At 33.4% G+C, this 72,089-nt stretch overlaps 7 protein-coding genes across 17 annotated transcripts in view; 4 read left to right on the forward strand and 3 right to left on the reverse strand.

The window, feature by feature from the left end:
* The window catches only part of LOC110823864 (DNAse I-like superfamily protein), a 3,535-nt gene extending 955 nt beyond the window's left edge, over window positions 1-2,580 (reverse strand). Inside the window, exons 1-5 of the mRNA XM_022054358.2 lie at window positions 2,220-2,580; window positions 1,894-2,063; window positions 1,575-1,685; window positions 1,144-1,471; window positions 668-852 (exon numbers count right to left, since the gene is read on the reverse strand). Coding sequence (XP_021910050.2) covers window positions 668-852; window positions 1,144-1,471; window positions 1,575-1,685; window positions 1,894-2,063; window positions 2,220-2,249 — 824 coding nt within the window. The 5' untranslated portion in view covers window positions 2,250-2,580. The remainder of the gene's footprint in view (window positions 1-667; window positions 853-1,143; window positions 1,472-1,574; window positions 1,686-1,893; window positions 2,064-2,219) is intronic.
* An 8,807-nt stretch (window positions 2,581-11,387) lies between these two features.
* ANN5 (annexin 5) lies at window positions 11,388-14,024 on the forward strand. The gene is made up of 6 exons (XM_022054088.2): window positions 11,388-11,585; window positions 12,438-12,583; window positions 12,706-12,924; window positions 13,058-13,273; window positions 13,361-13,450; window positions 13,547-14,024. Exons 1-6 carry the CDS (start codon window positions 11,510-11,512, stop codon window positions 13,748-13,750), a joined length of 951 nt encoding a protein of 316 aa, XP_021909780.1. The 5' UTR covers window positions 11,388-11,509; the 3' UTR covers window positions 13,751-14,024.
* A 15,922-nt stretch (window positions 14,025-29,946) lies between these two features.
* On the forward strand, window positions 29,947-31,959 carry LOC110823750 (purple acid phosphatase 3-like). The gene is made up of 7 exons (XM_022054213.2): window positions 29,947-30,290; window positions 30,474-30,630; window positions 30,745-30,852; window positions 30,942-31,066; window positions 31,157-31,285; window positions 31,391-31,458; window positions 31,578-31,959. Exons 1-7 carry the CDS (start codon window positions 30,093-30,095, stop codon window positions 31,789-31,791), a joined length of 999 nt encoding a protein of 332 aa, XP_021909905.1. The 5' UTR covers window positions 29,947-30,092; the 3' UTR covers window positions 31,792-31,959.
* Window positions 31,960-39,163: 7,204 nt separating this feature from the next.
* On the forward strand, window positions 39,164-42,152 carry LOC110823872 (purple acid phosphatase 4-like). The gene is made up of 7 exons (XM_022054366.2): window positions 39,164-39,508; window positions 40,631-40,787; window positions 40,989-41,096; window positions 41,219-41,346; window positions 41,440-41,568; window positions 41,648-41,715; window positions 41,813-42,152. The coding sequence occupies exons 1-7, from the start codon at window positions 39,314-39,316 to the stop codon at window positions 42,027-42,029; spliced, it is 1,002 nt and encodes a 333-aa protein (XP_021910058.2). The 5' UTR covers window positions 39,164-39,313; the 3' UTR covers window positions 42,030-42,152.
* An 898-nt stretch (window positions 42,153-43,050) lies between these two features.
* On the reverse strand, window positions 43,051-47,874 carry LOC110823655 (2-oxoglutarate (2OG) and Fe(II)-dependent oxygenase superfamily protein). Of its 10 annotated transcripts, none has more exons than XM_088214014.1 (8): window positions 47,657-47,872; window positions 47,427-47,553; window positions 47,032-47,107; window positions 45,748-45,824; window positions 45,438-45,529; window positions 44,862-44,948; window positions 44,191-44,559; window positions 43,051-43,566 (listed from the first exon to the last, which is right to left on the reverse strand). In XM_088214014.1, the coding sequence occupies exons 1-8, from the start codon at window positions 47,723-47,725 to the stop codon at window positions 43,243-43,245; spliced, it is 1,221 nt and encodes a 406-aa protein (XP_088070140.1). In that variant the 5' UTR covers window positions 47,726-47,872; the 3' UTR covers window positions 43,051-43,242. The 10 variants fall into 10 exon arrangements, with proteins under 10 accessions (XP_088070140.1, XP_088070136.1, XP_088070139.1 ...); XM_088214010.1 differs by having other exon boundaries at window positions 45,703-45,824; XM_088214013.1 differs by having other exon boundaries at window positions 45,438-45,533; window positions 45,752-45,824; window positions 47,657-47,871.
* A 758-nt stretch (window positions 47,875-48,632) lies between these two features.
* LOC110823617 (hydroxyproline-rich glycoprotein family protein) lies at window positions 48,633-57,228 on the reverse strand. Of its 2 annotated transcripts, none has more exons than XM_022054038.2 (9): window positions 57,100-57,228; window positions 55,874-56,609; window positions 54,830-54,943; window positions 54,356-54,453; window positions 54,109-54,226; window positions 50,527-50,646; window positions 50,323-50,435; window positions 50,084-50,238; window positions 48,633-49,699 (listed from the first exon to the last, which is right to left on the reverse strand). In XM_022054038.2, the coding sequence occupies exons 2-9, from the start codon at window positions 56,454-56,456 to the stop codon at window positions 48,967-48,969; spliced, it is 2,034 nt and encodes a 677-aa protein (XP_021909730.2). In that variant the 5' UTR covers window positions 56,457-56,609; window positions 57,100-57,228; the 3' UTR covers window positions 48,633-48,966. The 2 variants fall into 2 exon arrangements, with proteins under 2 accessions (XP_021909730.2, XP_021909729.2); XM_022054037.2 differs by lacking the exon at window positions 57,100-57,228 and adding an exon at window positions 56,725-57,053.
* Window positions 57,229-70,200: 12,972 nt separating this feature from the next.
* LOC110823741 (anthranilate synthase beta subunit 2, chloroplastic-like) overlaps window positions 70,201-72,089 on the forward strand; it is a 5,861-nt gene continuing 3,972 nt past the window's right edge. Inside the window, exons 1-2 of the mRNA XM_022054205.2 lie at window positions 70,201-70,392; window positions 70,523-70,683. Coding sequence (XP_021909897.2) covers window positions 70,281-70,392; window positions 70,523-70,683 — 273 coding nt within the window. The 5' untranslated portion in view covers window positions 70,201-70,280. The remainder of the gene's footprint in view (window positions 70,393-70,522; window positions 70,684-72,089) is intronic.

Consider the following 72,089-nt stretch of genomic DNA (forward strand, 5'->3'; position numbering starts at 1 on the left):
CTGCACTAAACAAAACCATGATTAGCTGATATCATCAAGATATTCTTACTCATTAAAGTTGTTAATTAATTAATCAAGTAACTTTTCATGGGTCTAACAAATTAATCTTTGTTTAATTTTTCATTGATTAAGAAGTCAATTTGCTTAAACAAAAGGATTATCAAACCGAAAGATGGTTTATCATAATAAAAACCATTATGTTCTGGTAGTTTCTTGGCCTATTAATAACTATTAATTAATCCCACATAACTAAAAATATCTATACAATTCAACTACTACCCATGATTAGTTTTGGAGGAATAAAAGTCACTGATACGAATATTTGTAATACATATATATATATATATATATATATGAAAAAATAAACTGACAATAAACTAGTTGCTAGTAACTAAACTAAATGATACGAGTTTTATATCTCGGGGATCAAGTGGATCACGACAACTTCAAAGTTAGAAACGAACAGCAATAAGCTTTTTAAGTAATTGTGGAGTTCATTTCTTGTTTTCTCAATCTTTCTGAAAAGAAACGCTGATTATAGTGAAAGAAAACATATATCATGCAAGTATGTGTGTGTGTGTGTGTGTGTGTGTTACATGCATGCATAATTATTAATTTGGACCGATTCAAAAATAAACTAATGAATAAATTAAGTTTTATAACATACTCATGATCGAGAATCTTCCTCGGCAAATTATAGGAGGAGCCTCTAGGAAAGCTTGATCTTGACAAAATTTCAGACATGTTTGAGTTTCTGTGCTTTTCGTCACCTTCTCTACCCCCAGAAGCTAGATGGCAGCAAACAAAGCAGAAGCTGGTTTCATGTAATTGAAATCTAACTGACACGGAACCCTACAAATAACTTTGACCAAATTACTCTTTATCAACAGGAAAAGAATGCAAAATTCAAGCTCATTCCGAAGGAATGTGCTTCTGTACATATATAATTAATACGTAATTTCTACATAAATATATCAACATATCTATCTAAATATTTAACTGAAGGATCAAATTAAGAAAGAAAAACTAAACAGTAAATTGAAACGATAAATTATATAAGATCAAACTTGAGAAATCAAGGGAAAAAATGTTTTTCTTAACAGACTATAATTATTTTAAAAAATTAGATAAGTAACTTGCTACCTTATTTCCAAGACAGCCCATGATGCCACAGCCAACGCATGAAACACTAGGATGATGGATATAAGGACGAAGATCGCTTCGAACCCAAACAGATATTAGAATTCCAACCATCTGCTTGCTTATTATACACTGAAATTCTTGGGGAAAATTGCTGCTTTCTTTCAAATTTTCTTCAGTTGCAAACAAATCTTTCAGATTCTTTCCCACTGTATGACTTGTTTGTCTCTTGTTCAAGGCGTCCCTAATCAAAGAATTCCACTCTGAGGAAATTTTGCAGTTCTCTGATCCTAACACGTTGGAGGCTTTAAGAGGCACAATTTCTTGAAATCTGATATATATCACCACATGTAAATATATGATTAGTTACTTCTGAGTTGTAGTCTCTATCAGGAGGAACATTTTGGAAAGTAGAGGATAGCAATTTTCTTTACCCAAAGACGTAGATGTCACAGGAGGAGTCGTTGCATGTATCCAACAAATCCTCTAAATCCACGTCGTGATCTGGTGCAACCCCACCGACGTTCCACGTACTAACAAAAACCCTTTAGTATTCAACCAGGAAAGAAAAAGGCATTACCAATCAAGTTTAATTATTAGAGTAATAATTACATGAGTTAGAGAAAACTAAGTATATATTATTTTATATTGGGTAGAAATAATAATGATCAGAAACTAATGGGTTTGAGGAGAATATCTTATATCTATCTATATATGGTTGTATGTATGTATATATAGACAGTAATTTCTTACTTGTAGTTGTATGTGTCGTGGCGATTAATGCAGAAGGAGGTACGGCTGAAAGAGCTAGGAACTTGTAGCACTGTTTCATTGCTGTCGATGCTGGGAATATCAGCAACAAAATTATTGCTTCCCAATCGCTTTCTAAGGATCTTATTGACTACCAATCTAGGCCACATGACCTAAAAACCGCAAACACCATACCAGCATTTAGCAGAAATTATACAACCTTAATTAAGAAGATAATAACACCCATGCATGATACTAATTAGTTCTAGCTAGAGACGGAGATGCAGAGAAAAGAGGAAGAAGAAGAAGAAGAATAGAAGAGAGCCTACTTCTCCCTGGTTTCTGGGCATGGTGATCATGACGGAGATTAGAATATGGATGAGAGATGAGAGAAAGAGATGAACTGGGACAGAGAATATTGCAGATGAAGAACGTGATGGGAGATGGTGGACAGAGAATGCCAAAATAGATAAAATGAAATGGCAGAGATCATGCTGAGTAGAACAAGAGAGAGACCGCTGCAAGTTGAGAGGAGAAGGAGCTCTTAATAGCTAGTGACGTGGGCGATGATCGCATCTTTTCTAAATTGCTTTCAAATAATAATAAATTTATTTTCTTTCATTTTCTCACGTCCCAAACATAACAAAGAAAAACCCATTGAAACATACAAAATTATGAAACATGGGTATTAAGCTTTTTGTGTTTGATTGGGGTGACAGGAAACCTATTATCTTATATAGGTTGCTTGCCAGATTTGTTTAATGGAGCAAGTGGGGGAGGGGGTCCAGAATTAAAATATATAACATCACAAATTGGAAAAACAGTCCAACTGAGAACTGCTCGTACTACAGGAAACCATGGTTTGGCTGACATGGCAACAGCTAATTGGTTAGAATGAATTTTCTCTTTTTTTCTTCCCATCGTTTTCTCCATTAAAACAATGTTCTTTAATTTCCTATCTATTTACTATCGTCTACATCACATGTCTGGTTATTAATGGTCCAATAAATTTAACAAGTTTTATATATGTTTTTGGACGCATGTGTTTTGTGCGTGCAGTAATATCCAGAGGCCAGAGCCAATAAAAACTACTCTCTTTTTCAGGGAAACAAGTAGCTGATATAAATAAACCAAAGCAAACATTGGAGAAAAAAAAATCAGGTTGCTCATAACTAAATATAGCATTTTGAATATGAAGATTGAGTAGAGGCGTTAAAAATGGGAAAGAGAGTATGCAAATTTCAATATCCCAATATTTTGGAATCTGATAGATGATCAGATGTGAGATTCGTGTGACTTTGGCAGGAAGAAGAAGATCTATTTGAACTTGAAAGTGTTTAAATATTAGGATGGTGATGATGAAGACTGGATAACTTGGCAGATGGAGGAGTTAGAAGAATGTATATGAAAGTCATATAATGCAAGGAAGAAAGTAAATATGGTATTTGACTGATTATTCTTTAATTAAATGGTTGATATTTTATTTATTTTAATAAGAAACTGTGAGTTTGAGTTTCGTAATACGTTTTGTTTCTTTGTGAAGAATTTGTATTATGATTTATGTATATATATCATCTAATTAATTAAATATACGAGTATTCACTCAAAAAATTTTGTTATTTGAGTTATGACTAATGATGATAAAAAGAATCGTAATTGGTGACTCAAAAAAATGTCCCATGATGTCTTTTGATTTTTTCTACGAAAAAAATTAGATCAAGCTGATTATTTTAAAGATTAAAATTCAAAAATCATTTTCTTCTACTCTCTTTTAACTTTAACTATAAATCTTTGAACTTCAATTTATATATTTACTTTTAGAGAGAGAAAAATTTGAGCCTTGAGCTTCTATTCATTCTCTTGGGTGTTGTAAAGAAAGAATATGAGCTCTCTTGGGTAACAAGTGTTGAGAAAGCACTTGTAAAGGTGAGCTTGACATTAGAAATAACAAATATTACAAGGGAGAACTTGACATCAAGAATAAACGAGTACTATAAGAGTGAGCTTGGCTCCATAAATAATAATCATTGTGAGAGATGTAGCTTGTTATCACGAGAAAAACAAGTAGTTGTAACCAAGAAGGTTATTATCTCAAGCAGTAACTTGCGGAGTTGTCCACACGTGCTAGGCTAAACCTCAATAAATTGTATTTGCATCTTCTCTTCCTTGATTTTTTTTTTATTTACTTATATTTATTGTTCTCGAGTTGTATTAAGTAAGTTTGAGTCTTATTTATTTTTTGTATATTATTATCAAAATTAATTAGAAGTTAGTCATTAAAAACCTAAAAATGGTTAGGTGTTTGAATAAAATTTTAAAAATTATAAAACACTTAAGGAACTCAATTCATACCCCTTTGAGTTGCACTGATAATTGGAGATAAAGTAGCAAAGTATTTTATATTGAAACAATGAAATAATATTTTATTTGTGAACTAATTTTTTCTTTGCTTGTATTGTATTGCAAAATTCGAAGTAAGAAAGCATTAGCTTAGCATTATCAAGGACTTAATCTTAAAAGAATCGTTGACCTTCATACTCACTAAGGACCACAAAGCAATCTTGGATGAGAGTGAAGATTGATAGAGCTGGGTCTGCTATTATGGTGTTGATATGACCTGTATTAGTCTTTTTTAGGCTTGGGTTGGGGAGTGGGGGATGTGATGATATTAAAAAATTTAGGAGTTGCAACAACAACTTAATGCATATAATGTTGAGATAAGTGCATGTGAGTTGTGATGACTAAAATGAGTGCTAAATAAGCTCAAATCATTATTATGATATTGGAGGTTTAACATAATCAACTATTAATATCTAATTATTGGCTTAAAATGTTTTAAAAGTATTTAGAGTATAAATAATTGATTTGATAATTTTTATTTTGTATTAAGTTTTTGAAATCATAAGTTATTTTATTATTTAAGATAGTATTAGAACTAGAAGTCTGATGTTCAAATTTCGATAATTTATTTTTATTAAAAATTAATCCCATATAAATTTTGTTGGATATGTATTTGATTCATACTTTCTATTCGGTGAACTTATTGAATGAGTGTATTAGAGTATAAATAATTTAATAAAAAATCTGTATACTCTAAATATTAAGACATTCGCGTTTTATGTCGGGTTATGAAAGTTAAAATGTATTTTTAGACCGGCTATTATGTAATTTCAACATCATATTTTGTAGATTCACATCTCAATTTTAAATATCAAGTGTTTGTATTGTCTTATACATATTTTAATATTAATATTTACATGAGATTATATAATTATATATTTTTTTTTTTATTTTGACAATACTATTTGCCACACTTCAAATAGAAAAGATTTATCCAACTATCTCTTCAAGCATTGGCAGCATCACGTTCAATTCACTGGATTAATTGGCTTGTAGTGCTGAATCTAAGACTAGATTTACAGAAGTGGATAGCTTTAATTAATATTATGGTATAAAGAAACGTCATAGGAAATCTAAAAATGCTGGCTACCTCTGTTGCACTCTCTCAAAAGTGAGGGTGTCATGCTTTGTATAATTTTATGATAGATAAATATGCCCTTTTGGAATCAAGGGGGCTGCAACGGTAATTGACATTTCCTCAAATCGCCCCATCACCCCTCATGTTTCTAAGGCTATTGGATTGTTCATGAAAAGCCAAAAAGAAAAGCTGGTTATTGATACTTCGTTCATGATATCTCTTTAAGGGTAAGTTTAATGGACCATCCACTAGACTTGGGAAGGGAAGGGAAATGAGAATGAACAAGATTAACGAATTTGATTACTTTAATCTTCATTTGATAGAACAATAAATCGTGGGAGAAAAATTTTAAACAAAAAAATACTCAACCATTCCAATATTACAAAAATCGAAAGCACATATATGTATATATATGTACATGTATGCATAATTTGTGCAGAAGCTTGTAAATGAATGAGATCAACATATCTTATTCATATGTGGTCCATCACTAATTAATAATGTTTAACATCAAATAGTAATTTACTTGAATAGTCAGTGTATCTCTTTCTTTTCAAGTGAAACGTGAGTTCGAATTAATTTATATTCATGTGTATTTTTATTTAAAAATATATTAAATTATGTTATAATTAATGTATATATATTACATAATTGATAAATATATAAATTTATACTAAAATAATAATACTTAAAGCTTAAATATAATAGTTAATTTATGCATTTAATTCATCATTTTATTTATTTAAAAGAAAAATTATTAGGTGGTCCAAGAACATATATGACTTGTAAGACTATATTAATGTAATTGGTATACTTTAAATTTTAATTTATAACTTTTTGATAAAAATTTAAAATATATCAATAAATATTATGTAGACTTAGTCTAAAATAATTTACATGATCAACCACAAAAACAAAATATCTTGCTGGAAATGAAAGATTTACTATTGAAATTAAGATCATCTCTAATTGAATCCTATACAACTTAAGAGGAAACGATCATTCACAAAAAAGTTCAAGAAATGTTACATTTACTATGATACAATATTATGAAATGTCAAAAAGTAGAATATATTACGGTATATATTTTTTCAAAATTAATTAATGTGAGAATATTTTTAAATAAAGTAATATAAATTCGAATTCAAATGATAACTTCTTTAACAACAATACGATATTATCTTAATTACAAATTCATATATATATATATATATATGCTATAATATTTAAGGCTCCAATAATATGGGATTTGCACCAAAGATAGGTAAATAAATATGGTTCCTGTAGCTAATTCAGCTTGTTGGTATAGAAGAAGTAAGCCCATTGGTGCCGGCAAAACTTAGGGTGGTCTACATCAATTAATTAATAAATAATTTTTTAATAAAATATTAATAGAAGGCATACATTAAAAAAATTCATGGGTGTAATTCTGTCGTGTCATGGATATGATAATTATAAAGAGAGCATATGACCTTGCAATAGTATCTAACCTAACATTGAAAGAAAATTTTCCTCTCTAAAAAAATACCCTACTTTGTGTACCATCCGCGACCACAACAGTATATATAATAAATAATTAATCTCCTTGGCATATCAAATATAAAAATAAACACTTTATAATATGCACTACCATTTCTATATGGTATATATTAATGGGGGTTTATATATTTATATAATTCTTGCAAATGGGTCTAGATTTGATAGAAGGACCATTTTAGATTGCGACCTAAGCATTTGTCAATGAATCAAAATTATGATCCTTGTTTTTTCATATGATTTGATTTCTTTTCTTGTTTGTTTCTTTCTATCTCTTTAAAAAAAATAATAGAAAATAAGATTCAAGATTTAAATAAAAAGAATTACAACCCCACTTATTTGTACTAATATTAGAGGGATAATGAACCAATTATCATTCATTAATTTTAAGGGTGCTGCATTTTAACGTTTAGCTCCTTTTTTTTGGAAAATAAATAAATAAAACAATTTCATAAATATTTTTTTTTAAAAAAACATTACGAATATTTTAAAAAAAAAAAAATGAAATAAAGATGTCAATAATGATATTTAACGACATATTAGCACATGAGAATTTAATTACAATTTTTTTAAAAAAAAAAATCTAAAAGAAAAAAAAAATCATAATGAACAATTTTTTACACGTCGACACCTAACAAATTATTTATTAGTAATAAAAAGAAAATTATCTCTAAATCGTATAAAACTATTGAAATTTATTTCAATTCTTATGGTTTGTAGCTTTGTAATTCTAGGCATGCCAATCCTTAAGTGGCCTCTACGAATGACTCCTACTCACGTAGTACTTAGTTAAGTAAGAATTTTGATTTTTCTCTTTCAAAAATAAAGATAAGTTTTTCACAAAATAAGTTGTAATAAAATTTTATATAATCCATAAATACAAATTTTGCTAAATAAATCAAAATTAGTGTTGACTTATCAAAATGAAGTCAATGCAACATAGATGATGAAATTATTGACTTAGAGTTTATAATAAAACAGGGTTGCAAGAATATTTTTTTTTTAATATGAGCTACTAATATAAAATAATAGTAAAAAAAAAAAAAAATTTACCGGAATAAAAGAAACTGCACTAATAAGAAGAACTTGATAGTTAATCGGCACAAATTGACCTTGGAGCAGTTCTGAAATCTTGAGTAAAATTGAACAATACACACATGATTATTTATACGTTATTAAATAAAATTATGGAATGTCAATATTTTATAATTTTTGTTTTCATATTTAATTAATTTAAGATGTGCCAATTTAATAATGTGAAACAAGATGAATAAGTAAATAATAATTCTCCCATTAGGGAAGACTTAAAAGTTGGATCTCAGAGGGGAGATCATGGCAATTAAACATTACAAACAAGTGACCGACAATTGTTCATCATCATTAACCAGAAATTATGGCGCACGACCTTACGAGCACATCATCACTTCAAGGCCTCCATCCAAAGATAGCATTTGAATTAATCTCGACAAAAACCCTATTCAAAGATGACAACAGTTTGCGCAAATCAGCTTGCTTAATTTACTTTTGAATGCTCAACTTTGGCATCTTCAACATATTTAGCAGCAAAGATATTTAATCTAGAAAGCCTTTGCACCTCCAAATTTGAGGTTCTAGTTTGGTTAAGCTACAAAGGTGGTAACAAATAAAATCCAAAGTAATTGAGAAGAAAGTTCGCTTTTCCTCTCTAAGAGTGGAGATTCAAGGAAAAAGAAGCATTTAGAGATTTCGATAATGGCTGAAGAGGTGGATGGTGATTATAAATGCTTAATTCTTCAATAAATTCTGCTTAAATACAAGATTTATTCTTTACTCATTAAAGTAATATTATATATTCAATATTATAAATTATATTTGCATTTAAAACTTGATATATATATATATATATATATTTTACAAAATAATCTTAAAATCACTTTGAGAAACTTTCAGAAAATAAGTTTGTTAAATTATATTTTTAAGAATTTAACTTTCTTGATGTTTGCTTTGACATCGCTTTCAATTTTTATTAAATTTGATTTGTTATTCATTAAAATTAATACACACCGTTGAATAATAAATTTATGGAAAAAAATTTCTGATGATGCCATTGCTGCCCAGAAGTCGATATTGATTATATATATCTATGTGTGTGTGTGTGTGTGTATATATTTGCCATTATTATTATCATACAGGCTTATGAAATTCCTTTCGTTTATTTAAATAGATGGAGTTTAAATTATCAGTTGAAAACATGCGGTAAACAATTCCAAGAAGTTGTCTGGAGGCATGGCTACCGTTAATGCTCCAAACATCATGGTTCTGTCCGTTATTTGTATCCAAGACGCAAAACTTGCTAATGGTTTTGGATGGTCGGCATAACTAAATCAGATTAATTAGTTGCGTGTTTATATATATATATATATATATATGTATGTATGTTGTATTTTGAAATGTGAAATATAAAAAAAAAAAGACACGAGAAATAAATTTATTATTGGACCACTCTATAATTTCTTCAGTTAAATGATGTATGGAATCTGGCTGTAAAGCTTTAATAAAAATTGCCGCAGATTAGATGTTATTGGTCAGTAATTTGATTAAGAGGGGGGTTTAGTAGCCTAATGACGTATTAGGGTTTTACTTATGCAACACGTTGCATTTTTATGCAAGAGGACCACTCTTGCACTTTTAGCAGGTGGATTTTAAAGACCCTTTTTTGCTGCTTCCAAAATTATTTGTGATTAATATATAATTTTAAAACACTAATTTAATTATTAAATTATAGTCTTTAGTAACGTACAAAAATTCTATCTGGAAACTTACAACAAAGTTGGAATTAAAATTCCATTCACACTTGGAATTTCAAGCATAAGACTCTACTTTCCCATTAAATTAATAATTGTTAAGTTTAATATTTCTCTCTTTTTCTTTTTTCTTCTTTTTTTTTAAAGAAAAGAATGTGTAAATAAATATCTACACAATGTTTAGTTGTTGCAGTCTCCTAATCTCAAAGTTTATATATATATATATATATATATATATATGTATGTATGTAGCTTCTATCGGAATATGTAAAACTAATTTTTTTTTTTTTTTTCTTTTTTGAAAGATGAAATGCATGTTCTACAAGTACGTGGGCATAAAGGATGTAAATGAAGAGAGCTGAATTGTGTTCAATCCTCTCACCTTCTCTGTCCATTCCAAAACGGTGTGTTTTGGGGATAGTGCAAGGTATTTGGGTTTGGGCTTTAAATTATATGGTATGGGCCGATAGAGGAAGTGCTAGACTGGGCTTGGGCTTATTTGGGTTTGAAGTGGAAATTTGGAGTTAACTGGATTTGGTTTTTCGTTTTGAATTTTAAAATAGAAGAGGCTTAAATTAGCTTTAAGGGTTTGAATATTGTGGATTAACTTGAATTTTGAATTCGGTTGTGTAAAAAGTGGTTCGGCTCTATTATTTTTAATTCAAAAGGAACTAAATTCGGTTTTGTACTAAAAATAAAAAAACTCAAGGGTTTAGATGTGGGATGGATTTGGAACGCAAATACTAATAACAATTATTATATCCTTTTCTAATTACATGAAAATTTATGTCCAATAAACCAAATGATTCTTATTTTATAACGATCCATTCTCTATATTGATAAATGAACGCTATTTCACGCACATAATTTAGTAATTTTACGTAACAATAAGTGAAAACTTAATATTCAATTATCTCCATCATCCCCTATACGGAATTACAAGTCATGAAATTTATAATTTTTTTTACATTATAACCATAATATAATTAAACCGACTTTACAAGATAGAAATTCTCACTGTTACCGAAGGTTATTCAAAGTTTTTCTTTAATTTTGAACTTACTCTTAATCTGAATTAATATGCATTAAGAGGTGTGAATTGGAATGAGTTTCACGGACTTAGTAAGGAAGATAGACAATGCCCAAAGTAAAAATATACGCACACAAAATTTACAAAACAAATATATATTTTCTTTAAAACTAATTTTCAAACAATATAGTAACCATATATTCACATATTTTTAAAATTCACTCTTTCACATATAATTATATAAATATCACAAGTACTCTAACATCACATTTATATAAATAAATAATACTACTCATTGGTTTCATAATATTTGTACTTCCAATGTCTAATAATCACTTGTATTTTTCACTGACTTATTTATCATTGCATATGTTATTATTGTTTTCACTTTACATTATTCACTTATTACTTTTCAATTATATTTTTATTAAAATTTATAATTTTTATTTTAATAATTTTATTATGCGATATCGTTTTTGCCGGCATCAACGAATATATATAAATATAGGTATTTCTCCTTAATATATATATATATATATATAAATATATATAGTCTGTGTTATAATAAAATATGTGTCTTAGTTATTATTAGAGATGCAAATAAATTGGGCTAAAAGTCTGTTAATTAACTTTAATTAACATGGTATTTATTTAAACTTTGTTGAGTGGTTATGCATTTGTATCTAATCGAGGGAAGTATTTTCCTTCCTCTTTTAAAATCTATATGATTTCCATAAATCAGATATAGAGAGAGAGAGAGAGAGAGAGAGGTAGAGAGAGGGAGAGAGGGAGATGGCAACTCTGAAAACACCTGCAAATTCTCCTTCACCTCGTGATGATGCCATGCAGCTATACCAAGCTTTCAAAGGTGCATATGTAATATTTTCTCATGTATTCTCATTAATTTCCTATTCTTGTGTGTGTATATATATGCATACACAGTTTTCTTAATACATATATCTATATATGTTTTTTATAGAAAATGCATGTATGTAACCTTCTTCGTTTTCCACACTGATTGCAATGATTTTTAATTGAGTTGGTTGCCAGTCACATAATTTGTAATTTGTATTGCTTTAACAAGAGAAAAAAAAAAATCCTTGTTCTATGGAGGCATTAAAGTTGCTTGCATTTTGTTCCACATTTCTTCCTTTTTTCCATGCATCAAAATCATTAGTATCAATTTCGATCTCAACGACAATATGATTCATAAAAATTTCTAAAATTTTTCAGTCTTTCAATCAGAAAATCGAGAGGATCCTTGTTGATAACTAAAATACCTAGATTTCACAAATGAAACAAATATTTCAATTAATTGCTTTGATGGTAGCTCTTCTTTTAATTAACTAGTAAGATAAGAATATTGTTTGTGTTATCACGTAGATGAGTTTGATTTGCAACCAATCCATTCTCTATCAGATTTCCATAATCCATTAATAATTTTAAAATAAAGTAGGCAAACTAGCAACTTCTTAATATCTATATGGGTTTCAGAAGAATAGATGAATTGGTAATGGTTAGTGCAATGTAAATTTTGTTTCTATAATTGGCTAAACATGAAATCGTATGATCAAAGTTATGAGTTTGTCATCTTCGAATACTTTATAACTATTCTTGATCCAAATGTAATCTTCATATGTACATTAAGAATGGTGTATGAAGATTAGAACAAAAATAAATAAAAAAAGTTAAAGAGTAGTTTTGGTGTGGAGATGATCAGGACGAGGATGTGAAACGTCAGTAATAATCAATATACTGGCACATAGAAATGCAACCCAACGTGGGCTGATTGAACAGGAGTATGAAACCAAATACTCGGAGGAACTTAGCAAACGACTTTATTCAGAACTACATGGCCACCTCAAGGTACCAAATACAACAAATGCATGCATGTTTTCAATATAAAAATATATGTATTTAATCACTACCTATACGCATTTCTTGAATTCAAATATTATAATTAATTACAAAATGAATTTATGTTTCAGAAAGCTGTTGTTCTATGGATGAATGACCCGGTCACTAGAGATGCGAAAATACTAGCGCAAGCCTTGAGAGGATCTTTAACTGATCATAAAGCTGTTACAGAAGTAATTTGTACGCGTACTACTGCTCAATTACGACAAATCAAACAAGTCTATTCTAAAGATTATGGCACTACTCCTGAGCATGATATCGAATCTAAATGTTATGGAGATCATAAAAGGGTAATTTCCTCACATGAACATGTCAAATTCTTTTATAAAACCATGAGGATGTGGTAGCTATTCCTGTGAGTTGAGAGGATTTTAAGAAGAAATCCAATTTTGTGATTTGAAAGAAGAATTTAATTTGTTGCAGCTGCTGCTTGCATATTTAAACACGACACGATATGAAGGTCCAGAAATTGATAATGTGCTGGTAGAAGCCGATGCTACAACTCTTCATACAGCTATTTCTAAGAAACATGGAGGTGAAGATAAAGTTTTCATACAGATTTTTAGTGAAAGAAGCAAGGCACATTTAGCTGCTCTTGGTTCTGCTTACCGTAAAATGTATGGAAAGTTTTTAGGAAAGGTACTTCACTGATTTTTAATGCTTACTTATATATCTGCCTTGTTTCTTTTCTATACTCCATTGATTAACAATACATTCATTTTGCAGGCCATCAGACATGAAACATCTGGGAATTTTGAACATGCCCTTCTGACCATTTTACAGTGTTCAGAAAATCCAGCATTTTATTTTGCCAAGGTATACATACATATACATATATATAGACATGAAATTCTGGAATGTTTGAATTTAACAGTGAGGAAGAAGAATGATTAGAAGACTGTGAATTTGCAGGTGTTGAGAAAAGCAATGAAAGGATTGGGGACAGACGATACCACATTGATCAGGATAATTATGACAAGAGTAGAGGTTGACATGAAATATATAAAGGCAGAATACAGGAAGAAGTATGGGAAGACACTAAATGATGCTGTTCATTCAGACACATCAGGCCATTACAGGACCTTTTTGCTTTCTCTTTTAGGTCCCAACCATTAGTTTCCAGAAATGGGTTTGGCCAGGAATTTTGATCTTTTTGTTTTCGAGCTTCCCTATGTATATGCTTTAGGGTTTAAATTTCAAAGGGCACGCTAGCAGAGCATGCATGCTTGAAAAGTGGATCAAGCTCATGAATGTTTCAATATCCTGTGAAACAATTAAAGCCCTTTAGAATTTTCCATAGATTCTGTTGGAAGCAGTGTTAATCATAATGTAAAGGAATTATACATATCTTTTTACAATATGCAATTTTGTGACTCAAATCATTAGGTTAAATATGAGCTTAGTTTTTGTCGGAGATAAGATTTTGGAAATACAAATATCATGTTTAAATCAAATTTTCAAAAAGATATCAAATGAAAAATGTGAATTAAGAGTTCAGAAAAAATATTTTAAGTATCTGTATTTCTAAAATATATGTAATATTTTTTTCTTTGTATGGCAATAATCAATTATGAAATATTGGTTAGTCACAGTGTTAAGATCCAGCCAAGAAAAAAAAAAGAAAAAAAGGAGGTTGTCATTCTCTCTCATCGGTGACATCATCGCCGATATGAGCTATTTCGTCTTTTCTCAATTAAAGTTAATTTGATTTTACTTTCCTTTTTTTTTCTTCAAGTTCTTCACAAAAATATACTTTCTTTTGTTCTGAATTTAATCTTTGGTGTATTATTTTACTGATTTTTTGTTGATAGTAGATTTAATTCGGAGTTTGATTTGTGATCTTTTTCTTCATACTGAAGGATTTTTCACATAAAATCATGTGTCTAATTTTTTAGTTATTATTTCCTTATTATATTTGCTCCGTTGTGCATCAATTTGGCTTAGAGTTATAATTATTAATTCATGCTAATTAATTTAGGATTGATTTAATTTACATAATTAATTTCATCTTTATTTGGGACCCAACAAGTGGTATCAGAGCTTGATTAACTAGTTTGTTAATTGGTCTGGGGTCCGAAACTAGTTGTGCAAATTAGGATAGACGAATACGAAGGTACTATAATTAAACTAACGACTTTAAATTATTCAATTTGAAAGACAAAGATGGAGGATCTTCTTTATTGCAGAGATTTGTATGATCCTATTAAATTATGAACTGTCAAGTCAACTGAAAAATCAGAAGATGATTAAGAGAAATGCACAAAAAAGTTGTTGGGACTATTCAACAGTAGGTGGATATCAGTATCCATCACTAAATAAGCAAAGAAGTCAATGCACAAGATTTGTAAAAAAAATTAAAGAATATGTACGAGAGAAAAAATACTCAAAATAAAATTTTTGTTATTAAAAAGTTGGTGAATCTGAAGCTGTGAGATGGACAGTCAATAACAGAACACTTGAGTAAGTTCTAAGATCTGATAAATCAATTGAATATTATAAAATTAACCCTAGATGATGAAATGTATATATTATTACTTTTGAGTTCGTTGCCAGATAGTTGGAAAATCTTGGTGATGTCTCTTAGTAATTCTGCCCCAGAGGTGTTTTGTCTTCATCCACGGTAAAGAATATTCTCTATAATGAGGAGATCAAAATGAAGGATATGGGCATTAATAACTCACAGGTCCTTGTCACAGAGAACATGCGTAGAAGTAAAAACAGAGATCCTAAAGGACGCAATAAATAAAAATTCAGTTGTTATCATTGTAGCGAGGAAACATATGAAATAAAACTACATAATTTGGAAAAGAAAACAGAATCATCAGAAAAAAAAATAGATGATCAGAATACCACAGCAGCTGTAATTGATAATGAAGAACTAGTTGTACTTTTTTTTTTTAAGGATCATGATCATGTTATTGATTTTAATATTGAGTGAGTTATTGATTCAGCAGCATCCTACCATGCTACACCTAAGAAGGATACCTTTACTATGTATAAAGTAGGGAACTTTGGCAGAGTAAAGATGGGTAATACTAGTGTAATATTCTAAACCCAATGTCAGTAGGTACGGACGTTAGCACAGCATTTCCAACTATTAGAATAGATAAATATTAAATATACAGCAGAACTACACTTTAATACACATCTCTTATGACATAATAATTATTTGTTTACAAATAATTGAGATATCTAAATAATTTATAATATTAAAATAAAAACTAATAAAGTTTCTCTTCGTCATTTCCTATTGATCTTAAACTTATTCTTATCTCCTTTGAGGTGGATGAAGGTGAATTGGGATGAGTTTCACGAGTTCAGTAAAAAAAAAAATTATAACAGAGACTTACCTATATACATTCACACAATATATAAAATATAATAATATTTATAATTAAGAAAATATCAAAACATAGCATCCTAACCAAAATACACAAAACATATTATAATCCTCACTCTTATAACCTAATTCTTGTTCTTCTTTCAAATTATACTGAAGGATTCACAGATTCCTCAAACCAAAATGGATTAATCACATACACATATCACTCCACTCAAATTTATAATTTCACATTATTTTTGTCTTTTAAAGCTTAATTAGCTTACTATCGCGCGATACCATTTATATCGTCATTGAGGAGAGGCGAAATGGATTCCTCCATCGCATGGATAACACACACACAAAATCTCACATTGGCCACAACAGTTACGTTTGCTAGGTGACCCATTTATAAATACCTATTCATGTTTAAATTAGGTTTCAAACTCTATCCATGTGTAAGTTCACCAAACCTGCTAAACTTCAGCTACACACATTCCTCTCCTCGATTCAGACTGAACGAGTAAGTATCCAGAGTCCTTGCACTCTATACTCTTTTCAAATCTCTCTTGTTTTTAATGTACTTATTTCATACCTAAGATCTTAACTGTTATGCATAATTAAATATAAATACACACACAATATACGATATCATCACACACATAAAAGCCATACATTTCAAACCACTTTCTAAAATCATTATGTACTAGATCACACAATAAGTACATGATACTCAGATTTCTCATGCAACTGTACCAGATCACACAGGAAGTATAGTGTGTCGTACATCTGCATCAGATCACACAACAAGTGCAATGTACTCAAATTTCACACGTACACACACTGGTTATACATTTCACATACATAACGTTTGTACACACATATTAATACACATATATATTATAATACAAACATGTACCCTCACTAGATGTCTCACATAGAATATATATTTATATTTACACACACAATCTCTACCGATATATATACACATTCATACTTAAATACGTATACACAATCACGCACAACATACTACATACATATTTATTCACGCATTTCAGCTCTATTCTTATCAATTCTTATCTCATCTATCGTATATTATATATATATGCGTACCAACATAGATATATATACACTATATAAATACATACAAATACAAATTAGACATATTAATTATATTCATAGTATATTACATATACATTTAAACATTCACACATAATGCACTATACATATACACATTTATATAAATATATAATTTATGTTTCCGTACGGAATACACACAATTCTTATATATGGTATGATCAGGAAAGTTTTGTGAATCTTTTTTAATTCGATCTACGGTCCTCTCGGAAATCCGAATACCGTTTGGGTGGTTTTCCTCGTTTATAATAGAAAACACATATATTAAATTATAAATAATTTTGAAAATTATATTATGCAAAATGAGGAACACATTTTACCTTAGGACACGCAGTCCTGGTCACCAACGTCACCACGCACCATCATACCCGTGTTACCGAAAATGTCAGGCGCTGATGATCGAATCAGTGCGTGTTGTCGTATGCAGCGCATCAACATCAGATTTGGTCGCCACCCTTCCATTTTTCTTCCTTAATTTAATTTAATTTTTTTCTTTCTTTTCTTTTTTTTCCTTTTCTTTGTTTTTCTTTTTTTTCTTTTTTTCTCTTTTTTTTTTATTTTTTTTTTTTTTTTTTTTTTCTTCTCTCTTTTTTTTTCTTTCTTTTTTTTCTTCTTTTTTTTTCCTTCCTTCTTCTTTTTCCTCCTTTCCTGTAGCTTTTTTTTTTCTTTCTTCTTCCTTTTTCCTTTTTCCTTTCTTTTTCTTCTTTCTTCTTGTTCTTCTTCTTTATTTTTCTTCTTCTCTCTCTCTCTCTCTCTCTCTCTCTCTCTCTCTCTCTCTCTCTATTTCTCTCTCTACCCGAGCACGTCTCTTCTTTCTCTCTCTTTCCTCTTTTCTCTCTCTAACCAACGACGATTGCTCTTGTCTTTCTTTCTTTTTTGGTTGTGGTGTCATGCAACACCATGCTACCCATCTCTCTCGGCCGTCGACGCTACTCAACCCTTTCTCTCTTCTCACTATCGCATCTTTCTCTCCTCGCTCTTTTCTCTCTTTCTTTTTTTTTTTCTTTTTTTTCTCTACTCTTTCATTAGATATATATACATATATATATTTTTACCATTTGGTTTGTTCTCTTTCTCTGTACGTTCTTTTTTTTAATTATATATATACTTACATATATATATGTACATATATATTTGCCACGGTTTGTTTGTGCTCCCAGAGATGTACACACTTCTGGGTCTTTCTTTTTTTTTATCCTCTTTTTTTCATTATAATTAATTATGTATATTATTATTATTATTTCTTTTTTTCTTTTTTTTTCTACCCACCTGGTGCCCAGCTGAATATTACAACCAGTTATGCAGATATTGTGGGTATCAATGATATTTGTGTGCAAACAGATGTTGGTTGCACATTGACTCTGAAAAAAGTGCGACATGTGCCTGATTTACGCTTAAATATGATTTCTACATATGCTCTAGATCTTGATGGTTATTATAACTCATTTGGTGACAGAATGGAAACTCATCAAAGGTTTAATTGTGATTATAAGGGGTAAACTATGTCACGCACTGTGTAAGACTCAAGTGAAGATAATTAGAGATATTCTAAATGCAGAAGAAGAAGATGTTTTACCAGATTTGTGGCATAGAAGGTTGGCTCATCTGAGTGGAAAAGGATTACAGATTCTGTCGAAGAAGTCTCTCATTTCCTTTGCCAAAGATACGAATTTAAATTCTTGTGACGATTGTTTATGTGGTAAGCAACATAAAATTTTTTTTAGCAAGTCTTCTGAAAGAAAAATGAATATACTTGAGTTAGTCTATTCTGATATATATGGTCCCATTGATGTGGAATCATTAGGCAATAATAGATACTTTGTTACATTTATTGATGATGCTTCACGAAAAGTTTGAGTATTTGTTTTGAAAAGAAAATATCAAGTTCTATAGTGTTTCAAGCAATTTCACACTATGGTATAAAAAGAAAAATAAACATCTCTAAAGTATTTTTACAGTGACAATGGTGGTGAATATACTTCAAAAGAATTTGAGAATTATTAATTACAGCACAGAATTAGACATGAAAAGACTAGTTCAGGTACTCCTCAGCACAATGGTGTTACTAAAAGAACAAATAGAACTATTCTAGAGAAGATTAGATGCTTGCTAAAAATTGCTAATCTATCAAAATCATTTTGGGGTGAAGCACTCTATACTGTCTGCTACTTGATGAATCGATCTCTATTAGCTCCTTTAGATTTTGATATTCCTAAGAGAGTATGGTCCGAGAAGGATGTCAGTTATTCTCATTTAAAATTTTTTTACTGCAAGGCATTTACGAATGTACCTAAGGAGCAGAGACAGAAGCTTGATGGTAGAATAGTTTCATGTGTTTTTCTAGGTTATGGAGATACAAAGTTTAAGTACAGGTTATGGGTTCCAGTGAAGAAAAAAGTCATCAGGTCGAGAGATGTAATCTTTGATGAACACAAAACCCTATTAAATTTTAAGATATCTAAGAAGACTACAAGTGAAGAAATTCATTTTTCTACATTGATTCCTCTTACAATTAGAAATGTCAATAATGAAGGAGATGGAAGTGATTATGTGACAGCACCAGTAGATATAAATGATGATATTGAGCAGGGGGAGCAGCCCCCCCACCTCAGATTGTTGAAGAATCTCAAGTTAAAAGGTCAAACAGAACACATCATTTATCTACTAGATATCCAAGTTCTGAGTATATTACTGTAATTGAAGAGGGGGGGAACCAAAAAGCTTTCAAGAAGTGCATAATTAATGGATAAATGCAATGAAGCAGAAGATGAGTTCTTTGAAGAATATTCAAACTGATCTGGTTAATGTGGTGACCAAAATTCGTGACAAGCATCAATCCTGCACCAAAACAGGGGGATTGAGTGAAAATTGAGTAACAAATGAATGGATACCTCCCATGGGCTAGAGGGTGGGGGGGGGGGGGGGGTTGTTAAGATCCAGCCCAAAGGGGCATATTAGTAATTTAAAAAAAGAAAAAAAAAGAACTAGAGTTGCAGCTTATATATATATATATATGTTGCTAGATTAAGAAGAATAAGAGAAGAAAAATTTAAAAAAAGTGTGGTTGTGTGGAAGAAAAAGAGAGAGAAAAAAAGGAAGAGAGAAGGAAGAGAAAAGAGAAAAGAATGGTGTACACATATATACATATAGAGTAGAGTGGTAGAGTGGGGGGCCAAGAGAAGAAAAGAAAAAGAGGTTGAAATTCTCTCTCATTGGTGACATCATTGCGGATGTGAGCTATTTAGTCTTTTCTCAGTGAATGTTAGAAACGGCTCCGAAAATAACCAAAGAAAATATATAATAACTTAAGTACGGAAGCGAACTAAAAGGTTAAGTTTACATTTCTTACACAATAACTTAAAAGTACTAAACAACATTACGGAATTCATTCTTTGAAAGAAACACGATAAATCAGGAAACAAATAGAAAATAAAAAATATCTAACATCTATTCACAATCTTCTTGTGGATCGGGCTCTGGAACCTAATCCTCTTTATCTGAAATGGTTAAATAAATGGTGAGCTACACTACCTCAGTAAGGATATCACACAATATCACCAACACAGAAGTAAAGATTATTATAAAATTGAAAACCACTAATGGAGCATTAAATTTAGTAAATTTATTTATCAATCATAAAATCATTTTTCGTTCACTTACCATCGTGGAATTTATGAAAACAACTTGTAAGAATAATAATATCATATAGACAAATATCTCATGCATAATCAGCTATCATAGTACATGTGATAAATCCATATCCATTATCAATAAACCAAACAATAACTACCACTCTTTTCACCAGTCTGCTGGTATCTATGGGGGTTCATAGGGATGTCTCCGCTACATGTGAACCATTTCATTTATCATTCTCAATTATGGACCGCCCTCATATCTCATCCGGTATGAGTGTTAATTTGTCAAACCTTAATACCTCATCCGGTATGAAGGTGAAACGGGCCGTCCTCATACCCCATCAGGTATAAGCGCCAAATTATCAAGTCTCCATACCTCGTCCTGTATGAGACAACATTCACGGTAGGGTTCCGTATATACCCGGTCCGTCCACCATCTCCCAGGATATCCAGTAAGACTGTCGTTTCATTTAATCATTTAATCACATAATTTCTTTACCGTTTAAACTTCATTTTTTTTCGATTCAACAGTAAACATGTAAAATAAACCATACATGCGTTCAAACCATAAAATAAATAAATAAGATACCATCATGCAGTTAAACTAAAAAAAAACAATCAACAACAACAGTAGATAATTTCTGGTTCCGGCTCCATTAATAACCTGTAATTAATTATGCATGTTTATTAAAATCGCACAAAATAATATTCTATGATAAATAATAAGGTGATGAATCTTTACTCGATTTGATGTATCAAAAGTAAAACTATTTACTACGCCTACGGGTGGTCCCTAGGTTCCCGAAATTTTTCTTCCAGAACTAAAACACGCTAATAGTACCTGCAAATGTTCCAAATAAACCCAAAATTAGTCTCAGTGCCCACTTGGTCAATTTCAAAAATCTGACAGTGGTCTGCCTCGGGTCAACCATTTTTGACTGATTTTGCATCGATCCATATGAGCAAACACGTCAAAGGGGCTCGATTGGCCGAAAAAATACGAAAAATCGAAACTCACCGACGATGAGGCTCTTCGGTGTGGCAACTTCTCCGGCTCACATTGTGGTTGAGTGTTTTGCTTCGATCAACCTGTAGAGAAGAAAACAGCGATCACAATAGTGAAAAAATTACGCGAAACGAGAATCAGAAAGGGCCTCATTATAGGCGTTTTGTGAAATTTCCCACAGCACCGTCGCGGGGCTTCGTTGGTGTTTTTCGGCCAATTAGCCGGTCTTTTGCTCTGATTTGGCCATGGTTGAGCTTAAAATTAAATTTCGTGTAAAAAGAGAAGTTTTTACCTTTTTTGGCGGTCGGAAAGGGTTCCGGTGCGGCGGTGGGTGGCGGTGATTGGCTCTCCGACAGCTGGGTCGTCTTCTCCGACAAGGGGTTCTGGCGACTAGGGTTAGGGTTTGGTGTGGATGGGAGTTATTTATATTCATCCACTTTTGATATGGGTCATCCATCGCATTTGATTTGAACCGTCCGTTCGCGATTAAATAAGGAGTGAATCTAGGCCATTAATCGCGATCCAATCTGGAACGTCAATCGCGATTCACTTTGAACCGTCTGATCGTGTTTGAATCTGGCCATTCGATCACGTTTGGGAGGGAGCGCATCCAGACCGTCCGTGCGCATGGGAACGAACCTCAGTCGTTCGATCGCAAGCACGCGGATTGCCCACGTGGCCTCCTACGTCAGTGTCTCTACCACTTAGCGCGTATTAGTTGGTTATGGCTGCTGACCGGGCGTCTGACGTGGTGAAACTTTCTAAAATTATATTTTGGCTCCTATTTTTTAATTTTTCTTTAAAAAATACCCACAAAACCCAAATTATCACTCCTTTTTTTCAAAATTATTTTCAATTAAATCCTCCATCAATTTTATTTCATTTTTTTACTCTAAATTAAATAAGACAAAATACAATAAAATAAAATAAAATAATAAAAATTATATTTATTAATTAATTTAATTAAAACAAAAAATTTGTGAGTGTTACAACTCTCCCCCCTTGAAGAAATTTGGTCCTTCAAATTTGTCTCTCACTCTCAATCAAACAGCTGGGTATATTGGACTCTAAAGTCTGATTCTAGCTCCTATGTAGCCTCCCTCGGTGTGTGGTTCTGCCATATGACCTTTATAAAGAAAATTTCCCAATTGCGAAGAAATTTGCTCTTTCGATCCACAATGCCGACCGATACTTCCTCGTAAGACAGATCCTCCTGGAGTGAAAAAGCTCGTGGGCCAAGATATGAGATGGCTTCGGGTTGTACTTGCGTAGTATGGACACATAAAACACATTATGGATCTTGAAAAGTTCTGGAGGCAGTGCTAATGTGTAGGTGGCTGTACTAATTCTGTCCAAGACTTCAAATGGTCCAATAAATCAGGGGTTCAGTTTCCTCCTCTTGCCGAATCTACTGATTCCTTTGAAATGAGTGACCTTAAAGAACACCCGATCATCTTTTTCAAATTCAAAATCTCTCCTCCGGGTGTCCGCATAACTCTTCTGTCTGCTTTGAGCCGTCTGAATGTTCTTCTTAATCTTAACTATTTTGGATGTAGTATCTTCTAACAGATCTAGGGCGAACAGTTTTATATCACCCACTTTTTCCTAACAAATCGGCGATATGCATGGGCGCCCATATAACGTCTCATATGAGGTCATGCCAATACTCACTTGGTAGCTGTTGTTGTAGGCAAACTCTATCAGTGGTAGATAGTCATCCTAATGGTCCCTAGAGTCAAGGACACAAGCTCGGAGCATATCCTCAAGTGTACGAATTGTCCTTTCTGATTGTCTATCGGTCTGAAGGTGGAATGCAGTACTTAGAGACAGCTTTATTTCCAATGCTTGCTGAAAGCTAATCTAAAATCAAAAAGTGAACCTGGGGTCCCTGTCGGACAATACTGTCACTGGCACTCCATGCAATCTGACTATTTTTCAGATATATATTCTTGTTAACTTGTCTAAAGAATCGGTCATCTTAATAGGCAAGAAGTGGAAAAACTTGATAAACCGGTCAATAATTATCCAGATGGCATCATGTTCTGAGTGTACCTTAGGTAATCCTGTCACAAAGTCCATGGTGATATATTCTCACTTCTATTCCGGGATCGGTAATGGCTGAAGTAGCCAGCCTGGGTGTTGATGCTTTGCTTTGACCTGCTGACATACCAAATACTTAGAAACAAAGTTAGCCATATTTTTTTTCATCCCGTTCCACAAAAATTAGGGTCGCATACTTTAGTACATTTTAGTGCTTCCGGGATGCATGAAAAACTTTGAGCTATGAGCCTCTGTCATAATGTCCCTCTTTAACTCACTGTCACCTGAAACACACACCTTATCTTGGAATCTGAGCAACCCATCAGCAAAAATTCGAAATTCTGAGCTAACTCCCTGTTCTGCATCTCTTTTGAGGGCTACTAGGGTGGAATCGAAGGACTGAGATTCCCTTATTCTCTGGATTAACTCAGGCTGAACAGTCAGGTGACCCAAACATGTGACTTTCCTCGAGTCCTGAAGTCATACCTGTTGTGTGGCCTCAATCTGCCTGCATTCTGAAACCATCAAATAGGCTAATGTACCTGAATTTTTTCTGCTGAGTACATTGGCTACCACGTTGTCCTTACCCGAGTGATACAAGATATCGCAATCATAGTCCTTAAGAAATTCTATCCACCTTCTCTAACGCATGTTGAGATCCTTTTGAGTGAATATGTATTTCAAACTCTTGTGATCGGCATAGATCTGAAAGATCTCTCCATACAAATAATGGTGCCAAGTCTTCAAGGCATGTATGATTGCGGAAAGCTCAAAGTCATGGGTGGGATAGTTTTTTTTTATGACTCTTCAACTGTCTGGACCTATAAGCTGTGACTTTCCCATGCTACATTAAAACACAACCCAAGCCTAAACATGAGGCATCACTATAAACTATATATCCCCCCGATCCACTCGACAAGACCAACACAAGTGCAGTAGTCATCCACTTCTTTAGTTCTGAAAAACATCTTTCACAGTCCTCATTTCACTCAAACTTGACATTCTTCTTTGTGAGCCGAGTCTGGGGAGCAGCTAGACTAAAAAACTCTTCCACAAACCTGCAGTAATAACCCATCATCCCAAAAAGCTACAGATCTCCTTAACTAATGTCAATTTTTTCCAGCCGAGCACTGTTTCAACCTTTTCAAGGTTCACTGACACTTCATCTTTTGATATAATGTGTCCTAGGAAAGTGGTATGCTCAACACAGAATCCACACTTACTCAACTTTGAATACAGCTTCTTTTCTCTGAGAAGTTGTAAAATCTAAGGTAAATGGTAAGCATGTTCCTCTCTACTTTTTAAATAAACTAGGATATCATCGATGAACACAATAACAAACTAATCCAAGAATTGTCTGAAGACCCTGTTCATCAAGTCTATCAAGATGGCTGGGGCATTAGTTAGTCCAAATGACATCACCAGGAACTCATAGTGTCCGCATCTGGTTCGAAAGACTGTCTTGGAGATGTCTTATGTCCTGATTTTCACCGATGGTAACTTGAACGCATGTCTATTTTGGAGAAGACCTGGGCACCCTGCAACTGATAGAAGAGGTCATCAATCCTGAGGAGGGGATATTTATTCTTGATTGTGACTCTGTTCAACCCTCTGTAATCAATACATAACCTCAACGTCTCATCTCCTTTTCTGGCAAAGGTGACTCCAGCATCCTAAGGGGACGCACTATGTCGAATAAAACTACTTTTCTGTAATTTAGTGATCTATTTTATCGGTTCCTCTATCTCAACACAGCTCATGCGGTAAGGAGCAACCAACATAGGCTGAGTGTCTAGCTGGAGGTCTATGGTGAATTCGAATTTCTTGTTCACTAGCAGTTCAGGTAGTTTATCCAAAAACACATCTGAAATGTCTCGGACTATCGGAATCTCTTGAATATAAATCTCTTTCTTGGGTTTGACTAGTTAGAAAAAACAGTAGGGTTAAAGTACTCGACGAATAAGAAAATTTACCATGAAGGAATAAATGCTAAACGATTTTATTAATTTGTAAATGGCTTCTCATTTGGAGGATTGAATACAACCTTCTTGTTAAAATAATCTACGGTGGTGTGATACACCGCTAGCTAATTCATTCTTAAAATTACATCAAAATCCCCCGTGTCTAATTCTATTAGATTCACACTTAATTTTCTATCTGCTATATCTATAACATAGGCCCTGTAGACAACTTTTCTCAATAGTGTCACACTCCCAATAGTAGACACAAATAATATAGAATTAAGTTTATCAGGTAATACATTAAATTTTGATGCAAAAACAGGTGAAACAAATGAATGCGATGCACTAGTATCAATCAAAATATGAGCAAGATAGTTACAGATAGTGTACATATCACGTACCACGTCCGGGTTGGCTTCTGCATCCTGCTGGGTGAGATTGTAAGCTCTGCCTTGGATAGGAGGTCGGCCCTAATTCTGGTTTCTTAGGCACTCCCTCACATAATGCTGGGCACTACCACATATGCAATAGGTGTTGTTTAGGCGATAGCAAGGTCAATCCCCATGATCCCTGCCATAATGCAAACAGATCTTACTGCATCCTGCCACTAGAGCCTGAGGTCCACCTGGATCACCGGCCTGGGCCTCTTGTTCTGTTGAATAGGCGCAGTAGGTGCTGGTCTACGGGGTGGAGCTGAGGGTCTAAGGTTCCCTGCTGCTTGAGAGAGGGTGTGGAAGCTCCTCTCCACTAGTTGTGCATTGGACAGAACGACCGAATAAATATTGAGCTCCAACACAAACAAATGTTGTTTGATCTCTGGGTGGAGGCCCCACTCGAACCTTCTAGCCTTCCTACCTTCATTCAACAATGTCTCAGGAGAATATTGGCCCAACTCTAGAAACTTGCGAGCATATTCTGATACAGTCATGTTCCCCTGGACCAACTGTACAAACTCCACTAATGGAGCATTAAATTTAGCAAATTCATTTATCAATCATAAAATCATTTCTCGTTCACTTATCATCGTGGAATTTATGAAAACAACCTGTAAGAACAATAGTATCATACAGACCAATATCTCATGCATAATTAGCCATCATAGTACATGTTATAAATCCATATCCATTACCAATAAACCCAACAATAACTACCACTCTTTTTACCAATCTGCTGGTATCCATGGGGGTTCATAGGGATGCCCCCGCTACACGTCAACCCTTTTATTTATTATTCTCAATTATGTGTCATCCTCATACCTTGTCCGGTATGAACGCCAATTTGCCAAACCTCTATACCCCGTCCAGTATGAGAGTGAAGCGAGTCGTCCTCATACTCCATTCGGTATAAGCACAAAATTATTAAGTCTCCATATCCCGTTCGGTATGAGACAACATTCACGGTAAGGTTCCTTATGTACCCGGTCCGTACACCATCTCCCCAGATATCCAGTAAGACTGTCATTTCATCTAATCATTTAATCACATAATTTTTTTACCGTTTAAACTTCATCTTTTTTTATTCGGCAGTAAACACGTAAAATAAACCATACATGTGTTTAAACTATAAAATAAATAAATAAGATAGCATCATGTAGGTAAACTGAAAAAAAAAAATCAACAACAACAGTATATAATTTCTAGTTCCGGCTCCATTAGCAACTCGTAATTAATTATGCATGTTTACTAAAATCGCACAAAATACCACGTTATTATTTATTTAAACTTCAGTTTTATGATAGAGAATAAGGTGAGGGATCCTTATTCGATTTGACATTCGAAAAGTTAAACTGTTTACTCCACCTACGGGCAGTCCCTAGGTTCCCTGAATTTTTTTTCAAGAACTGAAATGCACTAATAGTACCTACAAATATTTCAAATAAACCCAAAATCAGTCCTAGAGCCCACTCGGACTCTCTAATTTTGGCCAAATTCGGCCGATTTTGCATCGATCCCTGCGAGCAAACACATTGAAGGGTCTTGATTGGCTGAAAAATTACAAAAAATCAAAACTCACCGGCGGTGGGGCTCTTCGGTGCTGCGGCTCACGTTGCGGTTGAGTGTTTTACTTCGGTCAACCTGTAGAAAAGAAAACAGTGATCACAACGGTGGAAAAATTATACGAAATGGGAATCGGGAAGGGGCCCATTGGATGCATTTTGTGAAATTTCCCACGGCGGCGCTGTCAGGCTTCGCCAATATTTTTCGGCCAATTGGCCAGTCTTTTTGCTCCGATTTGGTCATGAGTGAGCTTAATATTGAATTTCGTACAAAAGAAAAAGTTTTTACCTTTTTTGGCAGTCGGAAAGGGTTCCGATGCGGCAACGGGTTGCGGCAGTCGGCTCTCCGGTGGTCGGCTCGCCGGCGGTTGGGTCGTCTTCTCTGGAGAGAAGTTATGGCGACTAGGGTTAAGGTTTGGTGCGGATAGGAGTTATTTGTATCCGTCCGCTTTTGATCTGGACCGTCCATCGCGTTTGATCTGAACCGTCCGATCGCGATAAAATTGGGAGTGAATCTGGACCATTCATTGTGATCCAATCTGGACCGTCCATTGCGATTCACTCTAGACCGTCTAATCACATTTGAATCTTACCGTTCGATCGTGTTTGGGAGGGAGCGTATCCAGGCCATCCGTGTGCGCGAGAACAGACCTCAGCCGTTCGATCAACGGCACACGAATCGCCTACGTGGCCCCCGCGTGGCCTCTCCCATCAGTGTCTCTGCCACTTAGCGTGTCTTGGTTGGTCAGGGCTGCTAACCGGCAGTCTGACGTGGCGAAACTTTCTAAAATTACGTGTTGGTCCATGTTTTCTGATTTTTCTTTCAAAAATACCAACAGAACTCAAATTTTCATCCATTTTTTTCAAAATTATTTTCAATTAAATCCTCCATCAATTTTATTTTATTTTTACTCTAAATTAAATAAAAAAATACAATAAAATAAAATAAATTAATAAAAATTATATTTATTAATTATTTAATTAGAATAAAAAATTTGTGGGTGTTACAATGTTAATTTGATTTTGTTTTTCTTTTTTTCTTTTTCAAGTTCTACACAAAAATAAGTTGTTCTTTTGTTTTGAATTTAATCATTGGTTGATTATCTTGTACTGATTTTTCGTTGATAGTGTATTTAATTTGGAGTTTGACCTCTGATTTTTTCCCTTCACACTAAAAGGTTTTCCATGTAAAATTTAATTTTTCAGTTATTATATACTTACTATCTTTATTCTGTAGTGCATCAATTTGGCATAGGATTATTGTTATTAATTCATGCTAATTAATTTGGGATTGACTTAATCTACACAATTAATTTTATTTTTGTTCGGGACTCAACAAACAGGCTATCGAGTATATAAATAATTATTTTTCTTTTTTATATTTTGACATGGGAATTTTGGGATGAGATTGTTAGAATTTGTTTGATAAATAAGTCTTATATACTTGTGGGATTTTCTCATGAATATGTGGTGTTATAGCGTGGTTAAATTTCAAGTTTAAGGTGTTATAATATTAATAAATATAAATAATATATATTAGTATATACATTAAATGATATAATATAAATATCAATTGTACTTATATTAATATAAAAAATGATGGAATAATCCGTAAATCCAATCTAGTATGAAAAAAGTTTAAAAAAATAATAATAATAATAATCAAATTGGTCAGAGTTTGGAGTAGATTTGGGTTTACTTTTTATAGAAACTGGGGTTAGATTTAAATTTGGCACAAGAACTCACCCTGTTGTCATTTCTGTTTTTCTTATGCATAGAATTTTTCTCCTCCACCTCCATTCTTGTCCCAATCGTGAGCATGGATTTACCATGGAGATTTTTTTCTTCAATCTAAACTCTACAAACAATATAGAAACATGAGAAAAGTTTCCAATAAGTGATTATTATAAGATATAATTCTGTGGTAACTCAAATATTTAACTTGAAGTTTAAAGAAAATAAATAGTTTGCAAAAATTAATAACCTACACATGGAAAAGGTTGCCTGTATTTTAGGAAGGGATTTTGCTTGGAACATTTGAATACGTACCCACAAAAAGGAATATGGGCAATGTGGAATTTCCCTCCCTCCTTCAAATAATAGCATTCCTTGAAACATGGTTTGCCGTTTAGAAAACTCGTGAGAAAGATGAGTGCTTTCCTCATCTCACTTGATAAATACCATTTGGTTTTCTACTAATTTCTAATTACTCGAACCTCAATAAATTCTTATAATTTTTTTACCCTTTTTTTCTTCTGTGTGTGTATATATATATATATATATATATAGATACATTCATCGTGTTCAAGCTTCCCTCCGAGAGAGAAGCCGTGGTTAATTTATTTGGTGGTTGATTAATAAGCCATGGCTTTCCATTGTAGAACAGAAGCTGCTAAATTCCTTGGTGTGGGAATTGGTATCTTTTGCACGCTTTTGGCTTTTAGTTTTGCAGAGCTTGAGAGGGTTAAACACCCAATTAAGAAAGATGGGTCACTTAGTTTTTTGGTGATTGGAGATTGGGGCAGATCAGGTTCTTATAATCAATCTGAAGTGGCCTTCCAGGTAACTAATTTACTATTTTTTGCTTATAAAATCTTGTTATGAGTGATATGTACGCATCATTTAATTAATAAAAGATGTAAATTTTTACTCAAAAATTAGATGCTGGTCAAGTTTATGGATTAATTAATGAGTGAAGAAGATTGATTTGATTATCCCTAGTTACAAATGTAATTACGCTGGCAGATGGGAAGAATTGGAGAGCAATTAGATATAGATTTTGTGATTTCAACAGGAGATAATTTCTATGAAGATGGGTTGAAAAGTGTAAGTGACCCATTATTCAAGGATTCCTTTTCAAAAGTTTACACAGCCCAGAGCCTGCAAAAGCCTTGGTACAGCAGTAAGTCTAATTGGTTTAATCTAACATTGATTATAAATATGTATTATTATAACTTTTACCATTGGGAATTTTAATTACCGATGATTTTCTTCTTTCGTTTTTTTATTATTACAGTTTTAGGAAATCATGACTACAGGGGTAATGTAGGAGCACAATTAAGCCCTGAACTGAGAAAGATTGATAGTCGTTGGTTTTGTCGTAGGTCTTTTATTCTTAAATCAGGTAATTTATTTTTTATTTCTGCACAATTTTCTTTATCTTTTCTCTCAATTTTTTTAACTTCTAATTAAATTACATCTACATAATTATAGATATTGCGGAATTTTTCTTCGTCGATACAACTCCATTTGTCGATGATTATTTCTATGATCCGGAGCACATATATCATTGGAAGGGCGTGATGCCTCGAACCTCTTACCTTACCTCACTTCTCAGGGTAAATATTTAATTTATTAAGAAATATTATTTTCTATTTTTAAAAAAATAATAATAATTATGTGTTATAGTTTTGATTAAAACTTTGTAGGATTTGGAAAAAGCACTGAGAGAGTCAAACGCAAAATGGAAAATTGTTGTGGGTCACCATGCAATTAGAAGTGCAGGGCATCATGGGGATACAAGGGAGCTTATACAGCTTCTTCTTCCAATGATGAAAGTAAAATTTCTCACTTCCAAAATATATATATATATACACGTATGTATAATTAATTCTGCATATATATATATAATACATAACCATATTCCCTTTTCAAATTCTCAGGCCAACAATGTTGATATGTACATGAACGGGCACGACCATTGTCTAGAGCATATTACTAGCCATGATAGGTAAAATAATAACACCAACAATCATGATAACAATGTTTAAAAACTGTATCTACATAAATATATATATATTTTTTTCTAAATTTACAAATTAAACAGAAATTTTGTAATAAAAATTGCAGTTCAATTCAGTATTTGACAAGTGGCGGGGGTTCGAAGGCATGGAGGGGTGATGTCAAACATTACAATCGACTGACCACGAAATTCTTTTACGACGGACAAGGATTTATGTCAGTGAAGCTAAGCGAAGAGAACGCCCATATTCTGTTCTACGATGTTTTTGGCAACACTTTACATGAGTGGAGGCTGACAAATGAGCTTCTCTCCGACATGTAAATTTCTGCTGAGAAGCAAGCTGGCCAAAATTTGCACCGTTGTTGTTTTCCTTCCCCCCCCCTTTTTTTTTTTTACTCTGTAATATAAACATTTTTTCATACGACACATCACATGCAAGAAGGTGTTGGTGTAAGAATACACGGACAATGGCATGTTTTGTTTTTCTTTTGTTACTGTATATGTGTGTGTGTGCGCGTATATATCTAGGTATGCATATATGTATGTAAAGTATGAGATTAGTAAAGAAGGAAATACAAGTTGATTTTCTTCCAAACTCCATTCCCACGAAAATTTGATCATGCGGCCTATATGTACGTGCTGGATATATTTAAGCCAAGAAGAGAGCTTCATATGTTCTCCTTCATGAGCTCCGAACTCGTTGATTGAAAAACAAACCCAAGAATCCATCCGGACCCATTGATAGAAATACACACAATATATTACATTATACTAAAGAAATTTACCCGAATCAAAAATTTGCAAATGAATTTAAGAACCTTAAAATTTAAAGGACCTCGAAATTAAAAATATAAAATCCTAGAAATCAATCATTATAATAGGGAAAAAGCAAATGTCACTCCGGCTCTTATTTCTTTGATCTCGGTAAAACACAGATATAGAGTAACCAAAACAAATTCAAGTTTAAAAAAATTAAACTCAAAGTCTTCAATTATTCTGAATGCGTTTGTTGATAGCTGCGACCGTATAATAATGCAATGACAGTGTCTAACAAGTGCAAGCCCGTATGATTGATTCATATATATGATATAATATTGGAAGTATCCGACACGTGAAGACCCATGTGAAAGTGGGAAGGAGATTATAGGATCCGTTTCTCCTTTTTATGATATTTCCTATATATTTATATATACGTGTGTGTGTGTGTGTGTATATATATATATAGGGTTTTAAATTACGGCCACTCCAATATTTTAATTGATTTAAATGGTGTTTGTGTTGTTTAATTGATTTGGGTGAGGATATGGTAGTAAGATTTTGAGAATTCTCATACGCAATTTGCAACGATGCAAATATATTTTGGATACGGCAGTTGCAATGGAACATGCAAAAGCTTTTGATTTTGTAACCCATCACCATTCAAAATGGATAAACCTAACCCTCTTACTCTTCCTTCAACATCAAATGCGTCGTCGTTTTCTCCCACATCATCAACATGTGACACATGACCTCATTTCATTCCCTCTAATTCGCTATCGTTGAGAATTATAACCACTTGAGAATTAACCACCATGTATCAAAACCCAATTTTTCCAAAACATAAAAGGCAAGTCCGTGGATTCACTTGCAAAACTATGTGCTGCATCAATTATATACATGTGTTTTTGTGTATATATATATGTATGTTATTAATTTTATATTTTCTAAAAACTTATTTAAATTTATTAGTAATACAAAAATATTGATTTAAAAATTCACATTCACTTTGTATTTTAATACTCTGAAAGTATCAAGTGAATTTTTTTTAAATTTAAGATGGTGACTAAAACTCAAAAGAAAAAAAGATTCTAACATTTTAGAAACAAATAATTAAAATCTCAAAAATTATATAAAGATCCAGAACCTTAAAAAATATGAATTTATAATTTAAATGTAAAAGCGAATAATAGAATTAGAGTTTACATTCTTTACACAATAATTTAAAATGTCCAATAGGGTTACATAAATGTTCATTCTAATAGACAAACAGTAATTAAAGAAATTAAAAAAAAAAGTGAATAAATAAGCATCATATGACTACCTTCACTAGCACTTAAAGGGAGTTTGAGTAGTAAATTATTCAAAACTCTTTTGCTGATCGGGATCTGAACCTTAGTTTTCTTGATCTGAAATTGTTAATAAAATGATGAACTACACTGACCCAGTAAAAATATTACACTAATCACATATATAGAAAATTGAAGATTGATAAAAATCAAAAAAATAACTTTTGGAGCTCTTACTTTAATTAAATATATTTAACTTAAAGACGTTTGTTTGATACTTATCGTAACGAGTTTTCTAAAAAACAACCTATGAAGACTCACATTCATACCTCTTTTTATTTTTCAAGCATAAGAGAACAAGAGATGACAATTTTTTTTTCTTACTTGCTTATTGGTATCTCTGGGGGTCCATATGGATGTTTCCCTACTCGTAAACCTAATATTTAATTTTAACAACTATATGACTATCCTCATACCCCGTCTGGTAATGGGCATCAAATATTCAATTGCCTCGATACCCCATCAGGAATGAGGGTGAACCATATCTCTCAAGTTTTTCTAGGATAGGACTTCACAACCCCGTTCGACTGAGGTAACATTCACGGTAGAGTTTCCTATGTACTAGTAAGTCTTTCACATAAAGATTTTAATTAACAAAATAACCAACAAACGCATACCAATATCTCATATTATATTTACATATAAACTAAACTACATTTATGCAGATGATGTAGCTTATCATAATAAGGGATCAAGCAACCAAATAACCAAATAAATCATATAAATTGATAAAACCATTAAAATTATAAACTAAGAATGTGTACAATACGATAACAAAAAAGTAGGACAGTATAGAAAAATAAACAACAAATTAGAACAATTGTGAACTAATCGATTTTACCTCCACTAGTGATCTGTAATTATTTTTAGAGTTTTTAAAATTTTTACAAAAATAAGAAATTATACATCTTTAAGCCCCAATTTACCGTAACAAAGAATAGGATGAGGTATCCTTATCTAGATCGGTATTTTGAGACATTGAGTTATCTACCACGCCTCTTAACAGGTACCAAATTTTCTAATTTTTTTTTGCAGAATTCAAAACACTCGTCACATACCTAAAAATACTTCAAAAATCCAAAATCGGTGTCCAAAACTCTTTTCGGCCAATTTTAGAGTTCCGGCACAGCATTGTCACCGTGCTCCGACGCTAACTCTGTCATTGTTCGTTTCGGGCCGATTTTGGCCAGTTTTGGCCTATTTTACACATATCCCTGTAGAAAAACATGTTAAAGGGCCTCAATTTACCAGAAAGTCACAAAAAAAACTCGAACCTACCGACGATGGGGTCTCCAGGTGCGGCGGCTCTACTAGTCCTCATTCGCGGCTAGGATTCCTTCTTTGACTAACCTACACAAAAAAGGATGGTGAACACAACGATTAGAAAATTACGTGAAACTAGAAGCAGAAAGGGGCTCATCGAATGGATTCTTTTGTTTTGGTCGCAGCAGCTCCGCCGACTTTGCTCGCAGTTTTTGGTTCACCAGTAGTCCCTCTTACTCTGATTTGGCCACAAGGATACTTGGAATCAAATTTCGAGCAATTAAGGAGAAATTTTACTTTTTTTAGCGATCGACGGTAGCTTTAGTGCGACGAAAGTTGGCAGTCAACCTTCTTCTCTAGTGTCTGGTTCTTCTACTCCAGCGGGGGCTGACGACTAGGGTTTGGATTCTCCTACGACACGAGATATTTATACCCATCCTGCGCCGAACTAGACCATTCATCGTGATTTATCTCATCCATCCGATCGTGTCTAAAGAGAAAATAAATTTAGATCGTTTATTACAATTGATCTTGTCTTGCACCTAAGGAGGAAACAAATCTGAGTCGTTCACACGCCCGAGATCGAACTTGGGCCGTCAGATCATTAGGCATATAGATCGCCTGTGTGGCCTCCCCCACGGCCCCGATGTCAACGTGGCCGAATTTTTTCTATTTGTACTTTGACACTTTATTTCTAATTTTTCTTTCAAAAACACCATCTGAACTCAAATTTTTACTTATTTTTTTTAATTATTTTTAATCTCATCCTTAATATATTTTTTCTCAAAAATTTAATAAAATAAAATAAAATTAATTAATTAATTATTTCAATAAAATAATTTCATTAGAAAAATTTATCCGGGACCGTTTTTCGGGCTCGGGTATTAAAACTCTCCCCCTTAAGAAAATTTAGTCTCTCAAATTGGTCACTCTCTCACTCAGTCGAACAGCTGGGGGTTCTAGGCCTTGAATCTTGATTCAAGTTCCTAAGTGGTCTTTTCTTGCGTATTGTTCTACCATAGGAACTTGACGAAGGAAATTTCTTGATTGGGGAGTACTCTACTCTTCCGGTCTATAATATCTATCAGTACCTTCTTATTGGATAGATCTTTCTGGAGTGAAAAGGGCTCATGGGACAAGATGTGTGAGGGGTCTGGATTGTACTTATGTAACATAGATACATAGAACACATTTAAACTCTAGATAACTCTGGAGGTAGTACCAGTCTATAGCCAGTCGTACTAATCCAGTCTAAGATTTCAAATGGCTGATGAACTGGTGATTTAATTTTTCCTTTTTACCAAACCTACTGATCCCTTTAAAATATATGACCTTAAGAAATACTTGATCACATTTCTCAAATTCCAAATCCCTCTTTCGGGTGTCTGTATAACTTTTCTGTCTGCTCTGAGTTGTTTGAATGTTCTTCTTAATCTTAACTATCTTGGTTGTAGTCTCTTCCATAAAATCTGCACTGAATAATATTCTATCACTCACCTCTTCCCAACAGATCGGCGGCCTGCAGGGGCAGCTATACAATGCCTCATACGGAACTATACCGATACTTTTCTAGTAACTGTTATTGTAAGCAAACTCTATCAAAGGTAGGTGATCATCCTAATGGCCCCGAAGTTTAAAACACAAGCTCAAAGTACATCTTCCAGTGTACGAATCGTCCTCTCTGATTGTCCATCGGTTTGAGGGTGGAATGTGGCACTAAAGGACAGTTTCATTTCCATGACTTGCTGAAAACTAGACCAAAACTGAGAAATGAGCCTAAAGCTCTTTGTCGGATACCACTATCACTAAAACTCTATGTAACTTGACCATCTCCTGGATATACAATCTTACTAGCTTATCCAATGTATCGATCATCTTGATAGCTAAGAAGTGAGAAAACTTGGTGAGCCGGTCAATAATTACCCAAATAGCATCATGTCCTAAGCGTACCTTAGGCAACCCTGTTATGAAATCTATTATGATATATTCTCACTTCCACTCTGGGATTGGTAATGGTTAAAGTAGCATGCTTAAGCGTTAATGTTCTGCCGTAATCTGTTGACATATTAGACACTTGAAAACAAAGTCAGTTATATCTCTTTTCATCCTGCTCACCAAAATCGAGGTCACATATTTTGATATATTTTAGTACTTTTGGAATGTATGGCGAACTTTGAGTTGTGAGCCTCTATCATGATATCTCTCTTTAGTTCATTGTCATCTAGAACACACACCATATCTTGAAACTTGAGTAACCCGTCAGTAGAGACTCAAAATTCTAGATTCACTCCTTATTCTGCATCATTCTTAAGAGCTGCTAAGGCGAAATCGGTGGATTGAACTTCTTTTATTCTCTAGATCAATTCGGGTTGAACAGTCAGGTGGGCCAAACATGTAACTCTTTTCAAGTCCTAAAGTTGTATCTGTTGTGCGGTTCCTATTACTCTGCATTCAGAAATCATTAGGTGAGCTAACATACCTGTATTTTTTCTGTTGAACACGTGGACATGCAATGCGGCGTGTTTTGACATGCAATGCGGCGTGCTCCAGTTCGTCGGGGCTGCTGACTGGGTTGTCTTTGTGGTCAAATTTTCTTTTTTTTTGTACTTTGACCCCATGTTTTTAATTTTTCTTTCAGAAATACCTTGCGAACTCAAATTTTCACCTATTTTTTTTTAAATTATTTTCAATCTCGTACTCAATCCATTTTTTCTTAAAAATTCAATAAAATAAAATTAAAATTAATTAATTAATTAATTCAATAAAATAATTTCATGAGAAAAATTTATCCGGGCCGCTTTTTGGGTTTGAGTATTACATTATAAAATTCATAACACTCTAAAGTTAACTAATTACATTTTAGAGAGACTATTGAAATAATCTTATTTCAAATATAATTTAATTATTATTTTTCTAATTTTTTCATTATATTGCTACCTCAAGAAACAGGAAAAAGGCTAATACATATATATATCTATATGCTGTCACTCACTACAAAAGTATTAGGTTCTAACCATAACATTGTTTTTAATTAGGACAAATTTTGACTGTAATTATTTATATGAGATATAATTATTGATAAATTTTATACTCTTAGTAAATAAATACATGCAGATTATCCAATGTCTGATCAGTTACTGATATATATACCATTCTTGCCTTTACAAAACTGAATATACTTTTATAAAAAATAATAATGTAACTTTCAATTTTGCAATAACGAAATGAAGAAAAAAAAAAAAGCAAACATAAATTGTTTTAAAAAAAAAAAAAAAAACTACGAAACCAAAAGGCTTAGATTTGTGAAAATAAGATATATATATATGTGTGTGTGTGTGTGTGTATACATGTACATGTATTTATATATATATATATATACTGCACCTGAAAACAACGAAGAGTGTAATATTCTTTTCGTAAAGAAAGCAGCTTTTGTTCTACCAAAAGCTACAGCCAATCAGGGTGCGCGTCTCATGCTTTTTTTTTTCTTTTTCTTTCTTGACTAATATTTATAATTGAGACCAAAATTAAATTAAATTCCAGCATGACTCTTGGTTTCTTCTTTCGCCATATCTTAACAATCGAATTTATTCCTTGCTGGTAATAATAATAACATAATTAAATGCTTAATTACGTAGATATACGTTTATTTTAATAAACACGTCTAAATTTAATTTAATTTAAAATTTATGTGAATATTTTCTGTTCTAAAATTTTAAAATTAACAATAAAATTTACCATCTTTTACCCAATGAAAGATTAAATATATAATATAGTACTTAAAAAAAATTATACCTAAATTATATATATATATGTATATAACTTGAATGGCATATATGAATGGGTAGTTTACCCAAATCATCACTTTTATTTAATTTTGAAACATTAGAAATATGGTATTGCTTCTAAACCATCATGAGAGAAATAATTAATTTCTTAATTCCCCTTAATGTTACATGTATGTATATGATATAATATAATATTATAAGAAGATTAAGATTAAAAAAAAACTATAGAAAAACGTAGAGTTAAATTGGCCCTATAAAATGGATAACATTATCTTTTTATTTCGGAAAAAAGAAAAATAAGGGAAATTAAAATAAAATTAAGAACATTAGGGGACCAATAAAATAAAATTAAAAAAAAAAAAGCCAACTGTTTGTGGGTCCACTTTTTCTCTTGTCATCTCAAGTGGGGCCCCATAATTTTCTATTTTTATTTGTTATGAAAAAAAAAAAAAGAAAAAATTCCATTTAGTGGTTTTTCAAATTTATAATAATATGGCCTGCCCACCCCCTTCAAAATCCTTCCTTGCTCTACCTTCGGTATTATATATGCATATAAATACATATATATAATAGGGTACCTTGCCTTCAACTGTATCATATTGATATATAGTCGGAAAGAATATACTTTCAATTAACTTATACTCCAGTATTTATTTTTTATATCTCTCTTGTTCTAAACCAAAAGCCATGGCTTCTGTGTGGAAGAAAGCCATGGTTATGGCAGTTTTCTTCTCTTCTCTGCTTTGCTTTTGCTTTGATTTTTCTGAAGCTCAACTTCGAAGATTCCAACACGCCCCCAAACCAGATGGTTCTCTCAGCTTTTTGGTGATCGGAGATTGGGGAAGAAGAGGATTCTATAATCAATCTCAAGTCGCTCTTCAGGTCATCTTCTTCATTTTTATTCTTCTTTAAATTTTCCATACACTCAATCCAACCAACCTATCTATCTAACTCTTTACTTTCACTCATCATCATCATCATCATCATCATCATCATCATCGTACAAAAAGATAAAAGATCAGTAGCAGAGAGTTTAAGACCTGAGCTTTTCCTCCGACGGCGTTAACCGTAGAGAAAGATTACTCACGTAATTAACGATTTATCATATTGGCATATCATTACAATATGAGGCTACATACAAATTATCTTAGCCAATAAATTAAGCAAGAAAAGAAAATTTAAGCCCATGAGTTTGGACTTCCCATCCAATAGAAGCATGACACCTCACCCCCGACCTTTTAAAATTAATATATTCTCTTTATCTCTTGTTGATGCCTTATATATAAATATATTCCATTCCGATTCCATATATATGCCTTTCCTGTAATAATATTCTTTGCACCTTGCATTATCCGCCTAGCCAATGCGGATATTTATAGAATTGCCCACCATCTTTTATGTATGTGTATATACATATTATGTGTATGTGTAAGTGAATTAGACAAATTTCATGACATTAAATATATATATATATATATATATATGGATCCATTTTCAAATTGCAGCTAATCCACAAAAGAGATATATCAATTCTTGCATGCATGGGATTTCTTTTCTTTGAGCACCCTTCACCACCACCATCCAAAATGTATCACCTTTTCTTTTTCTTTTTTTTTTTTTTGGTATTATTTAATTAATTTCTTAATTACTTTTTTCTAATTATATATATTGGTTTGTTTCCAACAAATATTTACATTCATATATGTGCATTCCTACTCAGACCCACAAGCTTATAAATGAATCATTGCTCCTTTAAAAGTAAAGAAAAAAACAAGATTATCACTTTGATTAAATTGTCATGTAGGATAAGACCCACCAATAAATTAATATATATGTTGTTATCAGGTCCACTTTCAGATTCTTGATTATTAATTATCTCCAATATATATGGTAACATTTTAATTTAATAATTAACCGGTGATTATGCATATAATTAACTTATGTTGTTATGATGAATTTAAGCTGATAATCAAATAAATAATTTGTTTTGTTTGATCGAAACAGATGGGAAGAATTGGAGAGAAGCTGGATATTGATTTCGTGGTATCAACTGGAGATAACTTCTATGATAATGGATTGAAAGGTTCAGATGATCCGACATTTCATGACTCATTTTCTCGTGTTTATACAGCCGATAGCTTGCAAAAACAGTGGTATATAGGTAGGTACGCCTTAATTATAATTTAATCAAATTCTAATTCACTCAATTAATTCGCCACATGAAATTGTACTTATTTTCAATCAATTATTTCTCCAAAATAATAGAAAAAAGATGTGGAGCATGTGCATGAAATTAAATTTTATGCATATATATATATATATATATGTTTTATTAATATTAGTATATTTTTATATATTATAGTTTTGGGGAATCATGACTATAGAGGTGACGTTGAGGCTCAGCTAAGTCCAATTCTAAGACAAATGGATAGCAGATGGCTTTGCCTGCGATCTTTCATAGTCGATGCCGGTAAAATTTAATTACTTTTACCACATCATATACATGTATCTATCAAACAAGTATAATTATTATTTTTTTTTTTTTTAACAAAATCATTAATCTTCTTAATTACCCTTTAATTTATTTTCCAGAGATTGTTGAATTTTTCTTCGTGGACACTACTCCATTCGTGGATCAATATTTCATTGACCCAAAGGATCATGAGTACGACTGGAGAGATGTATCACCCAGAAAGAATTATCTTAAAAAACTCCTTGCGGTAATTTCTTCACAACACACACACACATATATATATATATACACATATATTCCTCTAAATATATGTAGTTGATAATTTTGAAATTAATATCAGGAATTAGAAATGGGTTTGGGAGAATCAAGAGCAAAATGGAAAATCGTGGTCGGCCACCATACAATTAAGAGTGGTGGACACCATGGCAACACTAACGAGATCGTGACACAGCTCCTACCCATCCTCAAGGTAAATCAATTAATTAAATTCTAAAATAATTTTTTTACTCATAATCACGTTTACTTAATTAATATAATTAAATTTGCAGGCAAACCACGTTGACTTGTACATTAACGGGCACGATCATTGCCTGCAACACATTAAAAGCAGCAATAGGTAAACTTTCTTTTTTAAAAAAAAAAAAACTAATAATTAATAATCAATTAAATGATTAAGTGATGGTAATTAACAATTAATTAAATAACGTTTGCAGTGGGATTCAGTATTTAACAAGTGGTGGGGGATCAAAGGCATGGAGAGGAGATTTTAATTGGATAAATCCGGATGAAATGAAATTTTATCACGACGGACAAGGTTTCATGTCGGTCCAAATGACCGAAGCTCAAGTAGAAATTGCATTTTATGATGTGTTTGGAAATGTTCTGCACAGTTGGAGCGCCTCCAAACATCTTTCTCACTCAGCCATCTAAATTAATTAGTATTGTTTATTTTTGTCTACCATATATTATTTATAATATATATATATATAGATATATTATGTTAATATATGTAGCTCTTCTTTATTCAATAAATAAAAATTATTTTACCAACTATATTAACTTAAACATAGCCACGTATAAATTTGACATGCAGTTAATCAATGTATCTATCTCCCATAAGTTTATATTTGAAATATTTCCCTCTCCATAAAAAATAATTTGGTAATCAAGTGGTATAATTCTAGAATATTCCAAACAAGTCATTCTCCTCGATTTGAATATATATATACATATACACACACACACACACACATATACCCAATTACTCGGAAGCAGCATATCCTTGGGAAGATTCCTCCACAAATTTCAAAATCATGTCACTCGACATCAATAATTAATTCGAATAAAATGACAGACAACAGTTGTCGTTCTTCTGTCCTGTAAGGACAAGCAATCTCATGTTTGGTTAACCAACTTTAATTTCTAAGAATTTTCGTTTGAATTCCAATAACTCATGCTTCTATAAACTTAAAATTCTTTATTAATTAATATCTTTAATCACAACTAAAGTTCTCTTTTCTTCACTTGAATCCATATATATATATATATATATACACAAGCACACAAATTTAAAAAAAATTAAATTAATAATAATTTTCTATTATTAAATTTTGGAAAGTAGATATTACATGCTTCAGTTATTTAATAAAATAAATTCACGTTAAGATATATTTTTATTTTATTTTAATGAATGTTTTACTTTTATTTCCACAATTTATATATATATAGCATTCAATACAGTTTTCCCTTTTTTTTTTTTTTTTTTTTTTTTAACATATGAATCAGGCCTGCACCTATTTCTATATGTCAAAATTAAAAAATTCGTTCACGGAATCAAACATGGTTCCATTCAATCTATATGTACATATAAATTAAGTTATCATAACAACATAGTTCTATCCCAATCTTAAGTTACCAAAGATTTTTCAAATATAATTGAGTGATTAGTTAGTTAAGTTTAGAAGCTTTCTGAGTATTGAATTAAACCCGAATTCCTTGTTTACAGTTCCCTGTAGCTTGCCGAATGGAATGTGAGAAAATTTAACCTAAATAAGAGCTGCGAAGATTAAAAACTGGCAAAAGACAGAAGAAACCAAACACTCCAAAGCCATTAGTAACTTGTGGATAAAAGAGGCAAGATTGATCAGAGGGGGAGCCTGTAAATAGCTTGTTGAGTTCTCCAGTGTGGCATACTCGATACCATCTCTTCGCATAACTTGCATGTATAATTCTCCCATTCAGTGATTGCAGCCGAAAATTCAGCCCAATCAAAGTAATGCTTCCCATTCCCGTTTCCCCTTGCATAGCCAAATACAATTTCTGCCAATCCTTCGTCTTTAACAAAATATGATGTCAGGGCATGAACTCTCTCCAGTTGTGATTGTGATAATGGCACAACTTTTCGCGACTCCATTTTACCTTTGCAAGTATGAAGTTTACAAACTTTCCAACAGTAAAACTGCACCACCTGCGAACACAAAAAAATGACTCGGGTTACCACAGAGAAAGAAAAACGATAAAAGGTGTTTGCATTTTCTTTTTTACACCGGTAAGAGATGGTAATCCAACTGAATTAACACAAGAGAAAAGCACTGGAATGGAATCAAGGAGCTTTAACCACTGCCGAATAGAATCATCTTCCATTATTCCAAAATAACAACAATTATTTTTCAATAATTTCAGCAGAATTCTGCATGAAGAATTCCTCAATTCCCCGTACTAGCCAATGTGAGAAGAATGCCCCCGCTACTTAGCACCAGGGATGCAGTTGAAAATTTCTTCTTTAAAATTCTTTGGCTGATGCAGATGTGATTTTAAAAGCATATAGTCACTTTTCAAGACCGTTCTGCCAGCTCAAACAATACATTATCAATCGGGTTAGCTGAACCATCTAAATCATGAAAGATTTTATTCCCAGATTCAATTGTAATCAAGTCTACATTATGAAAAAAAAAAGGGGGGGTAAAAGACGAGAAAAGACATAGATACAACCTACTGAACTGAAATAGCCTTAGAAATCAAAACTACCTATTTTAAGCGAAAATAAAATTACATGTTAACAAGTTAAGTGGACTATTGGATGGTAGACTACCTGCAGCATATGCAAAATGTTGTCAAAGTCCTGGTTGAATAACTCATCTCCTTTCGCTAATTGAACCGGCTCTGTAAGTAAATCTGAGATATCTGAAAAACAGCTCCTATCTTGAGGACAATATAGATCATAACCAAGAACATGCATTCTTGCCAAACGAATATCAAATCCCGATTCCTGATAAGTAGCTTGGTCAGGAGAAAACCAGTACATATTACTGGATGCAGGAAGTGGTAGACATGAAGAAAGCAAATCATTTGAGTTACGCGGTGAGCATTGCGAGAGAAGAGAAACGAGTTTAACATCCTCATTGTGACAAGCATCACGACTGAACCAGAGAGTAAGTGTCAGTCTTTCCCCATCTGTTATCTGCCAAAAGATCCATAAACTGAGGAAGAAAAGAATCATAAACAGGGCTCAGCACTACAAATCATGATGCTAACAGACAAGACCACATTTCTCAGAGTCAGAGCACATTGTCACAGAATTAACAAAAAAGCAGATTTCTTTGTTACTTAGGTAGGTTCAAGGGGAATCTTCTGGTCAAAGGGGAAATGTAGTTGGTATCAGATCAATTATTCTATATAAACAAGGCATAAAACCAAAAAAAGGAGAGAGCAAGGGAAAATGACACAGGCAAAGAGAGAGAGAGAGAGAGAACTTCATTGCACCTCATCAACACAGTGAATATTTCGGCTGTCAGCAGTGTACATGATGACATCCTGATGTATAATAACGAAGTGAGTAGAAATGAAATCCTAAAATAAGGACAGACAAGTAAGCAGCTGCAAGCCATATGTGCAAAAAGAGTAAGCATCATACTTCTTGCTACCCTATGACGCACAATCAAAACCTATACAACTACTGTTGAGCAAATACGAGAAAACCCCAGAAACACTATGACAACAATTTCAACCAAATACATGATGGATCCTCATGTAATTTACATAGATGGACACACATGCACACACAGGCATGAACCTGTGCACGCCCACCCTTCACCACCTTCGTACACATGTGCATGCAAGAAATATATATACACATACAGTACATAAATTTAAGAGAATCACATATCCTGTAGTATCTTTATCCTCATTTGTATTAGTCAAGGATACTAACACAGTATATATAGCTCTTTTCTTCCAGAATTCCATCCTTAGATAAAATCATGAATATACTCTTTCATATAAATAGTTCAAATAAAGAACAAATACGCCTAAATAAAACAAAGAAACAGCTCGACTTACTCCAGCCAAGGGAGTAACAGTTGTTGGTTCCCCGTCCTGGAAGTGAAAAAGCCCGCCTTCGAAATCCCTTCCGTAGTTATTCAAATAACAGACTGCCTTTGGTCAATAGAAGTAACTGTGTTATGTAAGGCAATTTAAGTTCTGACAAAGCAATAGAGATAACTCAACAGTTAAAACTCCAGGGGAGGGAATTTCTTCATAAGAGAGGAAAGAAAAGAATAGCTATGTGAAAATTAGCCACAAGATACATGATATACACACTGACATATGATAAATATACATATGAGCTCAGTGACTGCAAGTTGCATACGCACTGCAAAGTCCCGTTGTTTGAGATAGGGCCTGTTGTCATCACTATGCCAGCCAATGCTTGCTCCTCTGCACCAGCTGATTTAAACTAGAGAATATCATCATATTTACGAATAATAGAGCTGTACAGACATGCACGAATAAAAAAAAAAAGACTAAAACAAGTGTCCATCACAATATCAAAAAAAAATTCAGATCAAGAATGATCAGTGAAACTCACAATATTCTCCATGTGACAGATCAAAATGAAACTACATGATGAGATAGTATGGCTCTCTGATGACAGGAAAGAGAAACAAGCAACAATAGGATAATATGAGAATAAAAAGTAATGGACAAGGAAAAAAAAGTTGTTCTATATTGTTTGAATTTCTGAGTTAAATTAGGGAGTAATAGGCAGTGAAGGTCTGTTTGGAAGGTATCCCCCCCCCCCTCTTCCCCCAACATGCACCCCGGCTAAAAAAAACAGGAAGAGGGAAGAAACAAAAGCAGAGAAGACACTTTCAACATCCAAAACCAGCAAATTAGAGCCCCCTATATATGGTACAGTATTCTCTTACTTTGATGGAGATTCAAGCTGGGTTATCAGAAAAAGACAATATGAGAAGAAAATGCTATATGATCATCAATCACACTTTTTGTGTTAAATAGCTTTAAGTTTAACACTCTTCCTTCCTTTACACATCTATTACAAATTCATAAATCACTTCAGGGATTTTTTTATTATTTTATTCACAATTTAATTGTCAAGTGTATACCCATTATGCACAAAAGAAAAGACAAAACAAAAATGGGCGGTTCTTATATTTTCATCGTAGAACAATTCTGTTATGCTCATAAGCAAGGCTATCTAGCAAACTGCACGACCACCCAAAAAACTAGTTTAAAAACAAAATTTATCTTCTTTTGCCGATATGTTATCCATTTCCTTGGGAGTAGAAATTCAAAAGTTACAAACAGTTTAAGCAATATACTCCAACCTTTCTCCACCAAACTTCTCAGATCCCGCTAATAAAACAAGGATAAAAAATTAATTATCTGACCATCAGAAGATATATTATCTACCACAACTTCTGATAATTCTTACCTGTTTAACAACAATTATCATGTTCGTAATGCGTCGTAAGAACATGGCATATAGCGAACGACTCATTGATCCATTTCTGACTAATTCAGATGGTGATAACTCAAGCATATAAAAGTATGTTCTAATACAAGACTAATGTAAAAATTAGGATTAGATAGGAAATGGACCAAATGGTAACTTTGAAGTCAAAAAATTAACCTGATTAAGCCAGTGAATTCGATGCATAGCTCATATTCGCACCCGAAAAACTCCTCTAGTTTCTCCTTCAACCTCTCTGTCATTTCCAACCAAGAAAACAATCCATTTGAAACCAAAGTAAATAACAGTACTATTACATTAGGAAATCTTTCTAAGATTAATAAATTAATCCAAAAAGGCTTTAATCTCCGACGGCTTAGCAAAATATAAAAGAACAAAAGAATTTCTCGTACTGGTAATCGAATACCGATTCCCTTTAGGGATCCATCCATATATTTTAAAAGAAGACAAAAAAGTTTGTGCCCTAGTCTCTCAATTACTTAAAACTTTCCCGGGAACCGAATAGGCTTATCATCAAAAGTAAATAAAAGAGGGAAGTCAGATGGAGAATAAACCTCGGATAGGAAGAAAAGGAATAATGAGATGGGCAGAGTTTGTGGCAATGAGATGGGAGAGGGTAGTTGAGAAGACGTTCGGCCGGTAGCCGACGGTACTGCAACTCTTATGTATGAACTCCAGCTCCTGTGCAAAAGCAGAAGAAGAAAAAGACAGCAAATCGAGAAAGAGTTAGGCATGAAAGCATCTGGAAATGGATAGTTGATGAAATTGAAGATTGAGGAGTAACCTCGCATTCTCTCTGTGATAGAAAACTGAGGAGAATAAGCCTGGGATGCTCTCCGCCTCCGCCTGCCATTTCAATTTTGTTTTTCTTTGATAATCAGAGGATGGGTTTAAACCCCAAACACCCTCTTCATCTGGAAACATCCATGTCTGGTACAGCACAGAAGTCTAGTCATCTATCGTACTGAAAAGAAGAAGTTGTTTTAGCTAAAAATAAACTTTAATGATCATACCTATACAGTCTTTAAAGAAACTGAACAAAAAAAAAAATTAATTGACTCAATTGATCCAACAAACTAAATAATTTCAATTAGTTTGGTTAATAAAACTAATTCAATTAATTTGGTGTAAGATTTCTGTAACCAAAAATTAGTCTGAAATTAATCAACTTCTAATAATGAATATATTTATTAATTTTATAGTTTATTTTTTGCATATTTTAATATTACTTTTATCATTAATAATTTTATCAATTAATTAACTTCTATTTAAAATCAAATAATTAAGATAAACAAACACTAATAAATTATTAGAAAAAACAAACACTTAAAGAATATTAGTAGTTTAAATAATTTTAATCATTAATACTTTATAATATATCTTTTATTAAAACAATTTTAGTCACTATAAAAAAAGATAAACTATATTTCATAATCAAGTAATCATTTTTCTCTTTTTTTCCTTTTTTTATTAAATAGAGGAAGATTAGGATAAAAATTTAACATGGATATAAATACAAAGATGAGCTCCCTATATTTGACTGCAGCAATTCTATGGTTATAAACATCAGGACCAAAAGCTTAACCTGCTGTTGGTTAATTACTCAAGATTCTAATATTCAATTTCATGCGCTAATAACATGGATTCTCAATAAATAAATCAATCAATTTGACAGGGAAAAAGAGAGTTGAATCGTTTGGATGGAAAAGCAAAAGCCAGTAGTAAGTTTTTAGTGGGTTAGAAACAAGTTGGAAAGCAGAGAAGAAGAAAAGGGTAATGTTAAATTAAGAATGTTGAGTATTTGAGACTAAGGTAAGAGTTCATATAATGAGACAACAAAAAAAAGTAAAGAACAAAAAAAAAGGAAGCAGAGAACACAAAGGGTTTGCAAAGATAATCCCCCTCCCCTTCGTTCCCCCAGAACCAGTAGTGTATCAAATGTCAAAACACTTTTAGCATTCGCCGCTCTTTACATTTCTTTTCAACTCACTCACATCTGCAGCCTACTACCTCTTTTCTCCTGTGATAACTTTGTCCTCTCTTTCTCTCTCTCTCTCTCTCTCTCTCTCTCTCTCTCTCTCTCTCTTTCTGTGTCTAAACTGCACTAGCCGGTTTGCTTGCTGTCATACTCTCGACACTCGGCTGTTGTTCTTCCTTAATTCCAACTCTCACACTGTGTGTTCCATCTATTTTTCCGTTACAGTCTTGCCTCGAACCCTTCCCATCTGACTTACCTTTTGGAGAAACACCATTGGCATGACCAGGTTTACCAGACCCATTTTCCTTTTCCGGAAGAGGCACTGTGTCTGTATTCATGTTCGTTTCTCCACTACCAGTCATCAACTGTTGAGGCGAGGATGCATTACCAGAGCCTTGTGGAGGAAGGAAAACTCCAGTGCCCGGAACAGGAAGGCGAGGAGCATGGTGCCTAGGAGGAGGTGCTGGCCAGCTGGTTGAACCAGGAGGAATAGGAACTGCTGCCGGAAAAGGCATTGCTGGTGCAACAGGAGCTGTCACAAACAGGGGCTGGACACCATTTGGCGGTGGTATCTGTGGCCGAATTGATGGGGCTGGTAAAACCCCAGTTGTTGGAATAGGTACATAATGCTTGGGGCCTGCAGGGTGACGAATTTGATTGGCCGACCTGCTGGGTGGAGTACCCCAATGAGACAATGGGGCTATTGCAGGTGATGCAAGCCGCTGCGCCTCACCTGCTGGTTTTCTGGGTTGAGACTTGGTGAAAGTCACAAGTATCCTTTGCTTCCGGATAGAGTTAATCGCATGTTTGGCAAAGTCTGCAGATTTTCCTTGCACGACAAGGAGCGATCTGCATTCAAAGTATTAAAAATTAAACAAGGAAAAAGAAAACCAAAATGTACTAGCCTGGAAAAGTAGATGCTAATCAAGATCCTTTTGAAATTGCATATCACTAATGAAGCAGCCTAATCTACTTAAGATGTTAAATTACCATGATAGGATCTCTATATATAGTCAGGGGGCCTCATGAAAATATGTGGCCAAGACCTGAATGTGAAGTCTAAAAAGGCCTGAACTTAAGCAGTTTGAAATCGATGCATATATAGATCTAGATAACAATCATGCACAATAATCACAAGCCTATTAATCCCAAACAACTATTCTTATGTTTGGCTTCCAGGACCTATGTTCAAATCTTATCAAATTTCCTTTACTGAGAGAAAAAGAGTAGTACCCTGGTGGAAGAGAAAGCTTGAGAGAGCCTTTATAATCACCAGGATGATCACTTCCAATCAGTCTCCCAAAAGTCATATCACAGTCTGACAAAAAAAAGATGCAAACAGGCCTTCCAAGCCAAGGAGGGCACATGTGAGGCTGTGAGTGATCCCCCTACAGATAACCAAAAGAAACATAAGCCCATTAATGCTTGCAAATTTTATTGGAAATTATGAACACTGTAACGATCATAGCAACCTCATTATAGAAATCAATCATGCAAGAGTCTGGCTTCACGTTTGTAATTTGCATGCTAACCAAACGTTCAATAACATCTTGCAACAAGGGAGGAATAGGTTCCATCTTTCGATCTGCAAAAACATAATAATATTAGTTACTGAAAAGTAAAAAAAAAAATCTGCCATACACATAAAAAGAAGTTATTCACATTAGAGAACATGCCTTTGGAAGTCCCTGCGGCATTTTCATCGTCCAGAGGTACTTCTGCTGTTGGAAAACCTAATTGAATCATCTCTCTTCCATGTCCTTTCATTGGCCTCTTTAAAACCACATATGTCTGACCTGCTTATGAAGCATGTTTTTGGAAATTACTAAAGTCACCCAGATTAATTTTCATAGTACATCATAAATAAGGAGGTAGTAATTGATAAGTTACTAAAGCTGTGTGCAATAGATAAAGCAGTCAGAATACCAAAATGCTGAATGGTGTTTATATGCACGAGCTAAAGAAATTGATTTTTAGAAGCAAAGCAAGGAACGCAATATTTTACTAACTGCAATATTAGCAAACAGAGACTTTTGAAGTCTTTTAAGAGGATAACTTTTCATTTTCATGAACATGTAGCAGTAACCCCACAGCAAAATATCATTAAAATTCACATAAAGTGACAACTAATTTTAAACGAGAAATAGGGTGCAATCAACAGAAAAGCCATTCATTCCAATTTCTATTTTCTCAACCAAAGAGACAGAGATGGTAGTCCACAAGTTCTATCAGCATTTTCCAGAAAAAAATCTAATTTTTTTAAAATAGAGACTAATTAATTTTTAAAAAATTAAAGAAAAAAAAACTAATTGCTTATGGATAGGAGTGTAGACATTTCCTTCATTGAAGTTAAGGCTGTTATAAAACTTTTCTATAAGAAAGGAAAAGTTTTTCTTACAGAAAGAGTATTGCTAAAAAAATTCTCTCAGAAATCCAAATATATATTAAAAAAATTAGTAGTGGCGATGGTGGTACTGTGTAGTATGGGAGCTTTTGGCTTATAAGAGAAAGAGCAGTTAAATTTTATCAAGAACAAGATTTGGAAGCCACTCTATACAGCTAGTCATTAAGAAAGCTATAGAATGAAAACAGCTTCCATAACATATATTTTACACAGATGCAGGTGGCAGTATGCTCAAGATTTTTTTTTTCAGGATTGCGTTCTTCAACCTTGAGAATTTGTAAGTTTTACCAGCATAAGTACACTACAACGACCTTTTTTTTTAAATACACTACAACACCTGTTTTTTTCCTCCCTACTACGTGGAGGGCCAGGAAAATTAGTGAAAGCTGGAGCAATCAACATAAATGCGAGGATGGTAAAACTACAATTAAACACACAATTACAAGAACGATTAAACCCTCATTCCCCCTTCTAATTTCCAGACAGTGTGGAGAGAAATAAACTTAAGAGCTTTGAAGGAGGAGCTTTTTCCTTCACAAAAGCTCAAGAATTTTTATTAAGAAATCTATTTTTCAGTTAATAGTAATCATAGGGTCAAAGAGATGTAGTAGACATGTTGCATCCAATAGCCATAGACTGTGTGCTAATAGAATATCCATTCTTATTGGAGAATCGCAGTCCCACTGACTTAGACTGGCTAAAATATCTTCCTTATGTTAGTAAATAATACAACAGAGAGAGGAAAAAAAAACGCACTCTCCTTATTTACTAGTATATCACATATGAATCGAATCAAGGTTACTTACACTTTATTACGCCAAACAACGACAATGGAAAAAGACCTACCCCAGAAATTTAACCTCATTGGAATATCATCAACTTAAGTCAATTAAAAAGTGACTCACATTGTACACGGGTTCGCCCCCTTGGCATCTCTTTAATATATTGTCTTTACTTTTATCTCCAAAAAAAAAGAATTGACTCACATTAAACTTAACAATCAGGATCAGTCGTGAAGAAAGGCACCATTCATCACCTAAACCTCTGGTTACGTTGCTGTAAAATAACATAAATAATATACTGAAAAGAAATAAATTGTTGATATCCAACTTATTATAAGCAATTTTCTCATGGCATCACTTACACCACTCTGTACCAAAAAGCATGGTTAAGTATCATCTAGGCCTCGCTTGATCCAGCAAGCCTAGGACTTAGTTTACTAGTATATTGACATGGATCTGGTGATTAAGTTGGCTTCCTCACAGCAAGGTATTACAATTTTGAAAAAAGGAATATTTTGTGTCAGCTAAATTCCCTTAATTTGGGTAGTCACAACGGATTAATACCTGATCTAGTCTTTTTCTCATCAAGAAGAAAAAAAAGTATCATCCAAACCTCTTTTGCATCACCATAGACCAGAACCTAAGGTCTATCCTATAGAATTGTATTTAACAACAAAGGAACTTGGACCATATACAATCATATGATCATTTATTAATTAAATCACTTCATCGCTAGAACTCCACCCTCCAACATAATAAGTCAGATTATGTTTCCCAGTAATCTTACTTCAGATCTGAGTTGATAGAAAATCATTGTTTCTCTAGTTATTGAGAGAAAAGCTAAGGTCTGTCCTTATTGATTAAGGTCTATCATATAGAATTGTCTCATCCAAGAAGAAAAAACAAAGTATCATCCAAGCCTCTTTCACATCACCATAGACCAGAACCCAAGGTCTATCCTATAGAATTGTATTTAACAACAAAGGAACTTGGCCCATATACAATCATATGATCATTTATTAATTAAATCACTTCATCACTAGAACTCCACCCTCCAACATAATAAGTCAGATTATGTTTCCCAGAAATCTTACTTCAGGTCTGAGTCAATAGAAAGTCATTAGTTTCTCTGGTTATCAAGAGAGAAGCTCTCAAACTCAGATGCTACACCACTTTAACTTGGCCATGCTTTAGAAGAACCAGATTTTCCAGATTACACTAAGAATGTACCTAAAGCGACCGGCCAAAACTTAGGTGCATCTTTAAGGAATTATTTTTGAAAAAGTAATCAGTATATAGTTGATGAAATAATAACCTGCTAATCATCAGAACAACATAAACTTCTAATAACCCAGCAAGAGCAATATTTTGCATGGGTTATAATACCGAAATATTTTGTTGCTGAACAGGAAAAAAGGTCACTGAAAAGCACCAAAGGATTGAAACCATGAATAAAAGAAACATACAAAAGAAAGTCAGTTCAAAATATCTAAAAGTTCCCTATGTCATCTCCCCACAGAGAGGATGACCCTTGAAAAGACACACAAGGCCTGATGCCAGTGATCTCTAAGCATGTAAACCCAACATGTTGAGCCCTTAAAACCACTGCCTGCAATATATGATATAGCTGCCTATTCAACCCAGGAGGTGCCAAGAACTAACAAGATAAAAAAAAAAAACAGTCCTCCATGAGTGAAAAATATCAGGACACAGATATATTACCAGATACTTTGTACTAGCAGTTAGTCTCCAAATTCATATAGTTCCAACAGCAGATCAAGTTTTAAGAATTTGACTCAATAGAGTTTGGATGACTTAAGCTTTTAAAATATTTGATTGGAAATAATGCTGCATAAACCACATTTTCATTATCAAAGAATAATGCTGTTCATTATTTCATTAGATTATTCATCCAGTAATAAACAAACCACAGGAACCAATGAACACCCCGATGACCTGTAGAGAAGTTAACCAAAGGAAAAAAGTGAAAGAGGAGGAGAAAGGTTTTTCCTTCAGATTTAAATAAACGCTGTTCTTTAAGATTTAAGGAAAGAAAGTTTGAGCAAACTTGCCTTGAAATTGTCCTCTCTTTCCCGCAGCTCTTAAATCATTGACCAGTGAAACCAGATTTGAAACTTCATTGCTGTCACACAGTTTTTCGTACAATTTCAATCCGTCAACGACATTAACCTGAGAAAAAAGAGGAACTTTTGGAATAAGAGGAACATGAACTGAGGTACTTCATCAGGATGTAGCTATCAAACCAAAACAAATTTTCTTATTAGAAAAAAACCTCAAAGAAGTGAACAAGGATGCTACCATCTTTCCATCGAATATCTCGTTGATAACAAAAGTCTTAGGAATACTGTTGAGAGTCTGCTTCTCATTCATTTTTGGAACAGAGCTTAAGTCATTCTCTGGCAAAACATCGTAGGAGAAAAATAAATTATCAAAACATAAGATGAACTAAATAAGCTTTAAACTAAATATACCTTACCAAAAGATTATACATTAAGAAACGGAAAGGGGATTTTATTTCTTTTCAATATAAAATGGTAATGGCCAATTAGATCATGATAATCCATGTTGACTCTAAAACTTTATGGAGTACATTTCCCCAAAAGGAATGGAAAGAGTATCTGAAAAATAAGCCATTCGCTTTCACGTTTAAAAGGATGTATCCAACAACCTATCCTCTATAGGACATTCACACAACTTCCTAAACCAATCTAATCCCTCACCTGCCCTACACCTGAAAAAAGGCTATATGAAAAGGTAAAAAAGATGGCATACCTTTCAAGCTGGAGATGCAGCCCTGGTTCACTGCTTCATTGCATTCTGAATTACCAACTGCAGACCCTTCTGAATTTTTCAAACTCCCATCAGGAGAAGGTTTTGCAATAACATCTGCTCCATAACCCAAAAAAATGAATAAAAATTCCTTTCACGTGAATTCTAATCACAGTAGGATTTTTCAATCGAGTATATCTTACTAGATTTCTGACAAAAATTCTTATCTTTCTGTGTGGTACATATAAGGAAAAATTCAAATTTAGATGCAGTACTTTCAAGAACTTGGCAAGTAGAAAGAAAAGAAAATTAGAAAATGCATAAACAAAATCTTCATGTACGAGTACAATGCAACTAGGCAGAATCAGTCCTATATCTTGGGAAAGAATGAAATTCATTATCCTCTGTGAGAATAAAGAAGAAAGATTCAACAATCGTCTCCAACCTTCTGCACGAAAAAAAAGTGTCATGAACTGTTTTTAGAAGAAAAAGTGTCATAAAATTGAAGATAAGCATATGTGTGTGATAGTGTCATTTGGCAGACTAAAGGACTTCATAATTCATCTACAATTCACTTGTAACATAAGGAAGAATGTGTTTTTGTGATTGCACAAAAATATTTGTTTATGACCAGGGCGAACTTCGATATGTTAGGCACGAATATCCTTGAAACAGGACAAATAAGATTATTCCAAATAGAAAGATTCATCTAAACAAGATGGCAGCAATAATGCAACTTTCTTTATCAGCCTCATATTAAGTTAGAAGGAAAATAATTGCTTTTCTACTATCACATGCATGCAGGTCAAAGAAATACGCAATAAGGAAACATAATAACTTACAAACTAGCTTCCCAAACAACAGCATCAGCATCAGACTTTCTAGAGCATAAATTTTACTTCATCAATTAATTAAACTAGAAAGATTGTTATCGTAACAAGCCGCAAAAATAATTGCTGCTCCACCCACGAGTTTGGCATATACTACTATGTGTGATAAAGATAGCACATTGAACAAACTCACACAATATCCAAGTTCAAGGGTTACCTTTCTTATCATCTGTAACAGCAAGACCTTTATCCTCAATCTTACTAACATTGTCAACCAATTTAACTCCTTCACACTTCTCTCCCCCATGTTCCAGACCCGTCGAATTCCCATCATGGCCATGAGTCTCTGCAACTGAATTATGCATTTCCTTAACTGCTTCACTCCTCTGTCCTTGCTTAAACCCCAACCCAGATCGCCTAAACTCCTTTCCCACCATTTTTGACTGATCAGAAGGCCTCTGTTGCCTCCTCCAGGCAACCTGCTGCAAGGTGTACATCACCTCCGCCACAGAGAAGTACTGCTGCAAGTGAAGCACGGGGGTCCAATTAACCCTTCTCTGTTGAATGGCCGCCACAACCATGTCATACTCACCGGGGTCGCCGACCGCGCGCAGGTGTTGGCAGAGCGAGTCGATGATTGCGTTGGCGGCAGCAAATTCCCCGCGCAGCCATGAGATAAACCCATCGCGCTCGTCCGCGAACCACTGACGAGGGTGGTGCTGGTGGATCTCACCGCCACCACCGGCGCCAGGAAACTGCATTTTGTCTGACAGAACCACATTTCCCGATGGCATTGCCATAGAGAAGACGCAACAATCAGGAACTCGTCAACCCACTACCACATATAATTCATAGCTCCCAACAAAATCTCTCAGATCTAGATAAACCCACCACGGCCCGAAAACTCAAATCCCACTAAACCCGATCACCAAACAAGAACACAAACAATCAACCTGCATAAGACACCATTCAAATAAATCCAACAGTAAATACCGCCACACCAAGAAACTGAACTGAAATGTCAACAGAACTAAAGCTCAAAATTGATTCAACAGAAGCACAACACACCAGTAAAGTAAAATAAACGAACAAAATTCTGGTTAATGAAGCTGAGAAAAAGCCAAGACATACAAAAAAAAAATCAGAGGATTAAGCAAATGGGAAGAATTCGTTAAATTATTAGATAGCTATAAAAATGTTCAGATCTGAAAGTGGGTCGTCTTCTAAAGAAGAGTACAGTAATATGTGGGCACGACGTGAAGATGGGGAGGTTGAATAAAAGGGTTAAGAGAGAGAGATCTAGGGTTTGTGGGTATGTAATGAACAAGGAGTAGTGTGTGTTGTGTGTGATGAGTGAAGGTGAAGAAAATGGCTTATTGATCACGCATGTGTACAATAAGACGCGTTTCAATGGTGACTAATACAAACAAAACTATTACTTACAGTTGCGAAGTACCAAAGCACCCTCCCTCCTCTTCTCTTCTTCTGTTATGAATTGAAATCAGGCTTTAAGGTCTCTAATCTCGTGGGAGATGAGTATGGACCGAACCCAATACGGAATATTCGGGGCCTTCTGGTAATCTCACTCGAATTTATTTGGTAAGTAATATTTTCCATGTAGAAGGTGTTTGTGGGAATTGGGATAGAATTTCCACGTTGGTGAGTGTGGCGGGTAAGTTGTTTTGGAAAAATCTAATTTTTCTTTTATGATGCTCCTAAATTAGGGTTTTTTCTAAGTAAATTAGGTTAAATCCGCCATAAATGTGAGATTTTTGCTTTCATGTTTATCCAAGTTTTTGGTTTCCTTATTTTTAATTTCATTGCTATCTAGAATTATATGTAATTGTATTATTTTCTTATTTCTTTCAAAGTTTAGTATTTGTGATTTCTTTTATTAATCGATTTGTTTAAAGAAATCTTTTGCTAAATTTTATTGTAGAAAAATAAATATAATATTTATATTTTAAAATTAATTATTCACATCATATAATCTAAATTAAAATATTTTTAAGATATAAGTATATTTTATTAGATTCTTTTATTACTATATATATTAAATTGAATTAAATTTTATGTCCGACATGGAATATGATTTAAAATCTTTGAGTTCATTATGATTCATTTTTGTTAATGAATAAATTTTTTATCTATTTTGTGTTTTGATTTTTTCACTTCTAATTTATTTTTTGTTATTTTGCTTCTAAGATTTTGAATATTTAAAATTTTAATTATTTTTGTTTTAAACTTGTACATATGATTTTTTTTTTCAATGGCAGATATGTTCAAACATCATTTAAAAACTAACAGTATTCGATTAAAATAATAAATGTATAAAAATTAAAAATATTAAATTCATATTTAAAAATTATATGCATTAAATATATAAAATAATCAAATTATAATATATTAAACTGTACCTATATTCTTTTTTACTATTCGTACAATAAATAAAAATATTTATTTTATTTTATTTTAATGTTATTTTATATTTACAATATTTTAAAATCAAATAAATTTTATAAAAATACCAAAAATATATATTTGAAAAACATTTTGATACAAATATTAAATATATCTTTGGTATATAGCCTTACCTTATAAATAATTTATATGTATACATTATAAGTATAATATTTAAAGAAATCATAGGTACTATACTTATATTGAAAATGAAACAAAAGATTCTTTGGAAACAACAACAACCTTTCACGATATTTTTTAGAGGAATGTTGATTTTAAATAACTCTTAAAATTTTTAACATTAAAATTAATTTTACTCGAAAATAGAACAAACAATGGGAGCAACAAAAAAGAAATAAATCGTTAATATTTTTATTTATTTTATTTAAATATTAAAATAAATAAAGGAGATGAAAATATTTAAATTTGTATGATTATTTATGAGAAAATTTTAATTTACGTAAAAAATATAATTTAATATTTTAATTGTACTATTTTATTTTTCTTTATATTTACTTAAATTAAAATTTAAAATGAACGAGAAATTGAGGATGAATTTCAACCTTATTTTCTTTCTCTCTGAAAAAAGAAAAGAATTTTCAAACAAAGATGTCACTATAGAAAAAATGCGTGCAAAACGAATCCAAGCAATTGTTATTCTCATTATCACAAATATCACATTCAATTGATGCTTAATGGAAACAAAATTCACGTTATTGTTGACACATTATGAGTTATAGTTGAAAATAACGTAATAGATGACAATGATTGAAAAATATAATTACCTAAATTGATATAAATTTTTAAATATTTTGTTCCCCAATTAAGATTTACCAAATAAAAACTCAAGTTGAATTAATAAATTATTGAACGAATCTCTTCTATCTATAAATCGTATTAATTAATCTCAAAGTATCATTAAGTTAATTTGAAAATTAGGCCTCTAATCTTTTAAAATTCACTGCTTGTTTATATTTGTTGGAGATACATTTCAAATTAGTTGTGTTTGCTTAAGAAAATCATGCACTTTGTATATTGTCATTGGTAGGAATAGTATCGTAATTAATTCTCTAACCTAACCCCATATGCCCCATTTAGTACAAATAGTTAGATTATATTTAATGGAGCATGGAACATGTGTAGATAAAAAAAAAAATGTTTCATATGTATGCATGGTCAATGTATAAGTAGGTATAGATATAGTCTTTACCTACACATTAGCAATAACTTTATTGTATGACTATTATAGGGAGTGAATGACATGTATGAGATAGGTGGTGGGTTAAAAATAATATGTGAGGTGAAGGTATACACTTGTAATTATCATGCTTATAGAGTTACTACAAATAAAAGGAATTGCATAACAAACAAGATAGGGGAAAAAAAAAACATGCTTGCTCTATAGTTATCATACTCGATAAAAAAATCATGTTGTTACTATTTACTATCTTCGATCTTTTAAAAAATTTAAAAACTTATTTAATAATCCATTTTGATGGATTTTAATTAAATTTACTATTTTTTTATTTTTTTTAAATATCTTAAAATTTTAAATTCTACACTATAATAATAAATAGTTATAACCCTAACATACATTATTATCGCTTAAAAATGTGAATATTAAGACTGACATATATGATATCGTCACTGTATTTAAAAAGTAGTAATCTCAAAATTAGACTATTACAAACTATGTAACCTAACTCACCAACTAGCTAATGTTTGAAATATAATAAATTATTTTCTGACATCATATACTCAAGTAATTAAACAATTAGCCTTATGAACTTTTTTAAATATTGGCAGCATAGTTTTTAATTAATTTTATCATGAAAATTATGGCTAAAAAAATATACATTAAAAAGGAATTTTTTAAATCTTAATTTGTATGATAAATATATTAATATATAGTTTTTTTTTCTTTTTTAACCAATTTAAACATGCATTTGAGTAATTTAATAATATAATAAATAAATTATTATTTCCTTAGATTTTTCTAGTTAAAATAAGTAATAAATACTCTTCATTGATGAGAAATAATAATTTGACTTAGATTTATATGTGATTTCACTTTGTTACCAGATTGTTGATGGGAAAGTTGATCTAGGTTTTTAGAAAAAAAAAAAATAGTCATTTGCTACCCCATTAAATCTTATAGATAGAGATATTTTTTTCCTACAAGTCATTTAAGTATTTTTAATAAAGTTATTATGTAAAAAATTCTCTAATTTATATGTTTCTTTTCACCAGACGTTTAGGTCATTAAAATTTTAAAAATAGTAAAGTTTGTGTCTTTAAAAGTAATTATTCTTAAATTTAAGTCTCAAACTATCTAAAATAGAGTTTCTTCAATTTGATATATGAAAGACATTGTACCCTTGAAGGAGCCAAAGACTTTTTTATAACTCCTCTTAGATATTATTGTTATTATTATTGTTTCGTACTACTTTGTTTGTAGTTTTTTTATTGTTTTACTTATTATTCTTTTTATTTTTATTTTTGGTTACAAAGAGAGACAAAAGTCAAGAAACTAAGAAATTACCATGCACATCCTGGCCCAAGAAATGCCTAAAATATCATCAGTGAGAAGCTTGTAAAGATTATCCAATACTTGAGCATATGGGTGGAGACCCATCCAAAGAGAGAATCCAACATTCGCCAACTAATCAGTACATTTGTTCCATTCGCGATAGATATGCTGAATGCGAATTTGTCAATCCTGTAGCAGCATCTGTTTGATTGCACGGACGAGGGTAACATGTGCATTAGTCTTGTAATCTTCCTTAGTGAGTAACTGCACCACTAAAGAGCTATCTATTTCAATGATGATGTTACGACATCTAGTTTCCCAAGCGAATTGGATGCCATCATAGACTCCCCAGAGTTCGGCCTGCAGAATAGAACATCTACCAATTTTTCTACTGAAGCTCCACAAGCAAACATTAACCTCATATCTGATAAGTCTGCTACAGCAGGAGAGATTGATTGTAGCATGATAAACACCATTAGTGTTTACCTTCGGCCATCCTCTGGGTGGTTTATGCCAAGTAATAAACTCTTTAGATCTGTGCATCATACTTGAAAGAAAAAATAGATTTATATTAGTAGCCATAAAAGTGTAATCAGTTATGAGAGAAACTTCCTTAATAAGCTCCTTGATATTGTTGTCACTCCCCTGAAAAATAAATTTATTCCTATGTCCACAAAATCCAACAAGTAAGGCCAAAAGTCACTCTCCAATCTTGAAATGTCCTGTTTCAAGCCCTATTATTTTTTAGGTTTAGCATTAACCAATTCTGTGCTACAACACTAAAAAAGATTGATTGAGCTTTGACGAGGATGATTTTCAACTACAATAGCTTAGCAACATTACATTCACGAAGGACGTGATCCACGTATTTGATATGTTCGCCACACCTATTGTATTCCGTAGTAGCGGTCATGTAATGCCCTTAATTAATTTTAAAAAATTAAAAATTAGTGTGTAAATATAATTTTTAAATTTTTATTTAATGTATAGAATTTAATTTTTTATTTTATAGATTATTAATTAATGTAAAAATGAAAAAAATTAAATAGAGGATGCAATTGAAAATAATTTTGAAAAAAAATGGTAAAAATTTGGGTTCTGATGTATTTTTGAAAAAAATTTCGAAAACTAGGAGTTAAAACATAATTTAAGAAAATTGTGCCACGTAAGATGCCCAGTCAGTAGCCACGACGAACCGTAGCACGCTGCGTGGCAAGGGACGTTACGTGGTGCCACACGGGAGACCACACGGACGATCCACTTACCCGCAATCAGACGGTCTATGTAACGGCCCCGGAAATTTAAAATGAAATGTGTATTAAAAATATTAAATGCAGAAGCGAAGTCAAAAATTCGATTAACATCCCTTACACTAAAACCAAAAACGTGCTCACAAAATATAAAAGATTAAACTAACTAAAGGAGAAACTCGAAAGTAAAAGCTATGAATATGACTATGGAGTCTTTAGGCGTCCTTTTCGTCGTCCTCCTGCGGAACGGGTTCGGGAACAATGTCTTCCTGATATGAAATGATTAAATAAGGAATGAGCTACACTAGCCCAGTAAAGACATCACGATATCTCACCGTCACGGAGGTAAAGGTGGGTAGAAAACACAAAAAGACCAATGGAGCATAATTTACAACAAATCCTTTTATCAATAATAAATCCTTTACCATCCACTTACCTCGGTGAAATTCATAAAATAATATACGAAAGCAATAACATTATCATCATCATGAAATCATATAAACTGTATAACATAATACTTATCACGCCTTTTGTAATTCAATCATTACACAATATATTTTCCTCATTTACCAGCCCACTAGTATCCATGGGGATCCATAGGAGTCCCGCTACCCGTTAACCCTTAACACTTAAAATCAGATTCCAGGACCATCCCCATACCCTGTCCGGTATGGGCGTCAAAACTATAAACCTCATTACCCCGTCCGGTATGAGGGTGACACGGACCGTCCCCATACCCCGTCCGGTATGGGCGCCAAAACATATAAGGTCTCCATACCCCGTCTGGTATGAGAGACCACAATCCCGGTAGGGTTCCCTACGGACCTAGTCCGTCCACCATCTCCCATGATATCTAGTCAGGCTGACCACATTATACAATTATCAATTTACATAATCTTTCATTCTCCTTTTCCTCAGTCAGCATCATCAATTTACATACAAACAAGCAAACAGTAATTTATGCCAAACAAGACAACATACAGCATCGGTTTCTCAGTCATTCAACCCATAATCAATAAAACAGTAATATATGCACACGAAACAGTGAAATGAAAACATCATACCTCATACTGCATTTAAAACTGTAAAATATGCCAAATAACAGTTAACCGACAAACACACTATACTCGGTCTCCATTAGCGACCTTAAGCAATTTCACACATTTGTTGATTCAAGAAATACCGTTTTATCATTATTGAACTTTTAATACCGTGATAGGAAATAGGGTGAGGGGTCCTTACTCGTTTCGGGGTCCGAACACGGCTTCACAGTGCGCCTACAAGCTGTCCCTAATTTTCCCTGAATTTTTTTTGGGGAACTGAAACGCACTACCGGTACCTGCACGTGTTCCAAAAAATCCCAAATTAGGCCCAGGGCCCCTTTTTTGGCCAATATCGCAATTCTGGCACGGTGGCTCCACCGTGCTCCGGCAACGGCGCCGCCGCAAGCGGCGGCGATTCGCCTCGGGTTGGTCGTTTTCGGCCGTTTCCAGCCGAATTCGGTCACACTTGCATCGGTCCCTGCGATATAACAACCCTATGGCCCTCGGGGGGGCCAAAAAATTACGAAAAATCGAAGCTTATCGGCGGTGGTACTCTCGGGTGCAGCGGCTCTTCGGTGAGGTTCGTGTTTTGGTGATTCGGCTCCGATCAACCTGTAGAGAAAAGAATGGTGATCACGGTGATATAAAAATTGCATCAAACGGAGGCCGGGAAGGGCTTCATCGGAGGCAAAAACCGAGGAGGGGCAGGCGGCGCTGTTGGGTTTCGGTCGTGTTTTTCGGCCGTTTGGCCAGGATTTTGGCTCCGATTTGGCCACAGGGGAAATCAACGTGAAAGAATGAGTCGGGAGTACGAAATTTACCTCGATCGGCGGTCAGAAATCTCCCTGGTGCGGCGGCGGGTGGCGGCGGCCGGCTTCTCAGGCGTCTGGTTCATCTTCTCCGGCGAGGGCAGGCGGCTAGGGTTTTTGTGGTCAGGTGTGGGGGTTCTATTTATACCCTTTTGCCTTTTGATCTCAGCCGTCCATTTTGATTTAATCTGGGCCGTCTGTTTTTGATTGAATCTAGGCCGTCCGTGCGCACGCTTGATCTGGGTCGTCCGATCACGCGTACACGGATCGCCAACGTGGCCCGTCCCCGGTCGACGTGGTCTTGCCATGTGGCAGGTCTTGGTTGGCCAGGACTGCTGACTGGGTCTGCTGACGTGGCACTCTTTTTTTTTTAACTTAATAAAAATAATTAATAATAAAATAACCAAAATTTCCCAATTTTCCGGGTGTTACAGTCTAGATTCGTACCCGCGTGCATGGACGGTCTGGATCTGTTCTCTTCCCAGACGTGATTGGACAGTCATATTTAAACACGATGAATAGTTTAGATCCACTTTCTATTTAAACACGATCGGACGGTTCAGATTAAATTACGATGAACGATCCAGATTCACTCCCTATTTAATCGCGATCAGACGGTCCAGATCAAACGCGATAGACGATCCATATTAAAAAGGGATGGATATAAATAACTCTCTCCACACCAAACCCTAACCCTAGTCGTAAACCCCCCAATCGGAGAAGAAGACCCAGTCGCCGGAAAGGAAACCGGTCGTCGCTGCCACTACGCCGAAACCACTTCCAATCGCTAAAAAAGATAAAAAAAAAAATTTTTTTGCTCAAAATTCGATTTTAAACACCTCCATGGGCAAATCGGAGTAAAAGGACAAGCGGATTGGCAAAAAACGGCGGGAAAAGCTCGGCGGCGCTGCCGCGGGAAATTGTAAAAACCGCCTCCGATGAGGCCCTTCTTGATTCCCGTTATTTGAATTCTTCTACCATTGTAATCACCATTTTCTTCTCTACAAATTGATCGAAGCAAAACACCAAACTGCAAAGGTGAGCTGGCGGAGCTGCTGCATCGGAGAACCCTGTCACCGGTGAGTTTCGATTTTTTAATTTTTTTGGGCTATTCGAGGTCTCTTAATGTGTTTTATAGCAGGTATTGATACAAAATTGACCGAAAACAGCCAACCCGAGACAAACTACCGATGCGAGCGGCAGTGCTGTCGCTAGAGCACGGCAGAGCTACCATGTTGGAATTTCATAATTGGCCGAAAAGGCATCCTAACACTGATTTTGGATTTTTTGAGATATTTCTAGATACTTAAAGCGCGTTTTATTCCCCGAAGAAAAATTCAGGAAACCTGGGGACCGTCAATAGGTGCAGTCAACAAGTTTAGCATTTTGGGCATCAATTTGAGTAAGAATCACTCACTTTATTCTCTGTTATAAAATTGAAGTCTAATTATTAATAATAATACGGTATTTTAGGCAGTTTAAAAAATATCCATGATTAATTACTAGTCATTAATGGAGCTAGAAACGAAAATTATTCATTGTTGATTCTGTTAATTTATTTTACAGTTTGAATGCATGATAATACCTAATTAATTGATCTTATAGTTTGAATGTATGTATTATTTGTTTCATGTGATTATAGTTGAATTGAGAAGCTTGAAACTAAAGGAAGTCAGAAAACTGTTTGATTAAGTGAATGGATGAAACAACAGCCTTACTAGATATCTTGGGAGATGATATACGGACCGGGTACATAGAGAACCCTACCATGAATGTTGCCTCATACCGGACGAGGTATTGAGGTATGGTAATTTGACGCTCATACCGGACGGGGTATGAGAACAGTCTATTTCATCCTCATAGCGGACAGAGTATCGAGATTTAGTAATTTGGCGCCCATACTGAACGGGGTATGAGGACAGCCCATTAATTGGAAATGTCAAAGAAAATGGTTCATGCGTTGTAGGGACATCCCTATGGACCCCAATGGATACCAATATACTGATAAAAGAAGAAATTGTTGTTCCAACCGATTGCATATGAAATTATAATATGTGCTATGTTATTGTCTCTATAAGTTATTTTTTGAATCTCGCTACAGTAAGTAGGCGGTAAATGATTTTATTTATGATAAACGATTTTGCTTAATTAAGAGCTCTATTAGTTGTTTTTATGATTTATACCAACATTTATTTCTGTGTTGGTAAGTAGTGTGATATTCTTACTGGGCTAGTGTAGTTCATTCTTTCATTAACCATTTCAAATCAAGAGAAGCAGAATTTAGAACCTGATCCACAAGAGAATTACGAGTAGAACGTTCAGTTGTTTACTTTTAATTTATTTCTTTGGTTATTAATTGTTCTTTTAGAAGGGTTATTCCTATAAGTCCTATTAGATACTTTCAGTTATTGTGTAAAAAATGTAAACCTAACTATTTATTTTGCTTATGTACTAAATTTATAATTTATTTCATTTGAAATTCTCGAGGTCGTTACAGGTCATGTGACGTTAGTAACGCTCCCAATTTGTTAACAACTTCCCCTTTGCAGCTAGCCAAAGAAAAGTACGTACCCATTGTGTAATACCCTAAATTAATTTTTAATGTAATTTAATATTTTTTTATAAATATAATTTCTTAATTTTTTAATTTTTTAATTTTAATTTATAGTAAAAATAAGTAAAATTGATGGATAATTAAATTGAAAATAATTTTGAAGAAAAGGAGTGAAAATTTTGGTTCTGGAGGTATTTTTAAAAGAAAAATCGAAAATCGGAAGTTAAAATATAATTTAGAGAAGTTTTACCACGTAGGATGTCCGGTCAGCAGTCCCGACGAATCAAGAGTGCGCTGCATGGCAGTGGACGCTGACACAGTGCCACGCGGGAGGTCACGTGGGCGATCCGCGTACTCACGATCAAATGGTCCAGATCCATTCCCGCACGCATGAATGACATGGATGCGTTCCCTCTCTAAACACAATCGGACGATCAGATTTAAACACGATCAGATGGTCCAGATTAGATGCGATGAACGATCAAAATTCACTTCCTATTTAATCGTGATCGGACGGTCCAGATCAAATGTGATGGACAGTTTAGATTAAATGCGGACGAATATAGAGACTTGGTAATTTGGCGCTCATATCGGACGGGGTATGTGCACGACCCGTTTCACCCTCATACCGGATGAGGTATTGAGGTTTGGTAATTTAGTGCTCATACCGGACGGGGTATGGGGACGATCCGTAATTGAGAATGTTAAAGGAAAATGTTCACGCGTAGCAGGGACATCCCTATGAACCCCCATGGATACCAGCAGGCTAGTGGAAAAAGGGATAGTTGTTGTTTTAATGATTTGAATATGAAAGTATAATATGTGTTGTGTTGCCAACTATATACGGAATCATAATATATATAATGTTATTGTTTTCTATAAATCTCACTACGGTAAATGGACGGTAAATAGTTTTATTATTGATAAATGAATTTGCTTAATTTAGTACTCCATTAGTTGTTTTAGTTTTCTACGAACCTTAATTTTTGTGTCGGTAGTATAGTGTGATATTCTTACTGGACTAGTGTAATTCATCCATTATTTAACCATTTCAGAATAAGAGAACCAGGATCCAGAGCCTGATTATCAAGAGGATTGCTAGTAGAATGCAAATTTTCTTTATTTTCCGTTTATTTTCTTATTACTTTTTATTTCTTTCAAAATTGTGAATTCCGTAACATTAATTGGAACTTTAAGTTATTGTGTAAGGAATGAACACCTTGAATATTTATTTTTCTTCTGCACTTTAATTATTAATTATTTTTATTGGACTTTTCTAGGGTCGTTACATGCTGAGCACTTGGCCAACGCCAAATATCTCTCCAATTTCTATCCATCGAATGCTAATGGTCGCTCTCCAAGAGGGCGTAAGCCGAGCTAACTGAGAAACATCAAGAGCTCGTCATACCCCAATAGCATGAATCTAGAATATTGTCCTCGTTAGGAATCGGCATGGCTGCCAACTGGAGCAATATATCCATCGGCAACACCTGGTATAGGGCCTCCCAATCCCATTATCCAAACGACGCTACGTAATCCCTAACACTTTTATGGATGTTCTATTCCTCAATAGGCGTGAAGGCAAAAAGCTTAAACAGCCCCATGTCCTCTAACCAGCAGTTTTCCCAAAACCTAACATTTTACCCCGAACCAATGGACCATTTGATGTCCACCCGAAAGTCCATCCAAATATGGTTGAGTTTACGCCAAATATGGGAGGTCGTCCCAATAGGTTTATAGCTCCCCGATAAGTCATATCATTTGTATTTGTGGCTGAGAACTTGGACCCAAAGGAAGTTAGGTTTAGCCACCATAGCAAAGCCTAGTTTCATCAAGAAAGCTTGGTTTTGCTTACGGATAAACCGAAGGTCGCTTTCTCCAGCGTCACAAAGCATGCACATGTCCTCCCAACTGATAAGGCAATCTGATCACATAAGGTATTTGGTAAGGCTATTGTTTGCATAGCATAGGTAGGGATAGTCATAAGGACGAACTTGGCCAAACTTAAACTCCATGCAAAAGAAAGGAGGTTAGCATTCCAGCCAGACAACTTCTGGTTAATTTTCTCAAATATATAGTGATAAGTATCTTTGTTGACCCTATCATGTAATAAAAAAACTCCCAAGTATTTACCAAGATTATTAGAGACTTGAAAACTAAAATTCTTGCTAATACGACTAGCCTCACATTTTTAAACATTGTGAGAGAAGAATATAAGTATCTTATTCAAACTCACTTTGTAACTTAAACTAACATAGAAATCATCCAAAGCCCTTTTAATAACTCGAACTTGGTCATTAGTGGCTTTTCCAAGGATTACAAAGTCATCCGCAAAAAAGAAGTGTGAAATGGCAGTGCCCTTCTTGCCAATGCAGATCGACTTCCACTCAGTATTTTTAACCAAGCTATTTATGCAATGAGATAGTCTTTCTATGCATAGCACAAAAATATAGGGTAAAAGCGGATCCCCTTGGCGAATGCCTCTAGAAGGCTGAAATTCATAGGTGAGACAACCATTCCACAGTAATTACATGAAGTAAGAGGAGATACAATGCATGATAACTCTGATAAGGTTATGAGGTTATGTTACAATTTCAAGCCCTCATTTTCCAAAATAATTTATGCTTAGTACTTTGTAGTAACAAACATTGATCATTAGTAATGGTAAATTGGTTATTTTCTATATATCTTTTATGTTCCACTTTGAAGATAAGGAGAGAAATTACTTTGTTACAAACCCTTCTGTTCTTCTATTACTATTATTGATATCCCTTTTTTTTAATTTTTCATTCATATATTTACGTTATTCTTTTAGAAAAGTGTCGCATAGTTTGAGAATCTATATCTAAAAAAAATGCTAAGAACTTTCTCTTTATGTTTGGAGCTAACAGAATAATTTAATTATAGTTAAAGATTTTACATAATTGGAGCCAACATTGTGATTGGGAAGTATGAGCTATGAGAGCTACACGGAAAGATAGTTCGAAGATGGAGCCATAAAAAGGAAAAGGGAGTTCATAAAGGACTTTATTTGTTTGTTTTGTATTTTTTTTTATTTTTAAGTTTTTAATTTTTTTCAATTAAAATAATTAACAATGGACAAATTATCACATTAGTTTACGGTTTTAAAGTCTTTTTTTTTATTTAGTCTTTAGTTTTTTGGCTACAAATTTATCATTCTAAAAAAAAAATACTAACTATCATGAGAAGACTAATATCACTATTTTCTTTCTACTCTATATCTTCTTTTCTTTCCTCCCTCTTTCATATTTGCTTTTTTTTTTCTATCTATTGCATATTTGCTTCTTTAGACTTATTTGGACTCAATATGAGATTTCTCTGTAATAAATAAAAAAAAACTAAAATTTTATCAAACAAATTATTTATTATAAATGTTGAAATAGTAATGAGATCATATTCAAATAATTCATAGAACACTTGCATCATACCTTAAGTTTACGATTCCTTTAATACTTATATATTAAAACACTTAAAAATAATATAATTTAATTTAATCCACAAATGATAACAACACCACGATAAATAATAATGATAAATAAAACTAACAATAAAATTAATAATTACCATAATAACAAATTAAAACCCAAGCAAATTCAAATTCTACTTTTTTTTTGTCAAAATTATTTATGTTTTAGACCAGAAAAAAATAAAAATTTGACAATAAGGATAAATAAAATAAAATATGGACCAAATTAAAGAAAATAAACAAAAATAAAACATAAAATATAAACTAAATTACTTAATTTATTTATTTTTATCTAATACAAGTCATAGTTGATTGAGTAATAACTACAACGTTCGTAACATATTTTAGAAATATATTTAAAAAAAAAAAAAAATACCGAAACGTCTTTAAAAAAACGTGTCTAATTGCCAGAAGCGGTATCTGCAAACAAGTAATTTAGTTCATCATCTAAATCCTCTATCTTTACAGTCTCTCTCTCTTCCTGCTCCAAAATGGCCGCAATAACATCTCTGTCTTGTCTCCTTCCCCAAAAACTCTCACTCTCTTCTAGAACCCCGCAAAACCCTACTCTCACTTGCGTCTCTATCTTCTATACACCCTCAAGTACTCCCCTCTTTCGCTCTGCATGATCAATTTGTCTGCCTTTTTTTTTCTTTGCATAATTTGAATCTAATCTGTTTAGCAATTAACATAGAATTGTTGCCTTTTTTCGGGTTTTATTATTATTTTGCAGGATACGGTCATCTGGCTAAAAGGGGTAATGGCGTGGTTGCAAAGGTGTCAATGTCAGTGGCGGAGTCAATCTCGAGGTTTTCGGTTTCCGACAAAAAAAAGACCGAAAATCCGATCGTCGTCATCGATAATTATGATAGCTTCACATATAATCTTTGTCAGGTCACTACCAAAAATTTCACATTTCTTTACTGTTTCATCTTCATGTATACATGCTGTTGCTGGGGTCTTTTCTCTCTCTCTCTCTCTCGATGTTACTTGAACATGCTTTTGCATTCCTCCCATCATAATCAATTCGGGAACTTGTCCTATTCGCCATGTGTATCTATATGCCTTCTTTCATTTGGAGATTGGAAAGTTTTAGTTAAAACGTAAGGTTCCATTTGATTGCCATGACAGGGGTACCCAGAAGCTGGAATCAGTTAAGGGAAATGCTTGCATCTGATCAATTAAATTCAAAATTTTCCCCTTTTAGCTAAGTTTTTGGTATTGCAAGAACCTGTAACGTTGGATTTCTAACGCCTTCTTCCCTCCGATTTGCAGCAATTTAACATAACTAAACTTTGTATGAGTCAATTGCTGTTAGGACGATAAAGGGACCTGTGTAGTATTGTATGTTTCGGTGTCTAGTTCAAGGGGTAAGAGATTATCACTTTGCTTTTCAGAATAATAAAGCTTGTGGATACAATGAGATTTTTTTCTGAGAGGGGACTAGGACAAGGTTGGAGAATTCAATCCACCACTAAGGGTGCTTAGCTAATGAGCTAAGCTTTTCTTATTTTTAAGTATATGCTAACCTCATTATTTCTTCAAGTTTGGGCATTCATATTGAAACTACAAATATGTCAGTTATAGATTAGCATTTTGAAGTTATTTATGAGTTTGTAACTACAAAATGTCAATACGAAAATGATCTATGGACAATCACTCTATGTTTCTTTAATGAAGTTACAATTAGTGCAGATAATGGGATATTACACCTTAGATATGATTGATGCGGAGCAGCACTATACACCCAAAAGTATGCTTAACAAAAAGTCCTACTTCATATTTTTTTGGATCTAGAAATAGATGGTCAACTGTTCAACCTTCAGATCACAGGATACACTAATACAACATTTAGAGAGGATACCCACAAGGGCTCTGATGTTCTGGACTATAATTCCTTTTTTAGTGTGAATGCTTCTTTAGAGGGGGGGGGGTGTTTGGGTGAGTCCTCTCTCTTTTATTTATACCTTTGGTCTCTAAAATAATTGCAATGCTTTGTATTTTCTGGGGCAGGTCTCGCCAATGCCTAATATCCATGCCAACTGAGGCAGTGGCTACCTAAGACTGCTTAGTGCGAGGTGGACTAATCTCTATATGTCCTTTATTCGAAAAGTATATGAGAAAGTAGGAGGGTGAGAGATTTGATGTCCACTTTGCTAAGGTTGCACTGGTTGACCGAAATCTTTTCCTTTTTCTTAGGTTGTCTATGGTCAAAATTAGGATCTAGCTCTGTGCAGCCTCCGGAGTTATATTCAAAAACTTTTTTGAGTGCTTTCCACTCATAACGAATCTTCCATAGA

The sequence above is a fragment of the Carica papaya genome, chromosome 2 (assembly GCF_054855325.1).
Source record: "Carica papaya isolate Zhongbai chromosome 2, ASM5485532v1, whole genome shotgun sequence".
In the NCBI taxonomy this organism is placed as follows: Eukaryota; Viridiplantae; Streptophyta; class Magnoliopsida; order Brassicales; family Caricaceae; genus Carica; species Carica papaya.

Coding starts and splice junctions, on each gene's coding strand:
- LOC110823750 (XM_022054213.2), top strand. CDS start 30,093: ATGGCTTTCCATTGTAGAACAGAAGCTGCTAAATTCCTTGGTGTGGGA. Junction 31,067..31,156: donor ACCTTACCTCACTTCTCAGG/GTAAATATTTAA, acceptor AAAACTTTGTAG/GATTTGGAAAAAGCACTGAG. Junction 31,286..31,390: donor TTCTTCTTCCAATGATGAAA/GTAAAATTTCTC, acceptor TCAAATTCTCAG/GCCAACAATGTTGATATGTA.
- LOC110823872 (XM_022054366.2), top strand. CDS start 39,314: ATGGCTTCTGTGTGGAAGAAAGCCATGGTTATGGCAGTTTTCTTCTCT. Junction 40,788..40,988: donor GCAAAAACAGTGGTATATAG/GTAGGTACGCCT, acceptor TATATATTATAG/TTTTGGGGAATCATGACTAT. Junction 41,716..41,812: donor CACATTAAAAGCAGCAATAG/GTAAACTTTCTT, acceptor TAACGTTTGCAG/TGGGATTCAGTATTTAACAA.
- ANN5 (XM_022054088.2), top strand. CDS start 11,510: ATGGCAACTCTGAAAACACCTGCAAATTCTCCTTCACCTCGTGATGAT. Junction 11,586..12,437: donor GCTATACCAAGCTTTCAAAG/GTGCATATGTAA, acceptor GGAGATGATCAG/GACGAGGATGTGAAACGTCA. Junction 13,451..13,546: donor CAGCATTTTATTTTGCCAAG/GTATACATACAT, acceptor GTGAATTTGCAG/GTGTTGAGAAAAGCAATGAA.
- LOC110823617 (XM_022054038.2), bottom strand. CDS start 56,456: ATGGCAATGCCATCGGGAAATGTGGTTCTGTCAGACAAAATGCAGTTT. Junction 54,944..55,873: donor TGTTACAGATGATAAGAAAG/GTAACCCTTGAA, acceptor GTTATGGAGCAG/ATGTTATTGCAAAACCTTCT. Junction 50,647..54,108: donor AAAGAGAGGACAATTTCAAG/GCAAGTTTGCTC, acceptor CTTCATAAGCAG/GTCAGACATATGTGGTTTTA.
- LOC110823655 (XM_088214010.1), bottom strand. CDS start 47,725: ATGGCAGGCGGAGGCGGAGAGCATCCCAGGCTTATTCTCCTCAGTTTT. Junction 44,949..45,437: donor CTGTTACTCCCTTGGCTGGA/GTAAGTCGAGCT, acceptor TCCTTATTTTAG/GATTTCATTTCTACTCACTT. Junction 43,567..44,190: donor ACATTTTGCATATGCTGCAG/GTAGTCTACCAT, acceptor TTGTGTTCGCAG/GTGGTGCAGTTTTACTGTTG.